Raw genomic sequence first — 72,089 nt, 5'->3', positions numbered from 1 at the left:
CATCCTTTGAGAATCCTTCCATGTAAGCATTTCCTAGTTTCAAGATTAACATGAACCAGAGGAGAACAAGGAAAGGACTAACTGAAAAGAAACCAAAACAAGAATTTTAAAGAAAGGTAAGAGAAAGAGGACAAACTGTGACTTCAGGTTGAGGAAAGGCAGCTTCCTTTCACATAATTAAAAAAGTGGTTTTGAAAGTATCTTTGCTATTAATTTCTCATTTAAATGCTTTCTTCTTTGCAATGACCCATTTTCTATTTTTTCAGTTTTCTAATTTTACTGAAGCTTTCAATGGTTAATGTCACATTGCTCTTGAAAATATGTGGGTTATTTTCAAATATTTTTTTTTTTTTTCTTTTTTTTTTTTTTATTTTATTTATTTATTTTTTTTTAATTTTATTTTATTTTTAAACTTTACATAACTGTATTAGATTTGCCAAATATCAAAATGAATCCGCCACAGGTTTACATGTGTTCCCCATCCTGAACCCTCCTCCCTCCTCCCTCCCCATTCCATCCCTCTGGGTCGTCCCAGTGCACCAGCCCCAAGCATCCAGTATCGTGCATCGAACCTGGACTGGCAACTCATTTCATACATGATATTTTACATGTTTCAATGCCATTCTCCCAAATCTTCCCACCCTCTCCCTCTCCCACAGAGTCCATAAGACTGTTCTATACATCAGTGTCTCTTTTGCTGTCTCGTATTCAGGGTTATTGTTACCATCTTTCTAAATTCCATATATATGCGTTAGTATACTGTATTGGTGTTTTTCTTTCTGGCTTACTTCACTCTGTATAATAGGCTCCAGTTTCATCCACCTCATTAGAACTGATTCAAATGTATTCTTTTTAATGGCTGAATAATACTCCATTGTGTATATGTACCACAGCTTTCTTATCCATTCATCTGCTGATGGACATCTAGGTTGCTTCCATGTCCTGGCTATTATAAACAGTGCTGCGATGAACATTGGGGTACTCGTGTCTCTTTCCCTTCTGGTTTTCTCAGTGTGTATGCCCAGCAGTGGGATTGCTGGATCATATATTTTTATATCAATTTCTAACATAATTCTCCAGTGATAAGAGAACAGATTCTGTATGGTTTCAATACCTTCAGACCCTGAACATTTTGCACCTTCTTTTATGTCCCTGGATATGTTCCAGTGTCTCTTAGTTTATAGTCTGTGGGAACTTGAATAGGCTTTGTATCTTACTATTGTGTGAAAATTGTATAAATCTTAATTATGCTGAATTGGTTCATGGTGTTTTCAGGACTACTGTATCCTTCTATGTTCATATATATATATATATATATATATATATATATATATTATTAGTTTTTGAGAGTCTGATACTAAAACTCCAACTAAAAATCTTATTTTTCATACTTAAAAATAATTGTAAAATATAGTGGAACTATATGTCATTTCATTCTGTATTTCCCAAATCTCCAGCATATGTGTTATCACACTTTCATAATTTAAAAAGTAAAAATGAAAGAAAAAGAAAAACTAGTCATTTGGGTACAGGAAGGCAGAAATTCAAAACTCACATTAGTCCAGGTTTGATGCATGATGCAGGGTGCTCTTCTAAGGGATTCCTGCCTGCAGTAGTGGATATAATGGTCATCTGAGATAAATTCAGGAGAAGGCAATGGCACCCCAGTCCAGTACTCTTGCTTGGAAAATCCCATGGATGGAGGAGCCTGGAAGGCTGCAGTCCATGGGGTCGCTGAGGGTCGGATACCACTGAGTGACTTCACTTTCACTTTTCACTTTTCACTTTCATGCATTGGAGAAGGAAATGGCAACCCACTCCAGTGTTCTTGCCTGGAGAATCCCAGGGACAGGGGAGCCTAGTGGGCTGCCATCTATGGGGTCGCACAGAGTTGGACACGACTGAATTGACTTAGCAGTAGCAGAGATAAATTCACCTATTCCAGTCCATTTTAGTTAGCTGATTCCTAGAATGTCAATGTTCACTCTTGCAATCTCTTGTTTGACCACTTCCAATTTGCCTTGATTCATGGACCTGGCATTCCAGGTTCCTATGCAATATTGCTCTTACAGCATCAGGCCTTCCTTCTATCACCAGTCACATTCACAGCTGGGTATTGCTTTTGCTTTGGCTCCATCCCTTCATTCTTTCTGGAGCTATTTCTCCACTGATCTCCAGTAGCATATTGGGCACCTACCGACCTGGGGAGCCACCTACCTCTTTCAGTATCTTATCATTTTGCCTTTTCATACTGTTCATGGGGTTCTCAAGGAAAGAATACTAAAGTGGTTTGCCATTCCTTTCTCCAGTGGACCACATTCTGTCAGACCTCTCCACCATGACCCACCCATCTTGGGTGGCCCCACATGGCATGACTTAGTTTCACTGAGTTAGACAAGGCTGTGGTCCTTGTGATTAGATTGACTAGTTTTCTGTGATTATGGTTTCAGTGTGTCTGCCCTCTGATGCCCTCTTGCAACATCTACCTTCTTACTTGAGTTTTTCTTACCTTGGACGAGGGGTATCTCCTCACTTCCTACCCTTCCTGACCTTGAACATGGAGTAGCTCCTCTCAGCCTTCGTGTGCCTGCTCAGCCACCACTCCTTGGACATGGGGTTGCTCCCCTCGGTCGCCACACCTGACCTCGGGCATGGGGAAGCTCCTGCCTGCCACCACCCCTGGCCTCAGGCGTGGGGTATCTCCTCCTGGCAGCTGCCCCTGATCTCGGATCTGGGGTAGCTCCTCTCAGCCGCTCCTGCACCATCACAGCCTGGCACTCATGGCCGCTGCCCCTGACCTCGAACGCAGGGTAGCTCCTCTTGGCCACCACCCCTGACTTCGAACGTGCAGTAGCTCCTCTCAACCATGCTTCTGTGAGGTCCGTTGCAGCCAGTGTGCTTCTAGTCAACAAAAGAGTCCAAAATGCAGTATTTGGATGCAATCTCAAAAACGACAGAATGATCTCTGTTCGTTTCCAAGGCAAACCATTCAATATCACAGTAATCCAAGTCTATGCCCCAACCAGTAACGCTGAAGGACCTGAAGCTGAATGGTTCTATGAAGATCTACAAAACCTTTTAGAAAAAAGATGTCCTTTTTATTATAGGGGACTTAAATGCAAAATTAGGAAGTCAATAAACAACTAAAGTAAAAGGCAAATTTGGCCTTGGAATACGGAATGAAGCAGGGCAAAGGCTAATAGAGTTTTCCCAAGAGAACGCACTAGTCATAGCAAACACCGTCCTCCAACAAAAGAGAAGAGTCTACACATGGACATCACCAGATGGATTATATTATTTGCAGAAAAGATGGAGAAGCTCTATACAGTCAACAAAAACAAGACAGAGAGCTGACTGTGGCTCAGATCATGAGCTCCTTATTGCCAAATTCAGACTTAAATTGAAGAAAGTAGGGAAAACCACTAGACCATTGAGGTATGGCCTAAATCAAATTCCCTATGATTATACAGAGGAAGTGAGAAATAGGTTTAAGGGACTAGATCTGATAGATAGAGTGTCTGATGAAATATGGAATGAGATTCGTTACATGGTACAGGAGACAGGGATCAAGACCATCCCTAGGGAAAAGAAATGCAAAAAAGCAAAATGGCTGTCTGGGGAGGCCTTACAAATAGCAATGAAAAGAAGATGATAAGTGAAAAGCAAAAGAGAAAAGGAAAGATATAAGCATCTGAATGCATAGTTCCAAAGAATAGCAAGAAGAGATAAGAAACCCTTCCTCAGTGATCAATGCAAAGAGATAGAGGAAAACAACAGAATGGGAAAGACTAGAGATCTCTTCAAGAAAATTAGAGATACCAAGGGAACAATTTACGCAAAGATGGGCTTGATAAAGGACAAATTTGGTATGGACCTAATAGAAGCAGAAGATATTAAGAAGAGGTGGCAAGAATACACAGAAGAACTGTATAAAAAAGATCTTCATGATGAAGATAATCACCATGGTGTGATCATTCACCTAAAGCCAGACATCCTGGAATGTGAAGTCAAGTGGGCCTTAAAATGCATCACTACGAACAAAGCTAGTGGACATGATGGAATTCCAGTTGAGCTCTTTCAAATCGTGAAAGATGATGCTGTGAAAGTGCTGCACTCAATATGATATGCCAGCAAATTTGGAAAACTCAGCAGTGGCCACAGGACTGGAAAAGGGCAGTTTTCATTCCAATTCCAAAGAAAGGCAATGCCAAAGAATGCTCAAACTACCGCACAATTGCTTTCATCTCACATGCTAGTAAAGTAATGCTCAAAATTCTCCAAGCCAGGCTTCAGCAATACATGAACCGTGAGCTTCCAGATGTTCAAGCTGGTTTTAGGAAAGGCAAAGGAACCAGAGATCAAATTGCCGATATCTGCTGCATCATGTAAAAAGCAAGAGAGTTCCAGAAAAACATCTATTTCTGCTTTATTGACTATGCCAAAGCCTTGGACTGTGTGGATCACAATAACTGTGGAAAATTCTGAAAGAAATGGGAATACCAGACCCCCTGACCTGCCTCTTGAGAAACCTATATGTTATCAGGAAGCAACAGTTAAAATTGGACATGGAACAACAGAGTAGTTCCAAATAGGAAAAGGAATATGTCAAGGTTGTATATTGTCACCCTGCTTATTGAACTTATATGCAGAGTACACCATGAAAAATGCTGGGCTGGAGGAAGTACAAACTGGAATCAAGATTGCTGGGAGAAATATCAATCACCTCAGATATGCAGATGACACGACCCTTATGGCAGAAAGTGAAGAGGAACTAAAAAACCTCTTGATGAAAGTGAAAGTGGAGAGCAAAAAGTTATCTTACAGCTTAACATTCAGAAAATGAAGATCATGGCATCTGGTCCCATCACTTCATGGGAAATAGATGGGGAAACAGTGGAAACAGTGTCAGACTTTATTTTGGGGGGCTCCAAAATCACTGCAGAAGGTGATTGCAGCCATGAAATTAAAGGACACTTACTCCTTGGAAGGAAAGTTATGACCAACCTAGATAGCATTTTCAAAAGCAGAGACATTACTTTGCCAACAAAGACCCGTCTAGTCAAGGCTATGGTTTTTCCTGTGGTCATGTATGAATGTGAGAGTTGGACTGTGAAGAGAGCTGAGCGCCAGAGAATTGATGCTTTTGAGCTGTGGTGTTGGAGAAGACTCTTGAGAGTCCCTTGGACTGCAAGGAGATCCAACCAGTCCATTCTGAAGGAGATCAGTCCTGGGTGTTCTTTGGAAGGACTGATGCTAAAGCTGAAACTCTAGTACTTTGGCCACCTAATGCAAAGAGTTGACTCATTGGAAAAGACTCTGATGCTGGGAGGGATTGGGGGCAGGAGGAGAGGGGGATGACAGATAATGCGATGGCTGGATGGCATCACTGACTCGATGGACGTGAGTTTGAGTGAACTCCAGGAGTTGGTGATGGACAGGGAAGCCTGGCGTGCTGCAATTCATGGGGTTGCAAAGAGTTGGACACGACTGAGTTACTAAACTGACTGACTGAGAGGGTGCTCAGGGATGGTGCACTGTGATGACCCAGAGGGATGCGATGGGGAGGGAGGTGGGAGGGAGGTTCCTTATGGGGAACACATGTATACTCAAGTTGGATTCAAGTCAATGTATGGGAAAACCAATACAATATTGTAAAGTAAAATAAAAAATTAATTAAAAAAAAAAAAAAACCCTACCCTGCCGCTCTCTAGACATGTGGCATAGAGTTTACTGTTCCTTAAGTGGAGGGTCTGATTCTTTAGCTGATATGACAGGAGGGAGTCCTTACCTGTAAGTGTCATTTTGAGGAATCAATTAAATCGTCAATGGGAAAGTGCTCCGTACATAAGAAGTGCTTAATAAGGTGATTGCCAAATACTCGTCTATTTCATAGTCCTGTTCATGCCTAATCTTGCCCAAGACATGGATTTCCTTTAGGAAGGACATTGCTAAGAGCTCTGGATTTTAGGAGAAGTGGAAGTTTCAGTATAAAAGAAAAAGAAAACATAAAATAAGACCATCTTCAAAATGTGAAAATGAAATCATTGCTTGCCTTCCACATAATTCTCAGGGCAAATAATAAATTAGAAAATATGAAAAAATATGCCTGAACATATGATTAGCTCTTTGATCCCACAGTGTTACAGTGAATCCCTGAAGGGCTGATTCCTAATGAAACACTTGTTTCTGCTGCTGCTAAGTACTTCTGAGATTTGCTTTAAGAACAGGCTCCTAACTCCCAAATCCTGCTAGAAATACATCAATGGTATTCAGCTTAGAGAGGCATCAGTGAACTTTGCTAGGCAGACGTTGAGAAAATGGATTCATATCCATACCAGAAGTAAGTCTTTGTATGTCTTATTTTTAAGTCAAGAGGAGATTGTTGTAAAATCTCAAGCAGGTGCACCAACTTTTACACTGTTTGCTCAAAATATACACATGCAAATCTTTATGTTTCAGGTGCTATTGTCTTGCCTGGAAAATCCCATGGACAAGCTGCAGTCCATAGGTTCGTGAAGAGTCAGACACGACTGAGCGACTTCACCTTCACTTTCATGCATTGGAGAAGGAAATTGCAACCCACTCCAGTGTTCTTGCCTGAAGGATCCCAGGGATGGCGGAGCCTGGTGGGCTGCCATCTATGGGGTCAGACAGAGTCGGATACGACTGAAGTGACTTAGCAGCAGCAGCTGTTGTTCAGGCATCTAGTCATGTCCGACTCTTTGCCACTCCATGGATTGCAGTGAACTAGGCTTCACTGTCTTTCACTATCTCCTGGAGTTTGCTCACACTTATGTTCATTGAGTCTGTGATACTATCCAATCATCTCTTCTATTGCCCTCTTCTCCAGTCCTCAGTCTTGAGCTCTAGCCCACTGAGCTGGGTTCCTCTCTACAATGATCTCACCAGGGTTGACCTCTTGCTTTCTGGACTATGTATCCTTCCTTTCTTTCTTCCTCCCATTTCTTTTTTGCAGAAGAGAGAATACTCTCCTGCTCCATGTACCCTATTGTCAGTTCTGCTGGCCTGAGTGCTGTAGGAATGGCTGATTTCATGTGCATATAACTAATGCAGTTGACAGGGCTCTCTTTTCAAAAACTTTACAGATTAAATATGATGTTCTTCCTCACTGTCTTGAAATCCTTAATTATTTTTAAACAAGGATGTTGTATATTTTCTCTGTTACTGGATTGTATCTACTGTGTAGATTGTCCTAGTTACCCAGGTTTAACAATTTGTAGATTTCTCCTGTCCTTGACAGAGAAGGCAATGACACCCCACTCCAGTGCTCTTGCCTGGAAAATCCCATGGATGGAGGAGCCTGGTAGGTTGCAGTCCATGGGGTTGCTAAGAGTTGGACACAACTGAGCGACTTCTCTTTCAATTTTCACTTTCATACGTTGGAGAAGGAAATGGAAACCCACTCCAGTGCTCTTGCCTGGAGAATCCAATGGATGGGGGAGCTTGGTGGGCTGTTGTCTATGGGGTCTCACAGAGTCGGACATGACTGAAGTGACTTAGCCGCAGCAGCAGAAACTGTCCTTGAATTGCTCCTTTGCAGTCTCTTCCTCCATCAGAGAGAGGCCTGTGAGGGAGTAAACCCACCCACAAGTGCCCTGTTAAGAAGATGCTCACCTGTCATTCTAGGCTAACAAAGGTAGCCAGGTCAGCTGTGATTTTCTTTCTTACTCTCCATAGATGTTTTGGTATATCTCCACCTATCAGTACTCCTGCTGCCCTCCAGCTGGGGTATGGCTGGATTCACACAGATCACTGAGACTGTGAATCGAGACCTTTTCAGATCCCAGAAGCAATCATTATGTGACATGTAATAAACAAGTCCTTCTGCAATAGTGAAGTGGTCCTTCAGTCTAATTTCCTGCCATGTCTTAATAGAATTTCTACATCCTGATATTTTTCTTTCTAGCATTTTATCTTCCAGTAACTACTACCTCTTCTCTCTCTAGGATTCTTGGGTGCTGAAGAACATGAAAAATCTCCTAAGCCACCTTGTTGCTGGCATACAGGCAGATAACCTGATTTCAGCTTATTTGTTGCTAGACACTTCTTATAAGAAAGCTGAAATAACCACCAATTAACTTTTTTTTCCTCCAGTGAATGTTGTGATATCTTGATAAAATCTCATAGGCAGAGATAAATCAGTCTCTCAATGAAGTGAAACATTTGTGCTTTAGTGGAGGTATCAGCTCTGACTTTCTGCTTTCCTCTGTATGATTTCTATACATGCACATATAGGCCTCAGTTCAGTTCAGTTCAGCTGTTCAGTCCTGTCTGACTCTTTGTGATGCCATGAACTGCAGCAGCCAGGCTTGCCTGTCCATCACCAACTCCCAGGGTTTGCTCAAACTCATGTCCATTGAGTCAGTGATGCCATACAACCATCTCAGCCTTTGTAGTCCCCTTCTCTGCCCACTTCCAATGTTTCCCAGAATCAGGGTCTTTTCCAATGAGCCAGTTCTTCGCATCAGGTGGCCAAAGTATTGGAGTTTCAGCTTCAGCATCAGTCCTTCCAATGAATAGTCAGGTCTTATTTCCTTTAGGATGGACTAGTTGGATCTCCTTGTTTACCAAAGGACTCTCAAGAGTCTTCTCCAACACCACAGTTCAAAAGCATCAATTCTTCACGATTCAGCTTTCTTTGGAGTCCAACTCGCACATCTATACATGACTACTGGAAAAACCACAGCTTTGACTAGATGGACCTTTGCTGGCAGGGTAATATCTCTGCATTTTAATATGCTGTCTAGGTTGGTCATAACTTTTCTTCCAAGGAGCAAGCATCTTTTCATTTCATGGCTGCAGTCACCATCTGCAGTGATTTTGGAGCCTAAAAAAATAAAGTCTGTCACTGTTTCCATTCTTTCCCCATCTATTAGCCACGATGTGATGGAACCAATGTCATGATCTTAGTTTTCTGAATGTTGAGTTTAAAGGCAACTTTTTCACTCTCCTCTTTCACTTTCATCAAGAGGCTCTTTCATTTTTCTTCACTTTCTGCCATAAGGATGGTGTCATCTGAATATCTGACATTATTAATATTTCTCCCAGAAATCCTGATTCCACCTTGTGCTTCATCCAGCCCAGCATTTCTCATGATGTACTCTGTATATAAGTTAAATAAGCAGGGTGACAATATACAGCCTCGGTATACTCCTTTCCCAATTTGGATCCAGTGTGTTGTTCCATGTCCAGTTCACATAGACCTACAGGTTTCCAGATGTATCACACATGGTATCTTTGCCTCTGGTCCTTATCCTTCCTAGAATATTCTCCTTTGAATTGCCTGATTGATTTTTCTTTCTCTTTCAGCTTGTTATTTAAAAAGTTGCTTTTACACGAGTTCCTTGTTAATGCTGCTGTTTAAAATTTAAACAACCTTTCCTTCACTTTCTTTCTTTTCCTCCATGCCAGAGTCATTTGAAACACTAATGATTTATTGTGGCATTATCCTTCTGTGTCCACTAGAATGTAAATGCCAGAAAGGCAGGGATTTTGAAGCTTTGGTTCATTTTTCCATCTACAGTGCATAAATACATAATGTATTAATTATCAATAAATACTTTTTTAGAACAGATCCTATTATTTCCATTTAAAATAAGGAAATGAAGTGACTTCTGGGTAAGAATCATTATCTACTATCAGTAACTACTATTAGCATATTCCATAGATGTATATTAAGTACTTAATATAAAATGGAAGGGAGGTATAGGTATGAAAGTGCTCTTTTTTAACTGTATTTCTAAATTATAACTACAGTAAATTTTAGTGACTTATTTGGAAATGAGGCAAGAATTGGGCAAGTTTAAAAAATGAAGTGTGAGAGAAATAAAAACATAAAAGCATGTGTGGAGTAAAAACGAGGGGATTCAGCACTTATTTAGAAGTGACAATGAACTAGTAAGCCACAAATTGTCATATGTCTAGATAGATGGATTAATATTTAATAACTTAAATACTTTTTATGCCAAGCTTGTTTCTTTTCTTTATTAAAACACTCTGTCATTGCTATAGACAATCCTCAAAATACTATGTGAGAATTCATTTCATCTAAAAAGTCTCTGTTCTTTGATTTGTCATATGTTTATAGGACTCTGGTGACTGTGCCTTTGTGTTTTGGTTTGTAATTATATTTTTAAAGTGTGATTCTGGGAACATCTGTGTTAGGATCATGGGGATAAATGTTAAGTGTGAGACTCCACTGTCCCATGTACTTTCTGACACAGATGTTCTGTAGATTATCTTGATTAACAAGCTTCTTGGAGCAATTGTTTTGTCAAACAGTTTGTACGACCCTGTTTTTCCTATGAAAGATATAACATTGTGAATCATTTTGTGGGAATTCAGAGATGAATAAAAGATTGCAAGTAGTTTGGTATTTCATGCTCATGCTATTTTTTTTTCTTTTCTATTTTAAAATAGTATATAAATATGCCCTTATAAATCACAGAACAGTAATGAAGAATAATTTACTCTGCCCTTGAAGAAGTAACATATAAGTAGCAAGTGGATCCATTGTAGTGATGTAATGTGCTAGAGAATAAATGAGAGAATATAGGGTGTGTGAGAAGTAGAAAGCAGAAAGGGAGTAATTCAGTTTTATGTATGATGGGAGAGGAGTGAAAGTACTTCATAAAGGACAGCCTTGAAGCTGGGGATATAAAGGTATGTAAAATGCAGAAGCATAAAAAGTGCAGGGAGATAGGGAGAATATGCAGTTCACTTATACATATGGACATAGCTATAAGCATAGTTATCTTTAGGTACAGATGTAGGTACAAGGTAAGTAAGAGAAGGAAATAGAATAATAGTTCTGTATTAAAGAACCTGAAACAATGGCTTAGTAGAAGCAAAACATCATCTTAGAATAGTATTCATTTTGAATGATCTGGAGGTGTAGATAAAAATCATTTCAATAGTCAGTAATAAAAATTGTCCCTTCATCTCTCTGATTCTATCTGTTTCAAGTGCAGAAAATGCCCTTCACCAATGATACTGCGCTAAGAGAATTCATCCTCCTGGGGCTCACGGATCGCCCAGAGCTCCAGCCTCTCCTCTTTGTGCTGTTTCTGGTCATTTACCTGGTCACCCTCCTAGGCAACCTGGGCATGATGGTGTTAATCCGACTGGACTCTTGCCTTCACACATCCATGTACTTCTTCCTCACTCCTTCATCCTTTTGTAGACTTGTGCTATACCTCTACTGCAGCCCCACAGATGCTGACTAATCTGTTATCACAGAAGAAGACCATCAGCTTTGCTGGCTGCTTTGTACAATGTTACCTTTTCATAGCACTTCTCCTCATTGAGTTTTACATGCTGGCAGCAATGGCCTATGACCACTACGTGGCCATATGCAACCCTCTGTGCTACAGTGTGAAGATGTCCAGGTGCATCTGCATAAGGTTGGCCATATTCCCTTATGTCTATGGCTTCTCAGATGGACTCTTCCAGGCCATCCTGACCTTCCACTTGATCTTCTGTAGATCCAACATCATCAACCATTTCTACTGTGCTGACCCGCCGCTCATCAAGCTTTCTTGCTCTGATACTTATGTCAAAGAGCATGCCATGTTGATATCAGCTGGCTTCAACCTCTCCAGCTCCCTCATCATCATCCTGATTTCTTACACCTTAATTCTCACTGCAATCCTCAGGATCAAATCAGCAGAAGGAAGGCGCAAGGCATTCTCCACCTGTGGTTCCCACATGATGGCTGTAACGCTATTTTATGGGACACCCTTCTGCATGTATGTAAAACCAGCAACAGAGAAGACGGTGGAAGAATCCAAGATAATAGCTGTTTTCTACACCTTTGTAAGTCCAGTACTTAATCCATTGACCTACAGTCTGAGGAACAAAGACGTAAAACAAGCACTGAAGAGAGTCCTCAGAAGAAATATAGTCACTAAGATGGCCATGCCTCAATTTCCAAGAAACAGTAACTCTTAATCTTTGGCTCTAATGTCTCTACATTTATAAGATCAGTTTTCATATTCTTTGTGTCTGTGTTTCAATTGTTCTTCAGACTGAGAATAAATAAGCTGTACTTAGTCTAGACTGCTGTCCTTTAATATGTTTACTTGGGTTGGCAGTAATAACATCTCCTGGGATATTGTTAGAAATGAAGCATAGAGTTATGCACCTCAGATCAACTATTTCAGAACTGCTTTTTTTTTAATTTTATTTTATTTTTAAACTTTACATATTTGTATTAGTTTTGCCAAATATCAAAATGAATCCACCACAGGTATACATGTGTTCCCCATCCTGAACCCTCCTCCCTCCTCCCTCCCCATTCCATCCCTCTGGGTCGTCCCAGTGCACCAGCCCCAAGCATCCAGTATCGTGCATCAAACCTGGACTGGCAACTCGTTTCATACATGATATTTTACATGTTTCAATGCCATTCTCCCAAATCTTCCCACCCTCTCCCTCTCTCACAGAGTCCATAAGACTGTTCTATACATCAGTGTCTCTTTTGCTGTCTCGTACACAGGGTTATTGTTACCACCTTTCTAAATTCCATATATATGCGTCAGTATACTGTATTGGTGTTTTTCTTTCTGGCTTACTTCACTCTGTATAATAGGCTCCAGTTTCATCCACCTCATTAGAACTGATTCAAATGTATTCTTTTTAATGGCTGAATAATACTCCATTGTGTATATGTACCATAGCTTTCTTATCCATTCATCCGCTGATGGACATCTAGGTTGCTTCCATGTCCTGGCTGTTATAAACAGTGCTGCGATGAACATTGGGGTACACGTGTCTCTTTCCCTTCTGGTTTCCTCAGTGTTGTATGCCCAGCAGTGGGATTGCTGGATCATAAGGCAGGTCTATTTCCAGTTTTTTAAGGAATCTCCACACTGTTCTCCATAGTGGCTGTACTAGTTTGCATTCCCACCAACAGTGCAAGAGGGTTCCCTTTTCTCCACACCCTCTCCAGCATTTATTACTTGTAGACTTTTGGATCGCAGCCATTCTGACTGGTGTGAAATGGTACCTCATAGTGGTTTTGATTTGCATTTCTCTGACAATGAGTGATGTTGAGCATCTTTTCATGTGTTTGTTAGCCATCTGTATGTCTTCTTTGGAGAAATGTCTATTTAGTTCTTTGGCCCATTTTTTGATTGGGTCATTTATTTTTCTGGACTTGAGCTGTAGGAGTTGTTTGTATATTCTCGAGATTAGTTGTTTGTCAGTTGCTTCATTTGCTATTATCAAATTTTAAGATCTTTGAGTCATTTCATTTTGAGAAGCCCCTCTCTAAATGAAAAATCCTACTATGTATTCCCTGGAGCACTGGTATGCTCTTACTGCTGATAATAGTAAACAGGATACACATGCTGTGAGCTCAGTTCTTTGAATTTATTCTCTTTTTATTGCCATATTTTGAGGGGCTAAGAATCTTTAACAAGATCAACTTTCTGTACTCTTCCCCTAACTTACTAAGTAAAACTGTAAACTATGGGTCATGATAGCTTTTCTGGTTCTTATGAATGCACTTGTTTGATAGTCAGTCTGGAATGAGAAGAGAGAATATAATCATTCTTTTCCAAGAGAGCTGTTTGTGGATCTGGTTTGAGGCCTCTGATCTGTAGAGACCTACTTTCTCCCTCAGATCTGCAATTATGAATACACATACTCAGGTCTAGGGAAAGAAAAATGCTTTTTGTGTCATTGATCTGAAAAATTTAGATTACTTGGGATTACCTTTTACTTTCTTTTCTAGAATTTTTTAATGAAAATTTAAAATATTGATTTGAGTCTTGTTTCTTTTCTTATACAAAATGTTTATATATTTCACATATGTATTGCTTGAGCTGAAAGTCATTCACTTTGCCATGTTTTATGCCTGAGTTTGTAATATATATTTTTTTCCTGTGCCTTTGTTAACTTGTGCACTATTTAGATGACAGTGCTTAATTAACATATATTTGGGATATAAAGAGATAATTTTTATCATGCATTTTTAATTTATCTTTGTTTTCAGAGATGATATATCTCATGATTTTAACTTTGAAAATTTATTAGGACTATGTTTATACAGCTTTATTGTATGTATTTGACAAAAAAAAATTATATAAGCTTAAAATGTGATATTGTATATATTTTGATATATTGTATTACAAAATGATTATCATAATAATATTAGTTGTCACATCTATCATCTCTCACAAGTACAATTTTTTGTTGTTATTGTTTGGTGGTGAAAACCTTTAACACCTACTCTCTTAGCACTTTCACATACACATCATATAGTTAAGTGTTGCCACTATGCTGTATATTAGATTCCCAGAATTTGTCTTATAGCTGGAAGTTTGTTCCTTTGGCCAACTTCTTCCCATTTCCCTAACCTCTAGGTCCTGATAATCATAGTTCCATTCTATACTTCTGTGAGTCTGATGTTGTAGATTCCACAGTATTTAATACTTTTGTTCTGTTTGTTTGACTTGTTACCCTTAATGTAATATCTTCAAGAGTCATTCATGTTGTAGCAAATGGCAGTTATTCTCTTTTATTTTGACTGAATAATATTCCATTGTATATGTCTTTATATATATATATATATATATATATATATATATATATATATATAAACCATAGTGAGAGCTTTGATTTCAATACATCCTTCGAATGATATGTTCTACTGAAAGATTCACCTGTCTCCAGATTTTCCAGTTAGACTAAGAACTACTTAAGCACATGGGTTTATACCATTTTTATCTTTGTATCTCTTGAAGAAGATAATAATTGAATATTTGGTAAATTGGAAGAAAATGCAGTAATGATGTATTCACCTTTATCCTGTATATTTCCATTTGTGGTCAAATAAAAAATAATGCTAAATTACATGCTCACCAGGTTTCCATAAAATATTACTTTCCAACACCTGGACCTCACATTTTGCACTGACTTTACTACAATTCATTATGATATCTTGTCCAAGTGATTTTTCTCCCTGTGTCTTATAATTTAGTCACTTTATTCTAGATATGAAAGTCTTTTTAACAAGCATTCACTCAATAGTAATTTAGGGGAAAGAACTTACAAAAACACCATTCAGATGGAAATGATAACAAAGAAACATCATAGTGTATGAATTATGTAACCATCTTTATTAATTGTTCTATTGACCCAATTGAAAAAAAGTGGTGATCCATAATGCAAAAATCTCTTGATAATCCAAAGCCATCAGGTTCAAAATAACTACAAAATGATGCAATATCGTGGTGAAAATGCAAAGACTCTAATGGGTATAGTGAAAGTGAAGTGAAGTGAAGTGAAGTCGCTCAGTCGTGTCCAACTCTTTGTGACCCATGACTGTAGCCCACCAAGCTCCTCTGTCCATGGGATTCTCCAGGCAAGAGTACTGGAGTGGGTTGCCATTTCCTTCTCCAATAAGTATAAATCCATATAAATTAATATTTCTCAGGAGATTTCTCTTGCAATAACATTGCAATTATTTCTTCAGAGTGTACTTAAAAATGCCTTAGTGATAAAAGTTCCAAATTATACGGGGGGTATAAATCATTCTTAGCAAACTCATTACTTGGGCTACTAATATCTCTGACAGAATCTTTCCTTGGGTCAGGTAGGAATGAAAATCCTGACTTCTGTAGCTGCACTTTCTCTTACTCTTTCAGTTTTGGATCTTCACCCAGTAGGAGTCAGATGACAAAAAAAGCAGTTTTAAAAGCTATCTTAATTTCTTAGCTAGTTAAAATGAATCACTGCATATATTTCTTATTTAGATTGGTCTGTGTTTACACTCATCATTCTAGAAATAACATTATTTTCATTCATTCAGTATTTAACAGACACTGAGTAACCATATTACAGTGAGCACTTGACAATCATATAAACCTTTTTGAATATCTGTTGAAAGAATATCCCACCCATCCCCCCCAAAAAAAACCTGTATGAAATAATTTAAAAGACAGATTAAGCAGAAATTATACTCATTCTAGGAAAGAATAAAACTCATTTGAAATTATTTAGACAAAGTCTGATATTGAATAGATGAAGACTGTGAAGTCCATGGGAGAAAGACATCAAGAGCAAGATAAAAAGATTACTTTATAAATGAAGACTCAAGAGAGGTTTACTGATATAGCATTGGGTAGTAGGAAACCACTGTGTGTACTGAAATCAGATAATGCACCTTGTCCTTACATTTGTGAGATATTGGACTGGAAAGATATAGGAGGGAGAAGAGCTGGGGGTTACTGCGGCACAGGAGACAAGGGCGGCTCCCCTTGGGAAATTTATATTCACTTGAGATGCATGAGTCCATCATCTACATGACTTTTCTGTCTTCTTCATTTACTATCTTAAAATATCATCACTTGCCAATCTATTCTTAAAGACTTATCTACATCTTTATGACCAGTTGAGATAGTTTCTAGACTGAAATTGAATTTCAATAACTCACTTCCACTTCCTGTTGTCCTTTCCTTGGCTTCAGTATACCCTATTCTCCTACTCCTTTCATCTTAAATGGCCACAAAATTGTAGGCTTGGGCACTTAAAAATTTTAGTAAATGTGACAACAGTTCAAAATTAGTCTGTTACATTATTTTAAATGCACCCGGAAAGGGGGCAAACTTTTCTCCTATAAACATTTCTAGAAGACTCTATACAAGAACATCACCAGATGGTCAACACCAAAATCAGATTGACTATATTCTTTGCAGCCAAAGATGGAGAAGCTCTATACAGTCAGCAAAAACAAGACCAGGAGCTGACTGGGGCTCAGATCATGAACTCCTTATTGCCAAATTCAGACTTAAATTGAAGAAAGTAGGGAAAATCACTAGACCATTCAGGTATGACCTAAATCAAATCCCTTATGATTATACAGTGGAAGTGAGAAATAGATTTAAGGGCCTAGATCTGATAGATAGAGTGCCTGATAAACTATGGTATGAGGTTTGTGACATTGTACGGGAGACAGGGATCAAGACCATCCCCATGGAAAAGAAATGCAAAAAAGAAAAATGGCTGTCTGGGGAGGCCTTATAAAGAGCTATGAAAAGAAGAGAAGCGAAAAGCAAAGGAGAAAAGGAAAGATATAAGCATCTGAATGCAGAGTTCCAAAGAATAGCAAGAAGAGATAAGAAAGCCTTCCTCAGTGATCAATGCAAAGAAATAGAGGAAAACAACAGAATGGGAAAGACTAGAGATCTCTTCAGGAAAATTAGAGATACCAAGGGAACATTTCATGCAAAGATGGGCTCAATAAAGGACAGAATTGGTATGGACCTAACAGAAGCAGAAGATATTAAGAAAATGTGGCAAGAATACACACACGAACTGTACAAAAAAGATCTTCATGACCCAGATAATCACGATGGTGTGATCACTAATTTAGAACCAGACATCCTGGAATGTGAAGTCAAGTGGGCCTTAGAAAGCATCACTACGAACAAAGCTAGTGGAGGTGATGGAATTCCAGTTGAGCTCTTTCAAATCCTGAAAGATGATGCTGTGAAAGTGCTGCACTCAATATGATATGCCAGCAAATTTGGAAAACTCAGCAGTGGCCACAGGACTGGAAAAGGGCAGTTTTCATTCCAATCCCAAAGAAAGGCAATGCCAAAGACTGCTCAAACTACCGCACAAATGGACTCATCTCACGTGCTAGTAAAGTAATGCTCAAAATTCTCCAAGCCAGGCTTTAGCAATACGTGAACTGTGTTCAAGCTGGTTTTAGGAAAGGCAGAGGAACCAGAGATCAAATTGCCAACATCCGCTGGATCATGGAAAAAGCAAGAGAGTTCCAGAAAAACATCTATTTCTGCTTTATTGACTATGCCAAAGGCTTTGACTGTGTGGATCACAATAAACTGTGGAAAATTCTGAAAGAAATGCGAATACCAGACCACCTGATCTGCCTCTTGAGAAATTTGTATGCAGGTCAGGAAGCAACAGTTAGAACTGGACATGGAACAACAGACTGGTTCCAAATAGGAAAAAGAGTTCGTCAAGGCTGTATATTGTCACCCTGTTTATTTAACTTATATGCAGAGTACCTCATGATAAACGCTGGGCTGGAAGAAACACAAGCTGGAATCAAGATTGCCAGGAGAAATATCAATAACCTCAGATATGCAAATGACACCACTCTTATGGCAGAAAGTGAAGAGGAACTCAAAAGCCTCTTGATGAAAGTGAAAGTGGAGAGTGAAAAAGTTGGCTTAAAGCTCAACATTCCGAAAACGAAGATCATGACATCCGGTCCCAACACTTCATGGGAAATAGATGGGGAAACAGTGGAAACAGTGTCAGAGTTTATTTTTCTGGGCTCCAAAATCACTGCAGATGGTGACTGCAGCCATGAAATTAAAAGACGTTTCCTCATTGGAAGGAAAGTTATGACCAACCTAGATAGCATATTCAAAAGCACAGATATTACTTTGCCAACAAAGGTTTGTCTAGTCAAGTCTATGGTTTTTCCTGTGATCATGTATGGATGTGAGAGTTGGACTGTGAAGAAGGCTGAGTGCCGAAGAATTGATGCTTTTGAACTGTGGTGTTGGAGAAGACTCTTGAGAGTCCCTTGGACTGCAAGGAGATCCAACCAGTCCATTCTGAAGGAGATCAGCCCTGGGATTTCTTTGGAGGGAATGAGCATCAGCATGATGCTGAAACTCCAGCACTTTGGCCACCTCATGCGAAGAGTTGACTCATTGGAAAAGACTCTGATGCTGGGAGGGATTGGGGGCAGGAGGAGAAGGGGACGACAGAGGATGAGATGTCTGGATGGCATCACTGACCATTAAAATGTGAGTTAGACAAAAAATGTAATTAGAGCACTCAATAATAGTGTGTATCATGGATGGCAAAATAGAGTTGAAAAAAGAGAGAGAAGGAGAAACTCAGAAAGATATGGTTTTACATTTCAACACAGACAATTTAAAATGTATGAGAATTATATTCTTTGAAAGTACTTAAAATATTTGTTTTCACAGTAGTTGCAGTGCACAGGCTTAGCTGTCCCACAGCATTTGAGATCGTCCTGCTGCTGCTGCTGCTAAGTCGCTTCAGTTGTGTCCGACTCTGTGCGACCCCCATAGATGGCAGCCCACCAGGCTCCCCTGTTCTTGGGATTCTCCAGGAAAGAACACTAGATTGGGTTGCCAATTCCTTCTCCAATGCATGAAAGTGAAAAGTGAAAGTGAAGTCGCTCAGTCGTGTCCAACTCTTCGAGACCCCATGGACGGCAGCCTATGAGGCTCCTCTGCCCATGGGATTTTCCAGGCAAGAGTACTGGAGTGGGTTGCCATTGCGTCCTACCAGGGATCAAACCCGTCTCCGCTCTGTTAACAGGCAGATTCTTTACCACTGAGCCACCAGGGAAGCTCTGCTAAATTGTTTTGAAAATAGTAATATAAAAAACTCAGGTTATAGCAAACAGTGTGTGTTTATCTCTGCCCCATTATCCTCAATATTAATGCATTTTTATATCAATTGCAGGATTTTTATAAAGGTAAAATAAAATAGAAAAGCATAATTGTTTCATGAAAGTGAAGCAACCATGTGCATGGAAGAAGTACGCCTATCAATATATAGTTGTTGTTGTTGTTGTTTTCCCCCTAAATTGTGGAGTGTGGTCATTGAACCTATTTAAAGGAAAGAGTAGGAACTAGTCATATTAAATTTTTTCTTTTTTTTTTTTTATTATATCTGTTTTTGTCTTTTGTTGTTCAGTTGCTAAGTCATGTACAACTCTTTGTGACACACGAAGTGCAGCATGCCAGTATTCTCTGTCCATCACTAGCTCCAAGTTTGCTCAATTGCTCTTCAATTTTTCCCAGTATATGGTTCGTTTTCCATTGAGTCAGCTCTTTGTATCAGGTGACCAAAGTACTGGAGCTTCAGCTTCAGCATCAGTCCTCCCAGTGAATATTCAGGGGTGATTTCCATTAGGATGGACTGATTTTATCTCCTTGCTGCCTAAGGGACTCTCAAGAGTTTCCAGCACAGTAGTTCCAAAGTGTCAATTCTTCAGCACTCAACCTTCTTTATGGTCCAACTCTCACCTCCATGCATGATTACTGGAAAAACCATAGCTTTGTCTATAGGATACTTTGTTGTATTTTTGTCTTCATTAGTTGTTAAATGTAATACAGTGACCAAACAGGTGCTAGTATTTAGGGCATAAGTGTAGAGATGTAAAGATTAGATAAGTATCTTTATGCCATTGAAATGGAAGCTTTGCCTATTCTAAATGAATATTTTCCAAAGGACTCATCATTCTGGTGAGTGAAAGAATTAGTCGCTCAGTCATGCCTGACTCTGTGTGCCCCATTGATTGCATCGTCCATCGGATTTCCAGGCAAGAATACTGGAGTGGGCTGCCATTTCATATTCCAGGAGATCTTTCCCACCCAGGGACTGAACCCAGGTCTACCTGTATTGCAAGTGGATTCTGTACCAATACACCAGAGAAATTCAAGTGCTCTGGAAAGAGTACTCCTGTTATTTACATAAATTCTGATTCCCTAATTACTGTATTTTCCTCCCAAAGACCGAAGGTATAGATTTAAGCCTTGCAAATTATTTCTTTGACAAATTAACATAAATTGTTGGATCTAATCCATCTTCATAATTTGGGTGTAGCACATACATTCCAGAAAAATTCAGAGATTTGCTACCTTGTAGCATTCAAGGGTATTCATGCTTCTTAGCCTATTATGGGGACTTTCAGTTTATTTGACTGGTTGCTAATAAAATAAAAACATTTTATTTAAAATGTTTTCTTTTGTACTATAAAAAATTGATCCTTGTAGAAAATTCATCCTTGAAAATATACCTATGGATTTATTTGATTTCTCTTGAAAGCCTTTTGTCTCTGCATGTTCACTCTATCTGAAAGTACTCTTTACCCTTGTCCTTGTAGAAAATACTTAGTTTTCCTTCAAGCTCTTGTTAAATGTTATTATTCTTTGATCCATATACTGATTCTAGAACACAATGAATTACTCCATTAAAATCTTTATTATTGAACTAATCACTTCTAATGTTAATTTTTTCTTCATTTATCTCCTTTACCATGAAGACACCAAACAGATCTTTTAAGACAAGTACTGTTACCATTTGCCTTTATTTATCTGGCAAAGTGACTCGCATACATGTAGGGTTGACTGCTGTTTGTGTACAAAGATTATCTTATTATAGTGACTAACTCATATGCCATCTTGGAAGTATCACAAAATTAAAGTAGCTAACTTCTCAGGGTACTTCATTCAACCTCTAGGAACAGCTTAGATACTGGAAATATAGTCAATATATTGTTATCTGCATTTCAGTAGATCAAGCACAGAGATTTCTTTTGTTATGCTCTGGTTAAGAATAGATTTAAAATTCAGATTATTTGCTAATACTCTATTTTGTAAGTTTTACATAAAAAAACAATAAATTCTAATATCTCTTTAAATTTGGAGGCTCTTAAGATCTTAGCTCTTAAGACTTCCCTGGTGGCTCAGACAGTAAAGCGTCTGCCTACAATGCGGGAGACCTGGGTTCAGCCCCTGGGTAGGGAAGATCCTCTGGAGAAATAAATGGCAACCCACTCCAGTACTCTTGCCTGGAGAATCCCATGGACGGAGGAGCCTGGTGGGGCTACAGTCCACGGAGTCACAAAGAGTCAGACACGACTGAGCGACTTCATTCATTCACTCACTCAAACTCTCCATTAAGAATGATTCTATCTCTGTTGATTAGATTTTTTGTTTTATAACTTCTGGACATTATAAATCTGTAAGGAAGATAATTGAACTATTTATTATATAAACTGACCTATATTGAATTAATTGAACTATATCCAGTAGCAATTTGGGCACCTACTGATCTGGGGAGTTCCTCTTTCAGTATCCTATCATTTTGCCTTTTCATACTGTTCATGGGTTCCTAAGGCAAGAACACTGAAGTGGTTTGCCATTCCCTTCTGAAACAATGTGGACCACATTGTGTCAGACCTCTCCACCTTGACCCGCCCATCTTGGGTGGCCCCACACGGCATGGCTTAGTTTCATTGAGTTAGACAAGGCTGTAGTCCTAGTGTGATTAGATTGACTAGTTTTCTGTGAGTATGGTTTCAGCGTGTCTGCCCTCTGATGCCTCTCGCAACACCTAACATCTTACTTGGGTTTCTCTTACCTTGGATGAGGGGTATCCCCTCACAGCCACCCTTCCTAACCTTGAACGTGAAGTAGCTCCTCTTGGCTCTCCTGTGCCTGCGCAGCTACTGCTCCTTGGACATGGGGTTGCTCCTCTCAGTCACTGCCCCTGACCTCAGGCGTGGGGAAGCTCCTCCCGGCTGCTGCCCCTGGCCTCGGGTGGGGGGTAGCTCCTCCTGGTCACCACCCCTGACCTTGGACATGGTCAAGGCTATGGTTTTTTCCAGTGGTCATGTATGATTTTGAGAGTTGGACTGTAAAGAAAGCTGAGCACTGAAGAATTGATGCTTTAAAAAAATATATTTATTTATTTATTATTTTTTTACTTTACAATATTGTATTGGCTTTGCCATACATCAACATGCATCCGCCACGGGTGTACACATGTTCCCCATCCTGAACCCCCCTCCCACCTCCCTCCCTATACCATCCCTCTGGGTCATCCCCGTGCTGGCATTAAAACATGCATAATATTATATAAGAAATGAATCGCCAGTCCAGGTTCAATGCAGGATACAGGAATTGATGCTTTTGAACTGTGGTGTTGGACAAGACTCTTGAGAGTCCCTTAGACTGCAAGGAGACCCAACCAGTCCATCCTAAAGGAGATCAGTCCTGGGTGTTCATTGGAAGGACTGGTGTTGAAGCTGAAACTCCAATACTTTGGCCACCAGATGTGAAAAGTTGACTCATTGGAAAAGACCCTGATGCTGGGAAAGATTGAGGGCAGGAGGAAAGGGGACGACAGAGGATGAGATGATTGGGTGGCATCACCAACTCAATGGCCATGAGTTTTGGTCAACTCCAGGATTTGGTGATGGACAGGGAGGCCTGTCATGCTGCAGTCCATGGGGTTGCAAAGAGTTGGACAAGACTGAGTGACTAAACTGAACTGAAATTTGTTATAGATAGGAACTTTAAATACTCTCAAACCTGAGTAGTGACAAGATGGGTATAAGACTGACATTATTTGTTACATTTCTGAGATAAGAATTCTGTGTAGAACAATGAATTCTTTTAGCCAAGGTAGAGAGTTACTACAGGAGTGGTCACCATTGTTAATCTTGCAAATGATAGTCCCCCTTCCCAGACTACTTTTATTCCTCACTATGATGTGTAGTTCTTTGCTTTCATCTGGTGATACACACACACACACATATATATATATATATATATATATATATATATATGAATTGGTAATTTCCATGTGTGCTAAGTCTCTTCAGTTTTGTCCAACTCTTTGCTACCCTATGGAATATAGCCAGCCAGGGTCGTCTGTCCATGAATTCTCCAGGTGTCAAACCTGAGTCTCCGACAGCTCCTGCATTTCAGGTAGAATTTTTACTGCTGAGTCACCAGGGAAGCCCAATAGGTTATTTATCCTCTCTTTATCTTTCCTGTCACTTTAACTCCCCATTTATTTACAGATTTAGTGTTGTGATGACCTGTTCCATCTTGTCAAGATCCAAATTTGCATTACCATGAATCACCCTTGTCTTCCAAATCACTGAACAAAAGCTGAGTTCCACTAACCTCTCAGGGGAAAAAAAAAAAAAAGGTATTGTTTATGATATTTTTACTATAGCAGTCCAAGCAAACTAAGACAATAATCCACACAATAACCAGACAATTAGAGTTCACTAAACACAATGCATGGAAGAATATATACAGTTTGATTCCAGTTATGTAAAATTCAGAAACCGACACAGGGGGTCTACAGTGATACAAATGATCACATCATCATCACATGATGTAGGTGCTCAGTTGTGTCTGATTCTTTGCCACCCCATGGTCTGCCAGGCTTCTCTGTCCATGGGATTCTCCAGGCAAGAATGCTGGAGTGGGTTGTCAATTCCTTCTCCAGGGTATCTTCCTGACCCAGGGATTGAATCCAGGTTTCCCACAGTTCAGTTCAGTTCAGTCACTCAGTCGTGTCCAACTCCTGGTGACCCCATGAATCGCAGCACGCCAGGGCTCCCTGTCAGTCACCAACTCCCAGAGTTCACCCAGACTCACGTCCATTGAGTCAGTGATGCCATCCAGCCATCTCATCCTCTGTCATCCCCTTCTCCTCCTGCCCCCAATCCCTCCCAGCATCAGAGTCTTTTCCGATGAGTCAACTTTTCGCATGAGGTGGCCAAAGTACTGGAGTTTCAGCTTTAGCATCATTCCTTCCAAAGAAATCCCAGGGCTGATCTCTTTCAGAATGGACTGAATGGATGTCCTTGCAGTCCAAGGACTCTCAAGAGTCTTCTCCAACACCGCAGTTCAAAAGCATCAATTCTTCGGTGCTCAGCCTTCTTCACAGTCCAACTCTCACATCCATACATGACCACAGGAAAAACCATAGCCTTGACTAGATGAACCTTTGTTGGCAAGTAATGTCTTTGCTTTTGAATGTGCTATCTAGGTTGGATATAACTTTCCTTCCAAGGAGTGACTGTCTTTTAATTTCATGGATGCAGTCACCATCTACAGTGATTTTGGAGCCCCAAAAAATAAAAACTCTGACACTGTTTCCACTGTTTCCACATCTATTCCCAATGCAGTGATGGGACTGGATGCCATGATCTTTGTTTTCGGAATGTTGAGCTTTAAGCCAAATTTTTCACTCTCCACTTCACTTTCTTCAAGAGGTTTTTTAGTTTCTCTTCACTTTCTGCCATAAGGGTGTTGTCATCTGCATATCTGAGGTTATTGATGTTTCTCCCGGCAATCTTGATTCCAGCTTGTGCTTCTTCCAGCCCAGCATTTCTCATGGTGTACTTTGCATATAAGTTAAATAAACAGGGTGACAATATACAGCCTTGACATACTCCTTTTCCTATTTGAAACCAGTCTCTTGTTCCATGTCCAGTTCTAACTGTTACTTCTTGACCTGCATACAGATTTCTCAAGAGGCAGGTCAGGGGGTCTGGTATTCCCATCTCTTTCAGAATTTTCCACAGTTTATTGTGATCCACACAGTCAAAGGCTTTGGCATAGTCAGTAAAGCAGAAATAGATGTTTTTCTGGAACTCTCTTGCTTTTTCCATGATCCAGCGGATGTTGGAAATTTGATCTCTGGTTCCTTTTCTAAAACCAGCTTGAACATCAGGAAGCTCACAATTCACATATTGTTGAAACCTGGCTTGGAGAATTTTGAGCAGTACTTTACTAGCATATGAAATGAGTGCAATTGTGCGGTAGTTTGAGCATTCTTTGGCATTGCCTTTCTTTGGGATCGGAATGAAAACTGACCTTTTCCAGTCCTGTGGCCACTGCTGAGTTTTCCAAATTTGCTGGCATATCATATTGAGTGCAGCTCTTTCACGGCATCATCTTTCAGGATTTGGAATAGCTCAACTGGAATTCCTGCACCTGCACTAGCTTTGTCCATAGTGATGCTTTCTAAGGCCCACTTGACTTCACACTCCAGGATGTCTGGCTCTAGGTCAGTGATCACACCATTGTGATTATCTGGGTCATGAAGATCTTTTTTGTACAGTTCTTCTGTGTATTCTTGCCATCTCTTCTTGATATCTTATGCTTCTGTTAGGTCCATACTATTTCTGTCCTTTATCGAGCCCATCTTTGCATGAAATGTTCCTTTGGTATCTCTAATTTTCTTGAAGAGATCTCTAATATTTCCCATTCTGTTGTTTCCCTCTATTTCTTTGCATTGATCACTGAGGAAGGCTTTCTTATCTTGTCTTGCTATTCTTTGGAACTCTGCATTCAGATGCTTATATCTTTCCTTTTCTCCTTTGCTTTTCACTTCTCTTCTTTTCACAGCTATTTGTAAGGCCTCCCCAGGCAGCCATTTTGCTTTTTTTCATTTCTTTTCCATGGGGATGGTCTTGATCCCTGTGTCCTGTGCAATGTCATAAACCTCATTCCATAGTTCATCAGGCACTCTATCTATCAGATCTAGGCCCTTAAATCTATTTCTCACTTCCACTGTATAATCATAAGGGATTTGATTTAGGTCATACCTGAATGGTCTAGTGATTTTCCCTACTTTCTTCAATTTAAGTCTGAATTTGGCAATAAGGAGTTCATGATCTGAGCCCCAGTCAGCTCCTGGACATTTTTTTTTTTTTTTTTCTGACTTTATAGAGCTTCTCCATCTTTGGCTGCAAAGAATATAATCAATCTGATTTCAGGCTTGACCATCTGGTGATGCCCATGTGTAGAGTCTTCTCTTGTGTTGATGGAAGAGGGTGTTTGATATGACTAGTGCATTTTCTTGGCAAAACTCTATTAGTCTTTGTCCTGCTTCATTCCGTATTCCAAGGCCAAATTTGCCTGTTATTCCAGGTGTTTCTTGACTTCTTACTTTTGTATTCCAGTCCCCTATATTGAAAGGGATATCTTTTTTGGATGTTTGTTCTAAAAGGTCTTGTAGGTCTTCATAGAGCCATTCAACTTCAGCTTCTTCAGCATTACTGGTTGGGGCATAAACTTGGATTACTGTGATATTGAATGGTTTGTCTTGGAAATGAACAGAGATCATTCTGTCATTTTTGAGATTGCATCCAATAACTGCATTTCAGACTCTTTTGTTGACCATGGTGACTACTCCATTTCTTCTGAGGGATTCCTGCCTGCAGTAGTAGATATAATAGTCCTCTGAATTAAATTCACCCATTCCAGTCCATTTAATTTGCTGATTCCTAGAATGTCGACATTCACTCTTGCCATCTCTTGTTTGACCACTTCCAGTTTGCCTTGATTCATGGACCTGACATTCCAGGTTCTTATGCATATTGCTCTTTACAGCATCAGACCTTGCTTCTATCACCAGTCACATCCACAGCTGGGTATTCTTTTTGCTTTGACTCCATCCCTTAATTCTTTCTGGAGCTATTTCTCCACTGGTCTCCAGTAGCATATTGGGCACCTACTGACCTGGGGAGTTTCTCTTTCAGTATCCTATCATTTTGCCTTTTCATACTGTTCATGGATTTCTCAAGGCAAGAATACTGAAGTGGTTTGCCATTCCCTTCTCCAGTGGACCACATTCTGTTAGATCTCTCCACCATGACCCGACCATCTTGGGTTGCCCCACGGGCATGGCTTAGTTTCATTGATTTAGACAAGGCTGTGGTCCTAGTGTGATTAGATTGACTAGTTTTCTGTGAGTATGGTTTCAGTATGTCTGCCCTCTGGTGCCCTCTTGCAACACCTACCATCTTACTTGGGTTTCTCTTACCTTGTGTGTAGGGTATCTCTTCGAGGCAGCTCCAGCAAAGCACAGCCGCTGCTCCTTACCTTGGACGAGGGGTATCTCCTCACTGCCACCCTTCCTGACCTTCAACTTGGGATAGCTCCTCTAGGCCCTCCTATGCCCACACAGCCACGGCTCCTTGGACGTGGGGTTGATCCTCCTGGCCGCCCCCCCGACCTTGGATGTGGGGTAGCTCCTCTAGGCCATTCCTGCACCATCGCAGCCTGGCACTCTTGGCCGCTGCCCCTTATCTCGGACATGGGGTAACGCCTCTTGGCCACTGCCCTTCAGTCATGGGGTCCTCCCGGCTTCTGCCCCTGACCTCAGACGTGGGGTAGCTCCTCTCGGCCGCACTTAGCAAGCCGGTTGCAGCCGCCTGCACTTAGTGCACTATGAAATTATCTTTTTTTGTTTTCTAATTCATTAATTGTTATCTAATTTGTTTCATTTTTCACCTTCTTTATGAGATTTGTGGGAAACAAAAAATAATTTTCACTCTGTCCTTTCCGATTTTTGGCTGAAACCCACCTTCTTGTAATGAAAGGCATATGACCAGGATAAAAACAAATAGAAATGTAGTAATATGTATACCCCCTTTATACATGGAGACACCCAAGAAAACTGAGTAATTCTCCAAAAAGTGTCCAAGCCACTACCTTAAATACCATCTCCAGCTAAAGGTGAAAGAAGATGTGGGAGGGTGGGAGTCAGGGAAGGAATAGTAACCAAGAGTGCAGTTGTTAATGCAGACTCAACTTCATTCCTTCTTCACTGAATGGAGATTTAGCCATCTTTCTCCTCCTGGTATAGAAAGGGAGGCAAAGTGAAAGTGATAGTCACTCAGTCATGTCGGACTCTCTGAATCTTTGTGACCTTATGGACTGTAGCCCTCTAGGCTCCTCTGTCCTTGGAGTTCTCTAGGCAAGAATACTGGAGAGGGTAGCCATTCCCTCTGCAGGGGATCTTCCCAACCTAGGGATCAAAACCAGGTCCTCTGCATTGCAGGCAGATTCTTTACTCACTGAGCCAGCAGGGAAGACCAGAGAGGGAGACATCCTTCCAAATGGAGAGTAGCAGTGTTAGTCACTCAGTACCCAACACTTTGTGACTTCATGGACTGGATTGTAGTCCACCAAGCTCCTCTGTTCGTGGGGATTCTCCAGGCAAGAATACTTGAGTGGGTTGCAATTTCCTTCTCCAAGGGATCTTCCCTACCCAGGGATTGAACCTAGGTCTCCTGCATTTCAGGCAGATTCTTTACCGTCTGAGCTACATGGACATTTCCCTTTAAATGTAAATGCCTCCTACAAAAGGATAACTTCTACTCAATTTCCAGAATATCTTCTGTGTCTACTGTTTTATTTTATTTTATTTTTAAATAACTAGATAATCCTTGAGCATAGGAAGCATCTATTGGCTTTGAAAATTCTGTTCCCTTTCAGGTTGAATTTACTGTTCTTTTTCTAGGACTTAGTAATACCTGCTTAACCCACTATGGAAAGATATGAATTAGAGGTTTTGAGGGATGGTACAGATAGAGCAGTTCAAAGAGAGAATGATGAGAGGTCATGAAGGATAAGTTTGAGGTCTATATCAAAATATGTATGCATAGGGACATTTAATCATAACTCAACAAGTAAAATATATTTCTACATTTTATGATTAACTGGAAAAGTGTGGTATGTTTCTGCTCTTAGAGAGAGATTAACTAGGAAACATTAAAACAAAAAAAAACAACAATTGATATGTGATTTTATTAATACTAAATAAATATAAAGGCCTGAAATGATCTACAGAACACATACACAGTGCAAGTGCACATAATACATACAATAAGAACTGAGGAAAATATAGGTAAATATAAATAAATTTCAGCAGCTGACATTTTTCACACAACTATAAAAAATTTAAGCATTATAGTTATAGTGAATAAATGAAAAGCTTTGATAGAGGGAAAGAAAAGGAAATATCACTTTAATAACTTTCCAAGATGGTGGTGAAATATAATGAAAGCAATCATCTGAATCAGATATTGTGCATAGAATGAAAAATGTATGTAGGTTTAAGAAGGGAATGAGTGATGAGTTGCTAAGACAGCCTTCAGTTCAGTTCAGTTCAGTAACTCAGTCATGTCTGACTTTTTGCAACCCCATAAACTGTAGCACTCCACGTCTCCCTGTCCATCACCAACTCCCGGAGTTCACCTAAACTCACGTCCATCGAGTCAGTGATGTCATCCAGCCATCTCATCCGCTGTCGTCGCCTTCTCCTCCTGCCTCCAATCCCTCCCAGCATCAGAGTCTTTTCCAATGAGTCAACTCTTCGCATTAGGTGGCCAAAATATAGGAGTTTCAGCTTTAGCATCAGTCCTTCCAAAGAACACCCAGGACTGAACTCCTTTAGAATGGACTGGTTGGATCTCCTTGCAGTCCAAGGGACTCTCAAGGGTCTTCTCCAATACCACAGTTCAAAGGCATCAATTCTTCGATGCTCAGTTTTCTTCACAGTCCAACTCTCACATCCATACATGACCACTGGAAAAACAATAGCCTTGACTAGATGGACCTTTGTTGGCAAAGTAATGTCTCTGCTTTTCAATGTGCTATCTAGGTTGGTCATAACTTTCCTTCCAAGGAGTAAGCATCTTTTAACTTCATGGCTGCAATCACCATCTACAGTGATTTGGGAGCCGAGAAAAATAAAGTTTGACACTGTTTCCCCATCTATTTCCCATGAAGTGATGGGACCAGATGCCGTGATCTTAGTTTTCTGAATGTTGAGCTTTAAGCCAGCTTTTCCACTCTCTACTTTCACTTTCATCAAGAGGCTTTTTAGTTCCTCTTCACTTTCTGCCTTAAGGGTGGTGTCATTTGCATATCTGAGGTTATTGATATTTCTCCCAGCAATCTTGATTCCAGCTTGTGCTTCTTCCAGCCCAGCGTTTCTCATGATGTACTCTGCATATAAGATAAATAAGCAGGATGACAATATACCGCCTTGATGTAATCCTTTTCCTATTTGGAGCCATTCTGTTGTTCCATGTGCAGTTCTAACTGTTGCTTCTTGACCTGCATACACACTTCTCAAGAGGAAGGTCAGGTGGTCTGCTATTCCCATCTCTTTCAGAATGTTCCACAGTTTATTGTGATTCACACAGTCAAAGGCTTTGGCATAATCAATAAAGTAGAAATAGATGTATTTTTGAAACTCTTTTCCTTTTTCCATGATCCAGCAGATGTTGGCAATTTGATCTCTGGTTCCTCTGCCTTTTCTAAAACCAGTTTGAACATCAGGAAGTTCACAGTTCACGTATTGCTGAATTCCGACTTGGAGAATTTTGAACATTACTTTACTAGCGTGTGAGATGAGTGCAATTGTGCAGTAGTTTGAGCATTCTTTGGCATTGCCTTTCTTTGGGATTGGAATGAAAACTGACCTTTTCCAGTCCTGTGGCCACTGCTAAGTTTTCTAAATTTGCTGGCATATTAAGTGCAGCACTTTTCCAGCATCATCTGTCAGGATTTGAAATAGCTCTATAAGTCCCCAAATAATACAAAGTATATCTCATCAGCTGTCACTTGCAATAGTTTATAATGTAAAATCACATTGTAAAGTGAAGTTTTCAGGAGTCAGATATCAGTAATGTAGATCAGAGGAGAAAGTTAAAATTTTAAAACCAAATGTATACATTGTGCACACACATATCCCTTCACATGAATTGTCTTCAGCTAGTCCCAAGACTGAAAACTGTTTATTTCTGCAGAAGGTTGGTTTGTGATGTATGTAAGATATGTCAGAAGGCCTAACCAGTTGACTGTGGTCATTACAAAACACATCAGCAAAGTATAAATCTACATACATTTATCCTATACATTTCCTTATCCTAACCATTAAAGAAAACAATCATTTGGAAAGAAATCTATTAATCACTATGCTATTTTTACTATAAAAGTAAGCAATGTTTTTGAAAGAATTCTAGAAATAGAATTTTCAATTAAGGCTTTTTTAATTTAAATTTATTTATTTTAATTAGAGGCTGATTACTTTACAATATTGTATTGGTTTTGCCATACATCAACATGAATCCACACGGGTGTACACGTGTTCCCAATCCTGAACCTCCCCTCCCACCTTCCTAATGTTTTTTGAGTGCTGATATGCACAAGATTGTCTAAATACCAGGCAAGATATAAACATGAATAAGATAGAATTCTTAACCTTAATGAATTCATCACTATGTTTCCACAAGCCAAAAAAGCAAATAAAGCATTTACTTATCTACCGCATATATGACACATTTGTTCCATGCTGTGGAGAGCAAAACTATGACTAAACAAATTTTTCTCAAAGAGCTTACAACCTTGTTGAAGAAAAAGACAAATATTTTAAATACACGTATTTTCTCCTAAAAGAACTTCATGAAATTAATCTTTGGTTCCTTTCAATAAATGTTTTGACCACTCAATTTGTTTCATTCCTTCTCAAGATTCATGCACAGTGAAGGCAGCAGTGGGGATTTCATCTTTTCCAGAGGTCATTTTGTAGCAATGCTGGAAAGAGTACACTAAACTAGGTTGATGTTCAAGTCTCTTTTCAAGGAAAAATAAAAGCAAAACCGAGTTTTATTTTTAATACTATGGAATTAATGAAGTTTTTCTGCCTGATTTGGAGAAATGAGAATCTCTAAATATACCTCCAAAATGGCTTAGGAATTGTGCTATGCTAAAATACTTCATGTCTCTACACACACGCATAGACACACACACACACACACACACACACACACATTAAAAAAATTATCAACTCTTTGATCTTAGGGAAGCACATTATAGTGAATAAAAATTAAACCCAGCTATTTTTTATGAGTTCTGTACTCCACTGCATAAATGCATCACCTTTATCTTGAAAAAAGGTATAAACATAGCTTGTAAAAGACTAGAAAAATGAAAAATGCCCAGAAATATAAGAAAAAGCATTATGCTTCTGAAAGATGAGAGAGGAGTCAAAAAGTATATTACTGAACAAATGCAAGCAAAAATAAATAGCAATTGCTGTAAATATAGAGTCTAGAAAACATGGACATCAGAGTAAAAATAAGTCATAATAATCTCAAGTAGAATTTGTAAAAATGGAAAATAATTAAAATAAATTAGGTAGGTGAAACAATGCACATTTAAAACATTTGAATTTATTGAGAGTTTTTAATTAATACAAATAATTTACATTATCTCCTAATAGATAGTTTATGCTTATGCATTTTATTCTTAACATTTAAAAATATTTACAAAAGTCAAAGATTGTTTTACATAGAGAGCAATCTAAATTTCAAATAAATTTTTTATAACCACTGATGTTTGAATAAAATGATCTATGTAGTTTCCAAAGCTTAAACAAGAAATATGAAATACCTAGAAAATAAAAAATACTTTCTAAAATAAGATTTCAATAGAGAAAATTAAAATTGCAATTCAAGGTTATGTATAAGAAAAGCTTTAAAATATAAGAAATTTTAGTATTCTAGTGATTAAAGGTTATGGGTTACCAGAGCTTCTGAATTCATTGCAAACTGGTAGCTTTATAATTTTTCTCTGTTTTTAAAAAAATGATTAGGTGAACCAAGCATTTAGATTAAGAATTTATTTATTTTATTTTATTATTTTATTTTATTTATTTTAATTGGAGGTTAATTACTTTACAATATTGTATTGGTTTTGCCATACATCGACATGAATCCACCACGGGTATACAGGTGTTCCCCATCCTGAACCCCACTCCCTGATCCCTCCCCATACCATCCCTCTGGGTCGTCCCAGTGCACTAGCCCCAAGCATCCTGTATCATGCATTGTACTTGGACTGGTGATTTGTTTCATATATGATATTATACATGCTTCAATGCCATTCTCCCAAATCATCCCACCCTCTCCCTCTCCCATCATATCAAACCTAAAGAAATTAGCAGAAAGGCAGTAATGTTTTAAAATACACAGGATTTCAACAAATATGCATTTACTGAAGCTTATTGACCTGTAACAGAAAGGTAGCCTTATTAAATATTTTCAGTTGGGAATGGGACACCAATCCAACAGTGAAGGAAAATATGTATACTTATAGCTGATTCACTTTCTTGTACAGCAGAAACTGACACAGCATTGGAAAACAATTATACATCAATAAAAAATAAATAAATATTAATAAAATAGAATTGATATATTCCGGGAGCCATAAAAGTGATAACACTGCATGCAGAATTTTAACAATAAATTTACAAATATTTATGTGCAAAACACTGCAAAATAAGAATCTAGATCCTCCCATGAACCAAACACAGTCCTTTTAGATTTCAATGATAAAGGAATAATCAAAGATTAAACTTGTAAGTATACACAGAAAACCTCCAAAAAGCACACAGGAAATGATAGGACTATTGTTCATATACCTAATACACACACACAAACACACACACACACACACACACACACACACACACACATATATATATATATATTTAAAACTATCCATCTGCTTATAATAGCTAAGACTTGAAAGCAACCTAGGTGTCCATTGGCAGACAACTGGATAAGAAAGCTGTGGCACATATATACAATGAAATATTACTAAGCTATTAAAAATAATGCAGTTTTTACGCATTTTTTTTACCTCAGTTCTAATGGGGTGGATGAAACTTGAACCTTTTATACAGAGTGAAATAAGTCAGAAAGAAAAGCACCAACAAAGTATATTAACACATTATATGGAATTTAGGAAGATGGTAACAATGACCCTATATGTGAGACAGCAAAAGAGACATAGATGTAAAGAACAGACTTTTGAACTCTGTGGGAGAAGGTGAGCGTGGGATGATTTGAGAGACTAGCATTGAAACATGTATATTACCATATGTGAAATAGAGCACCAGTCCAAATTCAATGCATGCAACAGGGCACTCAAAGCTGGTGCACTGGGACAACCCTGAAGGATGGGATTGGGAGGGGGGTTTAGATGGGGGATTAGATGAGGGACACATGTACACCCATGGCTGATTCATGTCACATTATGGCAAAACCCACCAAAATGCTGTAAAGCAATTAGCCTCAAATTAAAATAAATAAATAAAAAAAAAACTATCAATCTAGAACAACACATACAAAACCCTGAATAACTTCTTAGGCATTTCTATTTCCTTAAAATTTTCAAATATCTCCAATATTAACACATTCCATTCTAAAAGCAAAACTGTGAAATGCTAGATTTTCCTTTAGTTTTTCTGTGTGTTTGTCCTTTACATCAACTAAAGCTAATTCATAAAACTACACATGAATATTTGTTAAGAAAAAGGCATTGGGCATTCAAAATACTGGGATGTGAATATTCTGATGATAATGGCCAATATTTATTCAGTTCAGTCCCTCGGTCATGTATGACTCTTTGCAACCCCATGAATCACAGCAGGCCAGGCCTCCCTGTCCATCACCAACTCCCGGAGTTTACCCAAACTCAAGTCCATCAAGTCGGTGATGCCATCCAACCATCTAATGCTCTGTCGTCCCCTTCTCCTCCTGCCCCCAATCCCTCCCAGCATCAGGGTATTTTCCAATGAGTCAGCCCTTCACATCAGGTGGCCAAATACTGGAGTTTCAGCTTCAACATTAGTCCTTCCAATGAACACGCAGGGCTGATCTCCTTTAGAATGGACTGGTTGGATCTCCGTGCAGTCCAGGGGACTCTCACGAGTCTTCACCAACACCACAGTTCAAAAATATCAATTCTTCAGCGCTCAGTTTTCTTCATAGTCCAACTCTCACATTCATACATGACCAGTGGAAAAAACATAATTTTGACTAGATGGACCTTTGTTGACAAAGTAAAGTCTCTTCTTTTGAATATGCTGTCTAAGCTAAGCTAAGTCACTTCCGTCGTGTCTGACTCTGTGCGACCTCATAGACGTCAGCCAACCAGGCTCCCCCGCCCCTGGGATTCTCCAGGCAAGAACACTGGAGTGGGTTGACATTTCCTTCTCCAATGCATGAAAGTGAAATGTCAAAGTGAAGTCACTCAGTCGTGTCCAACTCTTAGCGATCCCATGGACTGCAGCCTACCAGGCTCCTCCATCCATGGGGTTGTCCAGGCAAGAGTACTGGAGTGGGGTGCCATTGCCTTCTCCAGAATATGCTGTCTAGGTTGGTCATAACTTTCCTTCCAAGGAGTAAGCGTCTTTTGATTTCATGGCTGCAGTCACAATCTGCAGTGATTTTGGAGCCAAGAAAAATAAAATAGGTCACTGTTTCCACTGTTTCCCCATCTGTTTCCCATGAAGTGATGGGACCAGAGGCCATGATCTTCATTTTCTGAATGTTGAGCCAGACTTTTCCACTCCCCTCTTTCACTTTCATCAAGAGGCTCTTTAGTTCTACACTTTCTGCAATAGGGGTGGTGTCATCTGCATATCTAAGATTATTGATATTTCTCCCAGCAATCTCGATTCCAGCTTGTGCTTCTTCCAGTTCAGCGTTTCTCATGATGTACTCTGCATATAAGTTAAATAAGCAGGGTGACAATATACAGCCTTGACGTACTCCTTTTCCTATTTGGAACCAGTCTGTTGTTCCAAGTCCAGTTCTAACTGTTGATTCCTGACCTGCATACAGGCTTTTCAAGAGGCAGGCCGAGTGGTCTGGTATTCCCATATCTTTCATAATTTTCCACAGTTTATTGTGATCCACACAGTCAATGGCTTTCAGTTCAGTTCAGTCGCTCAGTCGTGTCCGACTCTTTGTGACCCCACGAATCACAGCATGCCAGGCCTCCCTGTCTATCACCATCTCCCGGAGTTCACTCAGACACATGTCCATTGACTCAGTGATGCCATCCAGTCGTCTCATTCTCTGTCGTCCCGTTCTCCTCCTGCCCCCAATCCCTCCCAGCATCAGAGTCTTTTCCAATGAGTCATCTCTTCGCATGAGGTGGCCAAAGTATTGGAGTTTCAGCTTAGCATCATTCCTTCCAAAGAAATCCCAGGGCTGATCTCCTTCAGAATGGACTGGTTGGATCTCCTTGCAGTCCAAGGGACTCTCAAGAGTCTTCTCCAACATCACAGTTCAAAAGCATCAATTCTTCAGAGCTCAGCCTTCTTCACAGCCCAACTTTCACATCCATACATGACCACAGGAAAAACCATAGCCTTGATTAGACGGACCTTTGTTGGCAAAGTAATGTCTCTGCTTTTGAATATGCTGTCTAGGTTGGTCATAACTTTCCTTCCAAGGATCAAGTGTTTTTTGATTTCATGGTTGCAGTCACCATCTGCAGTGATTTTGGAGCCCCCCAAAATAAACTAAGCCACTGTTTCCACTGTTTCCCCATCTATTTCCCATGAAGTGATGGGTCCGGATGCCATGATGTTTGTTTTCTGAATGTTGAGCTTTAAGCCAACTTTTTCACTCTCCACTTTCACTTTCATCAAGAGGCTTTTGAATTCCTCTTCACTTTCTGTCATAAGAGTGGTGTCATCTGCATACCTGAGGTTATTGATTGTTCTCCCGGCAATCTTGTTTCCAGCTTGTACTTCTTCCAGTCCAGCATTTCTCATGATGTACTCTGCATATAAGTTAAATAAACAGGGTGACAATATACAGCCTTGACATACTCCTTTTCTTTTTTTTTTTTTTAATTTTATTTTATTTTTAGACTTTACATAACTGTATTAGTTTTGCCAAATATCAAAGTGAATCTGCCACAGGTATACATGTGTTCCCCATCCTGAACCCTCCTCCCTCCTCCCTCCCCATTCCATCCCTCTGGGTCATCCCAGTGCACCAGCCCCAAGCATCCAGTATCGTGCATCGAACCTGGACTGGCAACTCATTTCATACATGATATTTTACATGTTTCAATGCCATTCTCCCAAATCTTCCCACCCTCTCCCTCTCCCACAGAGTCCATAAGACTGTTCTATACATCACCGTCTCTTTTGCTGTCTCGTACACAGGGTTATTTATTTGAAACCAGTCTGTTGTTCCATATCCAGTTCTAACTGTTGCTTCCTGACCTGCATACAGATTTCTCAAGAGGCAGATCAGATGGTCTGGTATTCCTATCTCTTTCAGAATTGTCCACAGTTTATTGTGATCCACACAGTCAAAGGCTTTGGCATAGTCAATAAAGCAGAAATAGATGTTTTTCTGGAACTCTTTTGCTTTTTCCATGATCCAGCGGATGTTGGCAATTTGATCTCTGGTTCCTCTGCCTTTTCTAAAATCAGTTTGAACATCAGGAAGTTCACAGTTCACGTATTGCTGAAGCCTGGCTTGGAGAATTTTGAGCATTACTTTACTAGCGTGTGAGATGAGTGCAATTGTGCAGTAGTTTGAGCATTCTTTGGCATTGCCTTTCTTTGGGATTGGAATGAAAACTGACCTTTTCCAGTCCTGTGCCACTGCTGAGTGGATCCACACAGTCAAAGGCCTTTAGCATAGTCAATAAAGCAGTAATAGATAATTTGCTAGCACTTTCTTGCTTTTTCCATGATCCAACCTTAAAAAGTTAACATCAATTAAGTGATTTAATCTTTACAGTAACTCTTTGGACCTGGAATTGTTATTTATCTGTGCAATTTAGGAGCTTGAAACTTAAAGTTTCAGTGATTTTTTAAAAAAGCATTCTACATATAATTGACTAGAAAATTTGGAATCTAAATCCTTGAACATTTGATTTTGAACCAATTAATCATAACCGCTCTGCTCTCTTGCTTCTCCACCAAGTAAAGGAAATGCTTTCTGAAACTGGTATCATTTTTCCCAAAATGGGACTCTTTTCAATCATAAAATTCTCTAAAGTTTGATTATGCATGGGGATTTTTACAGCACACTTTAAAATCTGACAACTTTACTTTTCATTTTGAAAATCAATTGCCCTTAAAAGCATACATATTGAGACCATGGTTTAAATGTGTTTCATGGTTTCCAATTACAGTGTAAATTTCTAAAGTCATATTCTTAGAAAGGCCTGAGATTGTATTTATTCAAGCAAAGGATGGGTGAATAGAATAAATAAATAGTTCTATGTGTTTTTGGAGAAAGAGCAAATAAATACACTATAGGGACAAAAATAAAAACATACACAAACAAACAGAGGAGCTTAAAAGTTCAGGATCAGTGTTACTTTAATTGTTTGGAGCACTTTCTCTTCTGTAAGACTCTGCTGAGAGCATTTTTTACTTCTTTATTTCGAAGACTGTATATAAGTGGATTCAGCATGGGGATGACAATACTATAAAAAACAGAAACCACTTGATCCTTTCCCAAAGAGTAGGACTTATTTGGTTTTACATAAGTAAAAATCGCAGTGCCATAGAAGATGGTGACTGACAGGAGATGGGAGGCACAAGTAGAGAAGGCTTTTTGCTTCCCTGCAGTGGAAGTGATTTTCAGGATGGTGGACATGATGGACGCATAGGACATAGATATTGTGATAAGAGATGCCAGTAGGGTGAAGCCGGAAAAAATGGATATTGTGATTTCAATATCATGTGTGTCAGTGCAGGACAGTGCTAAAACTGGGGGTGCATCACAGAAAAAGTGATAGATTACATTAGAGTCACAGAAATGCAATTTGCTCAAGCAAAGCACATTGACAAAGGTGTCCATGAAGCCAATCAAGAAGGATCCAAAGACAAGAGAGCAGCAGCGTCTAGTGGACATAATAGCTGGGTAATGCAGAGGCTTGCAGATGGCTACATAGCGATCATAGGCCATGGAGGAGAGAAGAACACATTCAGTGACCCCCACAAAGACAAAACAATTCATCTGGATGAAGCAGTTCAGGTATGAAATATACCTGTTGGAAGTCAGTAAGTTGTCTAAAGCTTTAGGGGTGACGGCGGTTGAGAAACTGAGGTCAAGAAATGACAGGTGGGTGAGGAAAAAATACATGGGTGTGTGAAGCTGGAGATCCAGGCAGATTATCAACATCATTCCTGCATTGCCCAGCACAGTAATCAGGTACATCAGGAGAAATAGGGTGAAGAAGGCCAGCCGGATCTCTTCAGAGTCTGTCAGTCCCATGAGGATGAAGTCAGACACATGAGTGATATTCCTTCTGTCCATAGTTTTAAAATGCTCCAAACTGTTGAGAAATCAAAGTTGATTCTTAGCAGGAATCACTGCAAAAAAGATTTATGTTTCTATGAACAACATGGCATATTTATATTAGCTTTTTCTGAAAAAGGATAATATCGAGGGGTGTCTTAAGTCTAAAGAGAAAAATCTTTTACTTGATTTCTAGATATAGATATGTGTATAAATTGACATTTATGTGTAATATATTAAAAGCTACTGTATTGGAAAATTAGAAATAGCCTTGTAGTGTTTTAAACGTTTCATTTTATTAAAGCTTTAATTCCACTGAGAAAATTATACCATAGATATTAATATTAGTCACACTTTTTAGATGAAAAAAAGTACATAGAGAATTTAGGTAATTTATCCAGAGTCAGAGCTAGTACATGTTGTCTCAGTAATTCTATGAAGATAGATTGATCACAGAGCGCATGCCCATAATACTAATTCCTATTTATAATTAATTTCAGCAACCCTGAAAAACAAATGTTAGATGTAAAATAATGATGAAAAAATTGTTTCAACACATCATGCACAATTTTTTTTCCAATATTATTTAATACTAATGAAATATAAATTCAACATTTGGAATTCAGTATGGTGTATTAAAATAATAGACCACATATTAGCATTAATTTCCAAAAAAGTAACTTGATATTCAATATCAAATTTCTAAAAAATATATATATTTCTAAAATACACACATTCCTTGCAGACTCTGACTACATCAATGTTATCTTTCACAAGTCCTGGGAGTACCTAGGGTAAGGTTAAATGATATCTGCATGTATGCTTCTCTAATGTCCTTGTTTTATTTGAACCTAACTAAAACTTTCTGATTTTCAGAATAATACTTACCAGCAGTCAGAGTTGGTGGAAAAACAACTATTTCCAATATTATCTGACTAGCAGTATGACAAAGACTGAAAATTTCTGTAACATGATATTTTTTGAAAAGTTCTTATTAAAATTTAGTTCTTTTGTTTTATTCTGTGGGAAAAGTAAATCAATGTAGAAATTTTGTTCAACTGCTGTTCAAATGTAAAATTTGTCAGGGAGTTGTGTCTAAAAAGAATACCAGGAATCTAACTGTGCATGAATGCAGAGTAGAATATGCCTTGCCTCTCATCCTGATAACTCCAGGGAACCTCATATACTGGGGATTGGTGATTATGCAACATCTGGTCATCCTTATGGACCAATTTCCATCAAAGATTGCTTTGCATGTCTCCAAGGACAAGAATTCAAGGACTAAATGCAGCTGTGCTAAGCTTTGAAAAGTTGGTTGCATTTTCCCTTAGGAGCCACACAATGAAGAGCCCAATGCTTTAGTTTTCCTTTGTGATGTTCTAAATTTATTCCTGTGGGGATAGAGTAATTATTTCTAGAGAAATGATTAATCTATGACTGTAACCATCAGGGATGGAAAGATGCATTTTTACAATGAACTTTTATATTTATATTTTATATTTAAATATATGTGTGACATTATGCTAAGAGTAAATATGTCCATTAGATACCAAATGAAATCTCCAAATATGAAAAGGATAATTCTCCTAGAGGTGATCAAAACTGATTTTTTAAGCTTTACTGAAACATCATTGATACAGGAAGATTTATACACATTCACTATATACTTATTAATAAATTTAGACATCTGCATATATCCAAATGCCATCACCACATTCAAAGTTCTAAACCTAGCCATCATCTCCAAAAATTCCCTTGTGTTCTTCTATGCATGTGTGTGTTTTGTGGCAAAAAATGATTTCTAAAGATCACCATCACATACTAAAATATAGCATGTACAAAAATAAAATGAATATATAACAAAATTCAAAAATGAGAAAATAAACTCAAATTTTGGTGAATGTTTGAGCTATTTTTGTTCATTGAGTGCTTAATTGTATTCTTCTATATTTGCATACTTATCATACTATATAGTCAGTATCCATCTGCATTTTATAACTAAAATTTCACAATATAATGTGACCAATTTTATACTAGCCTTTCATAAATCCCATAATTAAATGCCTTATGCATTGACTGATACCCCTTGACCAACTTTCCTCCAGAGTTCAGTTCAGTCACTGAGTTGTATAGATTCTTTGTGACCCCAAGGGCTGTAACATGCCAGGCTTCCCTGTCCCTCACCATCATCTGATATCCACTGAGTCGATGATGCCATCCAACCATCTTATCCTCTGTCATCCCCTTCTCCTGCCTTCAATTTTTCCCAGCATCAGGGTCTTTTCTAATGAGTAGGCTCTTCACATTAGGTGGCCAAATTATTGGTGCTTCAGCTTCAGCATCAGTCCTTCCAAGAATATTTAGGAATTATTTCCTTTAGGATGGACTGGTTTGATCTCCTTACAGTCCAAGGGACTCTTAAGAGTCTTCTTCAACACCAAGTTCAAAAGCATCGATTATTTGGTTTTCAGCCTTCTCTATGGTCCAACTCTCACATTCATACATGACTACTGGAAAAACCATAGCTTTGCCTATATGATCCTTTGTCAACAAAGTAATTTCTGTCCCTCCAGAAAAGTTCATCAAGTATTAAATATTTCATTGAGAACTATTTGCCCAAGAAGAAGAAGACTCTAAAAGGGGGTAGACTAAATATCAGATTACAATATTATTATAAATTTTCTGCTGATTCATGATAATGAAATCAATGTTTATGTAGATTTAAAAGTGAATCTTACAAGAAAGTTTTCCTATACATCCAGAATTTCAGGTAATAATTTATTGGTGTTGATAAAGAAGCTACATTTTTATGTGTTATACATTTAATGCAGAACAATTATATTCATCAAAAGATAGTGCTGCTAAAACAGGAATTTTAATTTAATTATAAATTAAAATGCCAGTGTAAACTTATTTGACAACAGACAACTTTGGGAGTTAAACCAACTGAGAAACTCTCAATTATTTTCAGTCTAAAGTCAGCTCAATAACCATAGTGATTGCAAAATTATCAGAAGCAAGTTCTTGCTCAGTAATATCCCAATGTTGAAACTCATTCTGTTAAAGTTTAGGATTCTGCTTTCAGAATATTTATTTATTTGACCATGACCATTTATTTTGTCATGTTGTTACGAAGTCCTCATAAAACCGAGCTCCTCTGCTGAGTTTATCATTAACATCTTTATCCAAAATGTTATTCCCTTCCTTGTCCAACACCTGTTCCCCACAAAGTTGAGGATTATCAAAGAAAAGAGGGATTAAAACCCAGCAGGACCTTTTGGGGCCCTCCCAGGTACAAATGCCATTTCTAGTCCCCAGTTTCCTATTTGTAGAAAGAAGGTTTTCATCCTCCTTGACCTTTCTTGAGTTCCAAAGGACATATTCAAACAATAACTATTTAGGTCAGTTAGCACACGTGGAAATCAACAATAGTGTAGTAATGGGCCAGTGTCCTGCTTCCTCCACAAGGAAGGCACATAACAGTGCATGTCATGGAGAGCTTCTATAGGAACTAAGGCCCCACCCAGGTGGAGCATGGTAACTTTAGGCTGAGCACAAGAATGAAGACCCCAGAGTGGTTGGTACCAGAAGGTAGATCCCTGGAACACCACCCTGTGACCTCACCACCAACCAATCAGAAGAAGGTCACATATCCTGTAGAACTCCCTGCAAATTTTGCCTATAAAACTTTTCCTTGAAAATCATCTGGGAGTTTGGGTCTTTTGAACATGTGTGCATGTGTGCTAACTCACTTCAGTCGTGTCCGACTCTGTGATGCAATGAAATGTAGTCTGCCGGCTCCTCTGCCCATAGGATTCTCCAGACAAGAATGCTGCAGTGGGTTGCCATGCCCTTCTTTAGGGGAGCTTCCCCACCTAGAGATCGAATTCTCATCTCTTATGTTTCCTGCATTGGCAGGTGAGTCTTTTACCACTAGCCACCTGGGAAGCCCTTTGAAAATGAACATCACATCCTCCTTGCTTAACTTTGGAATAAAGCTTTCTTTGCTCCAAATAGCAACATTTCTCAACAATACCTAACCAGTTGAATTAAATTACTTATAATCACCTATGCAATGTATAATTCTGTATACATTCATTTCAATGTCCTAACCACTAAGGAAAACGTGATTTGAAAAGATATTTATAAATAAAAGATGTTGTGGTGAACCAAGGACGAAAGAGCAGATAGAACCAAGAAGGGTCCTGGAATGCAGGAACAGAAACACCAGACCCTTATGTCCTTCCCTCCCCCGTGTTGTAACTATTAATGGATTTCAGGTCCTCCTGAACAGTATAACCTGTCTCCCCTCCTACTCCATAGGGAGAAGGCATTTGCCTTACTCTGCCCTCCGCTCAGTATACCTACCTCATCCAATCAGCAAATGACCCACAAGTCCCATATCCCACTCCTTGTACCCTGGGAATAAAAGTGGACTAAGGATCCCTGTTCAACATCAGTTCTCCCTTGAGCTGGTCTGCTGTTCAAAAAGCATCTCCCACTCTAATACACTTTATTTCCCTCTCCTTCTGTCTCATGTCTAGAAATTTGTTTCCAACCCATGCCCAGACCCTGAAAGATGTCTTTGAAATGATTTCTTAAATAGAATTTTCAACAAAACTAATAGTTTTTGAGTGCCAATGTACATCTATACTACTCAGTTGCTAAGTCATGTCCAATTCTCTGGGATACCATGGACTGTAGCCTGCCAGGCCCCTCTGTCCATGGAATTCTCCAGCAAGAATACTGGAGTGGGTGGCCATTCCATTTTCCAGGGGATCTTCCCGACCTAGGGATCAAACTCCGGTCCCCTGCATTGCAGGCAGACTCTTTAGCGTCTGAGCCACCATCTCCATAGATATCTCCAAAATGCCTCGGGAATTGTTCTATAGCCACTGCTTTATTAATCTACATACACACACACAGTTTATTCAGTCTTTGAACTTAGAGAGGCACATTGTATTTGTTAAGAAATGGAAATCTGTGGTTTTTGAAATATTCTCTACTTCATAAGATGAGGTTTCATAGATAAATGGTAAGAATTTTAACTCTCACGGCAAAATGAATGCACGTTACCAAGAGATCTCTCTGTTTCACCCAATGTCCTCTTACCACTTGTGTTTACACCTCATGAAAATTAATAACTCTAACCCTCACCACTCCCTTCCGGCCACAGATTTATAATCACTTTTATTATTTCTCTATGACTGAAGCGACTTAGCAGCAGCATGCTTTCACTTCCTCTCGGCTAATCAGCAATCATTTCTTGTTAATAGTATTTGAGTCATCATTTTTTAATCTACCAATTTTCTACTCTCAATTTGTTAATAGTGGAGAAAACAGCATGTCAAAACTTATGAAAAATCAATTTAATAGTAGTTCAACATTTTGCAGTGTGATGGCATAATCATAGGTGGGGTTTAGCCACCATTCAGATGCTTTACATATCTGTGCACGTCTACGTCTGAATAATTTTAGTACTGAAATGAACACCTTCCATGGTGATCCAGTATCCATATCAACAAATAAAATGATAATTCATCCCCTGCATTTCATGACTCTGTTATTTATTTTGTCTTATTCTTTTGGGGGTTACTCTACTAGCTCCCAAATTTTTGAGCCGTTGAATGCCTGAAGCACTCCAGGTTTGCTTTAGTTGCAACATGCACAGATTTGTCATGGAAACAGTTTTTGAAATGCTTTCAGGAGAGCATTTTTTACATCTTTGTTCCTCAAACTATAGATAAGTGGATTCAGCATGGGAATGACAATGGTATAGAATACAGACGCCACCTGTGCCTGGGTCAAGGAGGATGTGTTATCAGGCTGCAAATACGTGAAAATCAGGGACCCAGAGAAGACAGTCACCCCCATGATGTGGGACACACAGGTGGAAAAGGCTTTCTGTCTGCCTGCTGCAGACCGGATCTGCAGGATGGCTGAGATGATGGCAATGTAGGTGACTGTGATGATGAAGAGAGAGCTAAGCAGGGTGAAGCCAGCTAAAACAAAGTTCACCATTTCTGTGCTGAATGCATCCACGCAGGACAGAGCCAGAAGAGCTGTGGTGTCGCAGAAAAAGTGATTGATGCTGACCTCACAGAATGCCAACCTGCTGATCATATAGATGGAGACCAGAGAATTGGTGAAGCCAATCATATAAGGGATGACTCCCAACCACATACACATCTTCTGGGACATGATCACGGGATACAGTAAGGGATTGCAGATAGCTACATAGTGGTCATAGGCCATGGACCCCAGAAGGAAACACTCACTACACACCAAACCCACAAAAAAGTACATTTGAACAAAACAGCCAATGAAGGAGATGGTTTTCTGAATTGACTGGAGATTTACCAGTGCCTTGGGTGTTACAGTAGAAGAATAAAATATATCAATGAGTGCTAAATTGCTAAGGAAAAAGTACATAGGTGTGTGGAGCTGAGACTCGATTCTGATTATCAGAATTAGCCCAACGTTCCCCAAAACAGTGATGAGATAAATAAAGAGGAACATCATGAAGAGGCTGACTTGTAGTTCAGGGTGATTTGAAAATCCAGAGAGGATGAAGAACGTCACCTCCATGAAATTGTTCCCAGCTATTTCTGTCAACTCAGACCCTTGACTTCTCTGGTGAAAAAATGATAAGAAAAGTTAGAGGAAATTCAAGTCCAAAGGCATGATAGCCAGCACTAACCTAGACTCCCATAATGAGAGTAACGGATGGGAAGCAAATATTAAATGACTTCAAGTTAATTGAGAATTTATACATGATTTTAATTTATTTTTTTAAATTTTATTTTCTAACTTTACAATATTGTATTGTTTTGCCATATATCAACATGAATCCGCCACAGGTATACACATGTTTCCCATCCTGAACCCTTCTCCCTCCTCCCTCCCTGTACCATCCCTCTGGGTTATCCCAGTGCACCAGCCGCAAGCATACAGTATTGTGCATTGAACCTGGACTGGTGACTCGTTTCACATATGATATTATACATGTTTCAATGCCATTCTCCCAAATCATCCCACCCTCTCCCTCTCCCACAGAGTCCATGATTTTAATTAAAAAAAAAATAGAACGAACAAACACTAATCAAAAATTCCAAGTGCACATTCACTGGAATTGGTTGCACTCTAAAAAACCAAATCCATCTGGATTGCTTTTTAAAGAAATTTCTCTACAGATAAACCGTCCTCTTCTCTTATCTATCACTGGGACACAATTCATATACTTAGAAACTTACATACTGTGATTGATTATGTATTATTCTTAGAAAACATGGAGCTCAACTGGAAATTTAAATTTTGGTATGTAATGATACCTTGTGTGGCAGTCATAAAATTTCAGCAGTCAATAACTACTTTACAGGGTTGTTTTAGGTGCTTAATGAGATCTTCAGTGGGCATATCTAATAGTTCCTTGGACTCAATAAAGCTTGCTACATTTTGCAAATATATATATGCATTTAAACATATAAAATGTATATTTTACAAAATGTTATATATAAACATATGCATATATTTACATAGAGTGAGTGAGATATTATATACATAAAATGAAGGGGATGGCAACCTACTCTAGCATTCTTGCCTGGAGAAAGGACCCTGGTGAGCTAGAGTCCATGGGGTCACAAAGATTTGGAGATGACTGAGTGACTAACACACACACACTTTATATATATATATATATATATATATATATATATATATATATATCCCCTAATACGAACCCCCAAGTTGTTAACTTTCAAAGATGCAAATGTGAGTTCACATGTTCAATCGCATGCCAGTTTACATGTCTGGCGTGTGTTGTCCGTCCTCTACAATTGGTTGTGCTTCTGTGTATTTTACTGTACATTGCTATGTGGAGTGCAGTAGTGCAGGACCTTTATTTCAAGTGCAGGCTGGGGGGAAGCAAGCATAAAAGCAGCAGTGATGTAGCTGGTACTGCTCAGAAGAGATTCAGAAAATGGTAAGGGGATTTTATTTATTTGAGGAGACATTGCAGTTTTTTGAGGCACAGGACCCGTAAGTAGAATGGTGCATGAAAGCTGCAGCAGCCGTTCAGAATGCAACCCATTGCTAGCCTGTCATCTACGAGAAGAATAAAAGAGCTACTGCTCAGACATCTCTGCATCGAATTTTCAAGAGGGTATTCATCGATAGAACTGAATCCGGCAAGGAGCAAGAACCTGTGCATCAGCGTCAGGCCTGAGTGACGCCGCAGCTTTCCCTGTTACTATCGCTGACGATCTTCAGCTCTGCCATCTCCCAGCTCCCCTCTTCCCTTCAGTCGGTAACTCTTCTTGCCTGCTCACTCAGTGCCAGCCCCTGTATGCCAGCTGTTGTTCTGTAGTACTGCGCTTTTCAAGGTACTGTTCTGTAAGATTAAAAATGTTTTCTTTCTCTTTTGTGTTTGTTTTTTTATGCATTATTTGTGCAAAAATTATTATAAACCTACTACAGGACAAAACTAGATAGCTGGTTGTGTTAGCTAGGTACCTAACTTAACTTTGTTGGACTTAATGAACAAACTGGACTTCCCAATGTGCTCTAGGAACAGAACTCATTCATATGTAGGGGATTTATATGTTAATATAAAAGGAAAGAAACATCTTGTTTATTTTATACGTTAATGCTAAAATCCTCTCTACTTTTTTTTTCTATCACATACCCTTTCTTTCTATTGGTGAACATTTCTAAATGGGGAACATAGTCTATGATGCAGCCAAATTGTTTTGTCTCTGTGGTTAGAATCAGGTTTATTGCCAGAATGAAACACTTGGTTATCTACAACATCAGGCAATAAATAATTCATTGCCAATAGCAGGATTCAACTCAATAATATGGTGTGAAGAAGCCTACAAATGGTAAAATGAATATGATATGTTATATTTAAAACAGAAAATTCAAATATAAAGTGATTTCACTAAAAATTAAAGAACTTATTTTCCTAGTTACATTGACATAAGCATGCGATAAGGAAAACTGAAAACTGGTGTGATATTAATGCAGTTTATTTCAGACATGTGGCACTCTGCTTGAGTAGCCCAAAGGAATCTTATGTTATATAAAGTATACTTAATCCCTTAGTATATCTCATGTTCACAGTGTTCCTATTTACTTATCCATTCATTCCTGTATTTAGCATTTAGTCAATGAAGACATTTTGTCTTGGCTGTCATTAAAGGCACTTTTCTTAAAGCATACTGGAAGCTTCAGGTGTATAAAAATAAAACTGTGTCAATGTGAGAAACACACATAACTACACAATAATTAAAAGAAAAGGGTGATAAAATCAGATTTACCTGGGATTTAGTCATCAAAAGGAAACTCTCTTTTCATTCAGGACTCTTCCACCTTTTATCAGGTTTATGATCAGACAATAGAAAGAGAAAACATTGCTTAATACTTGCAAAATTCATCATTTTTTTGGCACATAATTATATTTTTCTCACCTATAATTCTGAACTCTGTGTATTCCCAGTAAGATGACTTGGATCTGTTGCTGTTTTTGCTGCCACTGTGCTTATCACAGAGCTCTATTTCTAACATAATGGACCCCTAATGATATCAGGAAATTGATGGGGAAAATGGTGGTTTTGATGACAATTATGGAAAATACATATATCACCTTCTAATGACGGGATAAAATATGAGCCAAATTAGCAAAGTGATTGTTTATCTGCATGTACTTCTCAAGAATTCAAATCTATTTTTTAGTTCAAATTTAGATTTGTATTCAGAATTATTTTTGTTCTCAGTGTTTTTATAAAGCATTCTCATGACAAAGAATTATCTTCAGAAATCTATCTAGTCTTAAACTGTCTTTTTGTACCAAAATCTCTGTTTAAACTCACAAATATAAATCATAAAGAAACTGGCCAATTAGCACCTTTCATCTCTTGAGATTTGTATTTTAATTGTACCCCAAGGTTTATTTTTAATTTGCATGGGATACATCCGCAGTGAAAAGGTTTGGAAATAAATAGCCCTTACTTGTGTGTATTTGTTTAAATGTCCATAGGCATACTGAAAAATGCAATTTAATATAGTTTTCAAAATTATATTTATTTTTTATTATACATTTAAATTATTAACATTATATTTATTATATTTGTTTTTATTTTATACATTTTAGATTTTCTGTTATTAAATTTATATATATATTATATTATTCATATTATATATAAATATATATAACAGCTTTTCTAAAATATGAAATGTATATGAGATTCATGGTACTAGAAAATATCAGATAAATACTGCCCCTTTCTAAGCTTCCCAGGTAACTCTCCCAGGAAAGAGAAGTGCGTCTTCCTATCTACTGATTTAACATTGAAATCATGTTACCACCTAGGTTAATAAATCATGTATGCTTTTTTTTTTAATGCAGGCATTCAGTGATTTTTAATTGACTTGCTCCATTGTATGTACACAAAATAACTAGTTGAGAATAAGTACGCCATCTAGAAAAATAAACAAAAAATTTTAAAGTTTGTGCTCTGAGTTTCATGCTCAGCAGAATGGTCAGTAATTTGAAACAATTTAATTATATGATTATTGTTTCTTTATTTTCTAATCAGCTTGGTAGGACACACTCTATAAAGATTCTAGGTTAGTAAATCTGTGACTGACCCACAAAGGCAAAATTTTTAAAGTGTCTCAGGTCCATGGACTCTTTCCAAATACTAGCTTAGAAGAATCTCACAGATTTATCTAATTAAGTTACTTTTCAATTGGTATTATTATATTTTATTATTTTACTTACCTTTAGAAGGGATTTAGTATTACAATGATGAAACATGACAGATTTTTCATTGGGGAAGAAAAAAAACCACATCTCTAATTCTACTTGTTGCACTATAGATTTAAAAAGAGAAATAAAATCTATTATGCATGGGCCATATCAGTTAAAGGTGGACAGCAAATTAAGACATTAGGAAGCAAGAAATTGTACTACATTTTCCCCCCTCTAGTATGTGTCTTGAAAAACTTAGACTTTGAAAACATTGGGCTGTAAATATCAAATTTCCATCCATTATCTTACTTCTTTCAACATACTTTTATCGAGCAACTATTAAATAACAGATACGGTGCTTTCTAACTGTGCTCTGTTAGAAATGTTGTCTCTGCGTATCTCGGACTCTGAGTGGCTTATCTCTTTACCTTTCTCACCAGTAGAGTTGCATAGACGTAGTTGGCTAGGTAGACCCGTTGTTACATGCCATTTCCCCGATCTGTACTTTACTGCCATTTCCCAGTTTATTAACAGCCTAGTGGGAAACCTGTTTTCCTGTATCATTGTGAAATTATGAGACAAGATAAACTCCTCCTTTTGACAGCAGAGCTTATGGAGTAAGGGTTTTGAACATTTGTTCAGTACCTGCAGTTGATAGTGGAATTAGGGATGGTCTGGAAACTACGAAGAATGTTTAAACTTTTAATCATTTAATCTTGTTCGATATGTTTAAGGTTCATTGCGGTTTATTGGAGAAGGAAATGGCAACTCACTCCAGTATTCTTGCCTGGAGAATCTCAGGGACCGAGGAGCCTGTTGGGCTGCCATCTATGGGGTCGCACAGAGTTGGACATGACTGACGTGACTTAGCAGCAACTGTGCTTTATGTGGGAAAACAAAGATGAGAATAAAATCATCTCTACTTTTGCATCCCTTAGAGTTGGTTGCCTCCTTCAAGTTTCAAAATTTGTCTCAGTTCTTCAATATTCTGACGTTTGATGAGCTAAAGTTATTGTGGCTACCATTGTTTAATTGGTTTAGGGACTTTATTTGGCCTCGCTATAGAGTGAATGTGTGTGTGCATGCTAAGTCACTTCAGTCATGTCCAACCCTCTGCAACCCTATGGACTGCAGCTCACCAGACTCCTCTGTCCATGGGGATTCTCCAGGCAAGAATACTGGAGTGGGTTCCTGTGCCCTCCTCCAGGGGATTTTCCCAACCCAGGATGGAACCCACGGCTCATGTCTCCTGCCTTAGCAGGAGGGTTCTTTACCATGTAATAAATGCTTGCTCAATTCAATTCATATATCTTATAAACCCATTTATAAGAGAGTGAAAAAACTTCCTTGAAACTCAACATTAAAACAAACAAACAAATGAAGATCATGACATCTAGTCCCATTACTTCATGGAAAATAGAAGGGGAAAAGTGGAAGGTTTTATTGACAGATTTTATTTTCTTGGACTCCAAAATCACTGCAGGAAGTGACTGTAGCTATGAAACTGAAAAATTCTTGCTCCTTGGAAGAAAAGCTGTGACTAACCTAGACAGTATATTAGAAAGCAGAGATGTCACTTTGCAGACAAAGATCCATAACATCAAAGCTGTGGCTTTTCCATTAGCCATGTCGGGACTGAGTTAGACCGTGAGTTACACCATGTGAGAGTTAGACCACAAAGAAGGCTGAGCGCTAAAGAACTGATGCTTTCGAATTGTGATGCTGGAGAAGACTCTTAGAGTCCCTTGGACTGCAAGGAGATCCAACCAGTCCATCCTAAAGGAAATCAACCTTGAATATTCATTGGAAGGACTGATGCTGAAGCTCCAAACTTTGGCCACCTGATGTGAAGACAAGAAAACCTGATGTGAAGAAAAGACCCTGATGCTGGGAAAGATTGAAGGCAACAGAAGTGGGTGGCAGAGGATGAGATAGTTGAGAGTATTACTGACTCAACGGACGTGAATTTGTGCAATAGTGAATGACAGGAGCTTGGCATGCTGCAGGCCATGGGGTTGCAAAGAGTCAGATATGATTTAGCCAGTAAACAACAATAACAAGAAAATAAACCCACTTTGGGTTCTGGCTGTTAATTAGCTATATTTTTACTTTTTATTAGATATTTTCAGACTTACAGATGCACCTTACCTTGCTCAGGAACGCTAACAGCTTACATGATTATAGCATAATTATTAGCATAAAGAAGAAATAAATTAAAGAGTTTACTTAATTTTACCAGTGTTTACACTAATTTCTTTTTTCCTGTTCCAAGATCTGAGTCAGCATAGCATGCAGCAGTTGCTCTCGCAGACACTATTGAGGCACCCCATTACGTTAGCCTTTCTTCAGCTCTTGTTCTCTCCACCCATTTAACCTACAGATGTTTGTTCTTCCTCTTTTTCTTGCTTAATTGCACTCTGAAAATGTTTACCCTCTAGCTACACCCCTCCAAGACAACACTCTCTAACAGTCCTTTCCTCTGGGGGCATTCTTCATTCCAGAAAGATTATCACAGGATGATGACCTCAAGAAACATCAGAACCTGTCCTAGAATCACCTGAGGTCCTGGAATCACCCTAAAGATCTCACTGCCTCCAGGAGGAGAAGAATACAAGACCACATCAACCCTGATCTTTATCTTCAGCCCCACTTTCCATCCTGAAACTATAAGACCTCTTCCAACTTCTGAGGAAGGGGGTGCAGTCTTGGAAGTATTAGTTTGCTGTGGTTCCCCTTTGACTGGCAAAGTAATATAGTTACTCCTTTCTACTCCTCCAAAACTCTGTCTCCATATTTCTTTTCAATATTAGCAAAGAGAGGTCATTTTTTTGGCAACACAGTTAATGTCTTATCTCTTTAGTTTTCTGTTATCAGTGATTGCCTCTTTTCCTTTCCTTTTCCTTCATGATCTTGAGGCATTTTAAAGAAATTGGTCAAGTATTTTGAAGAATGTCTCAATTTAAGTTAGCCTGGTTTTTTCTCATGACTAACTTGAAATTATTCATTATGGGAAAAAGTACCAAAGGCCCATATATATGCCTTGTTCATATTATCAGAGGATACATTACATTGATAAATATTTCTAGTAATATTAAACTTGGTCACTTAGTTAAGGTAGTGTCTGCCTGAATTCTTTACTGTAAAAATATGATTCCTTATTATGTAATTTACATAAATTAATATGAATATGTAATTGCATATATATGCAGTATGAACATTCTTACTTAAATTAATATCATTTACTATGTCTTTTATACAAATTCATATATATGTAAGAAAACAGACTATGTCAGGTTATTTCACTGATACTTTTTGGAATCCATCAATAAGCTACATCTGATGAATATCACAGTGGTGCTTTCATAGTAAATTTCCATTTCCCATATTCTTTCAATGTATTTTAATTGAAAATATCCTCTAAGGGAGAGTGGTTCTTATGCATTTATTTATACCAGTATGTACTTGTTTATAAATGCTTTGTCCTTTGAGGTTATTATCCAACACTGTCATCACTTACTTTGTTGCTCCAATTGTTCTAGCTTTGTTAGTGGGGACATCACTGTTCCTCTGTGCATTGTTGTTTGTACATGCTTGTCATTCCTCTTTGTTTTATTTTTACTTCTTACACCCTGGAAGCGCAAGGTACTCCAGGTTTATTTTATTTTTATTTTTTTTAATTTTATTTTATTTTTAAACTTTACATAATTGTATTAGTTTTGCCAAATATAAAAATGAATCCACCACAGGTATACATGTGTTCCCCACCCTGAACCCTCCTCCCTCCCCATACCATCCCTCTGGGTTGTCCCAGTGTACTAGCCCCAAGCATCCAGTATCGTGCATCGAACCTGGACTGGCAACTCGTTTCATACATGATATTTTACATGTTTCAATGCCATTCTCCCAAATCTTCCCACCCTCTCCCTCTCCCACAGAGTCCATAACACTGTTCTATACATCAGTTTCTCTTTTGCTGTCTCGTACACAGGGTTGTTGTTACCATCTTTCTAAATTCCATATATACGTGTTAGTATACTGTATTGGTGTTTTTCTTTCTGGCTTCCTTCACAGTGTGGAGATTCTTTAAAAAACTGGAAATAGAACCGCCTTATGATCCAGCAATCCCACTGCTGGGCATACACACTAATCAGGAAACCAGAAGGGAAAGAGACACGTGTATCCAGGTTTATTTTATATTTTCCTGGGGAGACAACCACTTTTCCAATGACGCCTGTTATCTTTTATGAGAGTAGGGTGTTTGGACTCCAGGATATTTTATTTTCACTTGCATTTCATTTTCGTGCATGCATTTATATTTTTCCCTTAAGAATATATAACAAGTTTTTAACATTGTTAACGTTTTTAAGTTTCAAGTCTTTCTAATCATGATTTTATAAATGAAGACTCTATGCCTTAGTTGAAGATGTTTAGAACTGGGAAACATAATTCTGAGTTTGTGTTCAGAAACCCGTTTGCTAGCTTTATGGCCATGTAAGCATTTCTTATCACTTTGATTCACAGTGTCCTTGCCTGCAAAGTGACAATAGTAGTACCCACCTTACATGTTTGTGAAAATTAAATTAAATTATAAAATATACTGCATGGTATTAAGATTCCCCAGGTATTCAACAATTACCTGAGTGGACTTTCATATATTCAATCAGTTCCCTGGTGGCTCAGATGGCAAAGAATCTGCCTGCAATGTGGACGACTTGAGTTTCATCCCTGGGTGGGGAAGATCCCCTGGAGGAGGGCACGGCAGCCTACTCCAGTACTCTTGCCTGGAGAGTCCCCAAGGACAGAGGAGTATGGTGGTCTACAGTCCATTGGGTCGCAAAGAGTCAGACATGACTGAATGACTAAGCACACCTTCAGTCAATATCTCATGTCCTTAATGTAAATGCTTTATAATAATCTATTACAACCATACAGCCACATTTATTGAACTGTTTCCTCTACTGTTTGACTTTCACACTAATCATGATTTTTTGTTGTTTATTTTTATACATGTTTTAAAAATTTTATTGGAGTATAATTGATGTACAATGTTGTGTTGGTTTCTTCTGTAGGTCGATATGGAATTACAAAATACATATAGGAAATTCTATTTGTTTATGTAAAATGGTAGGAGGACTATATACTAATATATGAACATATGTGTGCTTGAATTCTACTTCTAAAATCTTGATTTTTTTGATCTTGATCAAGCTTTTAACTCCATTGATCCTTTGTTTCCTCAACTATAAAATGGATTAGTTCTTCTAGAGTTTAAAAAATAAGGAAAATTGAGACCACTGTCTGTAACTGATTTTTTGGGGGAGGTGCTTTGTATAGAAGCATGTATGTGTGGGTGTTTGTGTGATTATCATCTACTGGTTTATTATTATTCAACCAAAACTTAAAATCATATTTTATAACTAAACAACCTGTAGAAGATGATGTCAGTTTCTTACATAAGAAGTTAGAAGAGATTCCAAATAATAATTTTGGAATTGAAGGAATCCAAAGTGTACAGTGGTATAAAATTATTGTATACTGGAGATACTTTGGATTCAATGTAGAGAGACTTCTCAGAGCTTCCTTTATCTGACTGAAGGCAGAACTTCTGAGAGTGAGGCTGCCATAAACCACCTCTCTTTCGGGCTTCTTCGTCTGCCAGGAAAAGACAGAGAAGGCCACATGCCTCTATCATAAATAAATGATACCCCAGGATTTCTTATCTCCCATCTCTTCCCTTAGAAGCCCATTTGTTTTTCTCACAGAAGCCATTTCTCACTCTCCCTTTCCTATATTGTCACATTATTGAACAAGTAAATTTTTTGTACACTTTTATATACATATGAATAAACTTCATCTATTCTCCCATTAATCTAACTTTTGTCAATTTAATTCACAGTCCTTTAATTAATAAACCTAAGGAAGTAAAAGAAAAGGTTTCTTCCTTCATGACAGAAAGTATTGCATATGTATGTATGTATATGCACACACATAAAATGTAATATAACGTATGGGCATCCATTTCCAAACGCCAATGAAAAGTATCTTTGTGCATATGCTAATTTAAAATATCATCCTTCTTTTCTCCAAAATTCTCTCACATATTTATTAATGTACCCATATGTAGCATCAACTAGTATTCTTAAAAGTTTCTGCTTGAAAATCATAGTCACTGAGCAAATATTTTTCTCATGATAATTCTTTTCATTGCTTCTTTGGCTTCTGTGTTCCTTATGCTGTATATCAGAAGATTTAGTACTGGCAGCAAAAGGGTATAGAACACAGACAAGATTTTGGCTTTCTTGTCTGGGTAGCTAGAGCTGGTCCCCAAATAAGTAAAAATCACTGTTCCATAGAAGACACTCACTACCGTTAGGTGGGAGGCACATGTGGAGAAGGCTTTGTATCTGCTTCTCAAAGACCGTGTCTTCAGGACCGTGAGAAGGATTCCCAGATAGGAACTAACCACCATCAGAAAGGTAGCCACTGATGTGGCTCCAGAGAGGACAGTAAATAAAGCCTCACTGTAATGGGTGTCAGAACAGGCAAGTTGGAAAAGCAGTGGGATATCACAGAAATAGTGGTTAATGACATTGTGTCCACAGAAGGACAGACTGAGCAAACCAGACAGGTGGGTGAGTGAGTTGGCACAGCCCAGTAGATAGGAGGCAGTGACCAGGTGGATGCAGAAGGTGGGCATCATGAGATCTTTATAGTGAAGAGGGCGGCAGATGGCAAGGTACTGATCATAGGCCATGGCGGCCAAGAGGAAGCATTCCGTGGTCAGGAACAAGCTGACAAAGGACTATTGTAGGAGGCAACCGCTGTAGGAGATAACTTTCTGTCCTGCTACATAGTTCACCTGCAGCTTAGGAATGAAGACTGAGGAATAGCAGAAATCCAGGAAAGCCAACTGGCTAAGGAAAAAGTACTTGGGAGAGTGGAGCTGATCACTAACCAGGATGATGGTGATGATCCAGACATTGCCCAGGACAGTAATGAGATAGATCAAGAGAAACACCACAAATAGGACTGTATTCAGTTCCAGGTTATCGGTCAGCCCCAGGAGGATGAATTCAGTTATCCCACTGACATTGCTGTCAGCCATTTATGTGACTCCTCTAAGACGGATCTGCAGAGGGTAAGAGAAGAAAGAAAATAAACAAAGCAACAACTTGAATATATGAATTCCATCTGCTAGTAGCTTTAGAAAACTTCATGGTTTTAGTTAATAATAATAAGCTGAAAGTGAAAGTGAAGTGCTAGGCAGTCAGTCTTGTTCAGCTCTTTGTGGACCCATGAACTGTAAACCTGCCAGGCTCCTCTGTTGAGGGAGTTCTGCAAGCAGGAACACTGGACTGTGTTGACACTGCTTTCTCCAGAGGATCCTCCTGACCCAGGGATGGGACCTGGGTCTCCTGCATGGTAGGCAGATTATTTACTATCTGAGCAACCAGTGAAGCCTCAATAATAATAATAATAATAGTAATGTATAATAATCCAGTTCTTTTTAGTATGAAAAGTTTACCAGATATAAAACTTTTTTTGGTACAAAGTGTCACCTGTGCATGTAACCTGGCATTATCCACTATACAAGAACCTCTAGAGAAATTAAATTCTTCATGAAGAGCCCTAAGAGAAGTCTTTAACAAAGAAAATTCAGGAGATAGATCCTGGATGACAGTAGAGTCCAAATTCCAGACATAGACAAGAATCTCATATTTTAAGAAAGTACATCTGTTAACAAAGAGGAAAAAAAAAAATCAGTATTTAACAGGTAAATTCTTGAGACATCTAGCAAAATTATTCTCTATAACAACTTATCCACCTAGAAAAAAACCATATGTTAAGCAATAAAAATAACAAATGAATAGAATATATATATATGCATATACATATGCATGTATATTTCTTGGCATTGATCGCTGAAGAAGGCTTTCTTATCTCCTCCTGCTATTCTTTGGAACTCTATATTCAGATGCTTATATCTTTCCTTTTCTCCTTTGCTTTTCGCTTCTCTTCTTTTCACAGCTATTTGTAAGGCCTGCACAGACAGCCATTTTGCTTTTTTGCATTTATTTCTATGGGAATAGTCTTGATCCCTGTCTCCCGTTCAATGTCACGAACTTCATTCCAGAGTTCATCAGGCACTCTATCTATAGATTGCCAGGAGAAATTTCAATAACCTCAGATATGCAGATGGCACCACCCTTATGGCAGAGGGTGAAGAGGAACTCAGGAGCCTCTTGATGAAAGTGAAAGTGGAGACTGAAAAAGTTGGCTTAAAGCTCAACATTCAGAAAACAAAGATCATGGCATCCGGTCCCACCACTTCATGGGAAATAGATGGGGAAACAGTGGAAACAATGTCAGACTTTATTTTTTGGGGGGCTCCAAAATCACTACAGATGGTGACTGCAGCCATGAAATTAAAAGATGCTTACTCCTTGGAAGGAAAGTTATGACCAACCTAGATAGCATATTCAAAAGCAGAGACATTACTTTGCCAACAAAGGTTCATCTAGTTAAGGCTATGGTTTTTCCTGTGGTCATGTATGGATGTGAGAGTTGGACTGTGAAGAAGGCTGAGCGCCAAAGAATTGATGCTTTTGAACTGTGGTGTTGGAGAAGACTCTTGAGAGTCCCTTGGACTGCAAGGAGATCCAACCAATCCATTCTGAAGGAGATCAGCCCTGGGATTTCTTTGGAAGGAATGATGCTAAAGCTGAAACGCCAGTACTTTGGCCGCCTCATGCAAAGAGTTGACTCATTGGAAAAGACTGATGCTGGGAGGGATTGGGGGCAGGAGGAGAAGGGGAAGACAGAGCATGAGATGGCTCGATGGCATCGCTGACTCAATGGACTTGAGTCTGAGTGAACTCCGGGAGTTGGTGATGGACAGGGAGGCCTGGCGTGCTGCGATTCATGAGTTTGCAGAGTCGGACACAACTGAGCGACTGATCTGATCTGATCTTATCTGATGCATGTATATAATATCACCTAATAAAATTAATAATTATCCATAAAAATGGAAAATGGAAATTATGGGCATCTAGAATATAGAAAGAAACAAATTTAAAAATTGTCTATCCTAACATACCTTACTTGTTAAAACTCACTCACTGCAGGAAGTCATTCTTTGCTCCTCCAATAGGTATTTATTATTTCATCCTGATTTCCCATTTTATTATCCAATGACTTGAATTAGTCCATATCAGATTTTTAAATTAAGATAGAAAACTTTCAATATTTTTTAATCCTGGCAGTCAAAAAGTCTCAAATCTAATTTCAAGTATAATGCATATGCTTTTGGCATATTTCATCCTATATCTGAATTTTTGCTGCTGCTGCTAAGTCGCTTCAGTCATGTCCAACTCTGTGTGACCCCATAGATGGCAGCTCACCAGGCTCTGCAGTCCCTGGGATTCTCCAGGCAAGAACACTGGAGTGAAATTTTACTCAGGTATAATTATCCAGGAATAGTTAGATCATTATTTTCTTTTAGGTTTTTATCATATAACTCAAAGTACATAAAAGTCAAGGTTCTTGTAAAGCAATTATCCTTCAATTAAAAATAAATAAATTTTAAAAAGCAAGGTTTTGATATTTAATATATTGGGGAAATACTTGATTAAACAATTTTTAAGGAAGGTTTTCTTTACTGCAGAACTTTTAGTAGTGCATAGTATATGACTATGTTTTTTGAGTTCCAACATATAAATAAATAAACAAAGAAATAAATATAGAACATGTTGAACATGTTTCACATCCAATTAACAGTTGAATATATTTGCAGTAAAAATTAATGAATATTATGTTCCAAAAATCCGTGCTTTGGAAATAATACTTCCTGGTATTGAATGAAGAATGAATGAGTTTGGATCTCTATGCCCTATTATCAATGTGGTGTAAAGTAAGCTATTTAATAACATTAGTGTGATGTAAGTTATTAATAACAATTCAAATACTGGAAACCATGCTACAAAATACCTTTGATTATGTCCATGTTACCAAAGCACAAGATGTAAAAAAGAATGACTAGACACTTTTTACCACCTTAAGCTGTGGTTTCATGTCTCTTAGCTTCACGTAAAGCCCTTCCTCAGATGTAGTTATGGGAATTAAATAAGAAAACATGTGAAAGCCATGTTGTATACCATAGGTACTCTCTGAAAGGTTGCTTTATATTCAAAGTAAAACTAATAGGGAAAATAGAGATAAGACTATCTGTTGATATACAGGACAAACAGCTTTTGGCTAAAGTCACTTTTTGGATCTTTGCTCTTTTGGGTTTTGTTTTGTTAACTTTGCATTGACTAATTTTCTTTAATGATGAGTTTCTTATTTCATTGATTTCATATTTATTTTTTGCTTGAGTGTCAATTTCTCAGTCATGTCTGACTCTTTCCAACCCCATGGACTATAGCCCACCAGGTTCTTCTGTCCAAGAAATTCTCCAGACAACAATACTGGAGTAGAATCCCCTTCTGCAGGCAATCTTTCTGACCCACAGATCAAACACAAGTCTCCCACATTACAGGCAAATTCTCTACTATCCAAGTCACCAAGGATCACTTAATAAACAGTAATTTTCCTCTATACTGCCTTATAACAGCACTTTTCTTTTGCTATAAATTCAGGTATATAAATAAATTAATCTTTGAGTCTCAAGATTAGCTTTGGTAATAAATGACTGTTCTTTCCCTCAGATTTAACAAAATTCAACAGTTTGCAATAATTCATTTTAGTTCTTAAAGAATTTCTTTGAATATATTATTTCTTTTAATTTATATAGTTATGTGAAATTTTAAGCACAGCTACTTGAGGGAATATGTACTAAGCCCACTGATTCTTTCAAGAGAGTTAGTTGACTTGTATTGTGAGACAGTTCTATTTCCAGTGATCAGAATAGATTTGAGGCAGGTGATTTTTCTTCCCCTTCCATTCACAGCATGTACTGAGAGTTGGTGTTTTTGAGAAGTGGAAAAGGCATTTATAATTCCTTTGTTAGAACACATAAATGCAACACCTACTTGGTGCCAAAAGGAAGTCTGTTCCTCTCTCTTAGTTTCCTGACCTGTGTTTATATTTGGCTCTGGGCCTTTGGAGGATGTGATCATCGGGGATTCTGTGAATACTGAGTTTCATCAAAATGGCTAACAAGAGGCATGGGAGAAGTAAGGTCCCAGCACTATCTTTCCAAATTACAGCAGTTCATGGATTTGGCTTTTTCTCAGTCTTAGGGAAAATTGTTGTATATGTTCTTGTCTAACTAATAGGAGGCTCTACATGGGAAAGTGCTTCCCTGGTGGTTCAGTGGAAAAAAAAATCTGCCTGCAATACAGGAGAAGTGGGTTCGATCCTTGGGTCAGGAAGATCTTCTGGGGAAGGAAATGGCAGCCCACTCCAATATTCTTGCCTGGGAAATCCCACAGACAGAGGAGCCTGGTGGGCTACAGTCCATGGGGTCACAAAAGAGTTGGACATGACTTAATAACTAAACAACAAAGAGGGAAAACCAAATTATTAAAAATAAACTCCATGGTGTTTATAATTATGATTTGCGTGGCCTAATTATATATATATATATATATATATATATATATAAATATATATATATATATATAATATTTGTGTGTGCCTGTGTGTGTGTGTTTTAAAGCATGCTAAGTCCCATTTTTTGATGACCACGTGTTTCTGCTGTGGTATTTGTTGTTCAACCATTAGCCATGTTCGACTCTTTCTGGCCCCATGGACTGTAGCCCTCCATGGGATTTCCTAGGCAAGAATACTGTAGTGGATTGTCATTTCCTTTTCTGAGGGATCTTCCTGACCCAGTGAACACATGTCTCCTGCATTGCAGGTGGATTCTTGACCTCTGAGCCACCAGAAAAGGAGCCATAATGGTACTATGCTTGTGTGCATGCCAAGTCAGTTCAGTTGTGTCCAACTCTTTGTATCCCTATTGATTGTAGCCCTCCAGCCTCCTCTGTTCATGGGATAATCCAGGCAAGAATATGAGAGTGGGTTGCCATGCCCTCTTCCAGGGCATCTTCATGACCCAGGAATTGAACCCATGCCTCTTACATCTCCTGCATTGGCAGATGAGTTCTTCACACTATTACCACCTGAGAAGGCCAAAGAAACCTCAAATCTTAGAAACACAAATTGATTGCATTGACTTGAGAGTCTCCTAATAAGTATCAAAGATGGCCACAATGCCAGTTTGCCATGGCTAGTCCAGATGCTACCAGTAACTTATTTTTGTAATGATTTGGACCATTTCCAAATTGCAGACTCTATGTTTACAAATATGAAATAAAATTAGCACATATTTGATAGAGGTTCTCTGAGTGCTGAGAGGGAATTATGTGATATAAACATCAGCTGAGCCGTGATTTCTCTCAATATGGATATTAAACAGTAACCAGTTTTATGTAGGAAGTGCAGGGCTTAGAGCTACAAGTGCTCATTCTCAATTTTTTTCCTGATATTTTACATGACAATTGACAGAGTACTAACAGATATTTCATTCGTGAAGTCCTCATTGATTTCCCATTGACTAATTGTATTTGTCATTTAAAGACATTTACAATGTGCTTAACTTGGTTTATTTACTTTCAGGATATATACTAATATATATATATTTAGTTTGTTACTAATTTTTGTTATATTCCTAATTTTTCAACCTAATAATATGAACTAAAAATCTGCGACAGACTCACCATTTGTCTGAGAATTCTAAGACAGAGATTTATTTTCCTCACTTAAGCAGTCAGTTTTTTTTATAGTATAATATAGCAGCCATGAAATTAAAAGACACTTACTCCTTGGAAGGAAAGTTATGACCAACCTAGATAGCATATTCAAAAGCAGAGACATTACTTTGCCAACAAAGGTTCGTCTAGTCAAGGCTATGGTTTTTCCTGTGGTCATGTATGGATGTGAGAGTTGGACTGTGAAGAAGGCTGAGTGCCGAAGAATTGATGCTTTTGAACTGTGGATTTGGAGAAGACTCTTGAGAGTCCCTTGGACTGCAAGGAGATCCAACCAGTCCATTCTGAAGGGGTTCAGCCCTGGGATTTCTTTGGAAGGAATGATGCTAAAGCTGAAACATCAGTACTTTGGCCACCTCATGCGAAGAGCTGATTAATTGGAGAAGACTCTGATGCTGGGAGGGATTGGGGGCAAGAGGAGAAGGGGACGACAGAGGATGAGATGGCTGGATGGCATCACTGACTCGATGGACATGAGTCTGAGTGAACTCTGGGAGTTGGTGATGGACAGGGAAGCCTGGCGTGCTGCAATTCATGTGGTCGCAGAGTCGGACATGACTGAGCAACTGATCTGATCTGATCTGATCTGATAGTCGCTCTTCACTGGAGAAGGGAATGGCAAACCACTTCAATATTCTTGCTTTGAGAACCCCATGAACAGTATGAAAAGGCAAAAAGATAGGGCACTGAAAGAGGAACTCCCCAGGTCGGAGGTGCCCAATATGCTACTGGAGATCAGTGGAGAAATCACTCCAGAAAGAATGAAGGTCTGGAGCCAAAGCAAAAACAATACCAAGTTGTGGATGTAACTGGTGATAGAAGCAAGGTCCGATGCTGTAAAGAGTAATATGGCATAGGAACCTGGAATATCAGGTCCATAAATCAAGGCAAATTGAAAGTGGTCAAACAGGAGATGACAAGAGTGAACTCTGCAGACGATGACTGCAGCCATGAAATTAAAAGACGCTTAGTCCTTGGAAGAAAAGTTATGACCAACCTAGACAGCATATTCAAAAGCAGAGACATCACTTTGCCAACAAAGGTCCGTCTAGTCAAGGCTATGGTTTTTTCAGTAGTCATGTATGGATGTGAGAGTTGGACTATAGAGAAAGCTGTGTGCTGAAGAACTGCACACTGATGCTTTTGAACTGTGGTGTTGGAGGGAAAAGACTCTTGAGAATCCCTTCAATTGCACGGACATCCAACCAGCCCACCCTAAAGGAAATCAGTCCTGAATATTCACTGGGAAGACTGATGCTGAAGCTGGAACTCCAATACTTTGGCCACCTGATGCCAAGGGCTGACTCATTGGAAAAGTCCCTGATGCTAGGAAAGATTGAAGGCAGGAGGAAAAGCGGACGACAGAGGATGAGATGATTGGATGGCATCACTGACTCAATGGACATGAGTTTGAGTAGACTCTGGGAGTTGGTGATGGACAAGGAGGCCTGGTGTGCTGCAGTCCACGGGGTCGCAAAGAGTTGGACAAGACTGAGTGACTGAACTGAACTGATAGGAGCTCTTGGGCTACCCAGGTGGTAAAGAATCACCTGCCAGTGCAGGAGATGCAAGAAAAGCAGATTCATTGTAAGTCAGGAAGATCATCTGGAGGAGGAAATGGCAACCCGCTCCAGTATTCTTGCCTGGGAGAATCCATGAGCAGAGGAGCCTGGTGGGCTATAGTCCATAGCATCGCGAAGAGTCAGACACAACTGAAGCAAATTAGCACAGCACACAGAACATACTATAACATAATTTAAAAAATAGAAATAAAAATTTATTTTTCTGAGTTTAATAATCTTGTCTGTATACCATTCCTTGTGTTCCATACTCTAGATACAAGATATTGAATGTTCTTGAGAGATTGTGAAGAATTATATAAAATTAGTCTTAAATATTACCATTATTTTATTTTATTCTGAAAATTACTTTCATACAAATTGATTTACATGAAGTCTCATAGCAAAAAAAAAAAAATGTTTAAATGTAGCCATATAGGAGTCAATATCAAATAATATATTAAATGATTTTGGAAAATTGTCAATGTCTATACAAATGGACTTCCCTGGTGGCTCACAAGGTAAAGCATCTACCTACAATGCAGGAGACTGTGTTCAATCCCTAGGTCAGGAAGATCTCCTGGAGAAGGAAATGGCAACCCACTCCAGTATTCTTGCCTGGAAAATCCCATGGATGGAAGAGCCTCGTAGGCTACAGTCCATGGGGTCACAAAGAGTTGGACACGACTGAGAAATTTCACTTTCATACTAATGTTATATGCTCTTTTTGATAGCAGTTGTGGTGTTATTTCATTCTAAAAAGTAAACTTTCAAATGAATTTCTTTGCATGAATGGCTAATATAATAAGCATTTCAACTTGCTACCTTCTCAGGTAGTGGAACCATTTACATATTATTTTAATTGAAACTGAGAAAAAAATTAAAACATGACAATATTTATTGAGCCTTCAGCTTTGTCATTGTGCTGTTTAGCCTACTTGCCACTAGTTATTTCAGTATTTAGAAAATTAAATATGATTTTTTTATAAATGAAAGTATTCTTTAGAAATCTGTTTCTGTTTTCCAGATAGTCCAATTTATAGCAATTTAGGGAAAGGAGATCACTATGGGACAATCAGTATTTACAGGCCTGATTTTATCATTATGCATCTGGTACATAAAATTTGTGTTTTTTTTGTTTGTTTGTTTTTCTTATTTTGTAAAGTTTTTAAGTGAGATTTAACATGTGCTGTGGTCACTAGCTCAGTCATGTCTGACTCTGTGACTTCATGGACTATACCTTCCAGGTTCCTCTGTCCATGGGGATTCTCCAGGCAAGAACACTGGAGTGGGTTGCCATTTCCTTCTCCAATGCATGAAAGTGAAAAGTGAAAGTGAAGTTGCTTAGTCATGTCTGACTCTTAGTGACCCCATGCACTGCAGCCTACCAGGCTCCCCTGTCCCTGGGATTCTCCAGGCAAGAACATTGGAGTGGGTTGCCATTTCCTTCTCCAATGCATGAAAATGAAAAGTGAAAGTGAAGTCACTCAGTCGTGTCTGACTCTTAGCGACCCTGTGGACTGCAGCCTACCAGGCTCCTCCGTCCATGGGATTTTCCAGGCAAGGTACTGGAGTGGGGTGCCATTGCCTTCTCCACATACACATAGAGAAGCTCATAAATTGTAAGTGAATAGATTTTAATAGAGTGAACACAGTCATGTAACTACCACTCAGATCAAGAAACACAGCATTACCAGCAACCATGAAGCCTCCCTCAAAATGGGAGAAAATATTTGTAAATGAAGCAACTGACAAAGAATTAATCTCCAATGTGTAAAAATAATTCATATAGCTCAGTATGAAAAAAACAAACAATGCAATCAAAATATGGGTGGAAGACCTAAGCAGACATTTCTCTGAAGAAGACATACACATGTTCAACAAACATATAAAAAGATGCTCAACATCACTAATTATTAGAGAAATGCAAACCAAAACTATGATGAGGTATCACCTCACAACAGCCAGAATGGCCATAATCAAAAAATACACATATAATTTGAGTCAAAAGGAAAGTAACTGGCTTCACACATTTTCTCTCCCTAGAATTCGGAGCATGTTTTCTATCTAAACTACTGTCAGAGAATTTTTTGTTTAATTTCTGAAGAAGATGTTGGAAGATCCTTAAAGGAAAGGGGGATAAGTCTGATTATTAATGGCTCCTTAATTAACTTGACAGCACCCTTTCTAAACATTAAGTAAACTTTTTCAGGGTATATTTCCTGTGACTTTTGGTGGCCCTTCTGTGTGAAATGGTACAGAAACCGAGGCATTCCACCTTTCTCAGTTTCGTATGATTTAATAGTAATGGAAGCCATGTGAGAAAAAAAGAAACGGTCTGGACTGAACTCTGTGAGTAGAAAGGTAATCAAGAACCAAGTCCTCTTTCTGACTATTTTTGTGTGTTTGCCTTCATTTTGCAGAATATCTGACTATAAGTATTTCAGGCTGATTCCAGGAACATATATCTGTCAGTTTTATTGGATAGTTCAAATACCAATGCCTTTTGCTTTGAAATTATTTTGCTTTTTGTCTGTGCTCAATAGAGAAAATGAGTTAAGAGATACTTCATTACTTACGAATTTTATGTTTGTGTCTCCCTATTTGCGGGTGTGTCTGTGTGTCTGCATGTATATATTTATTTCCACTTGAATACAGGAATAAAAATGTTAACGATTAGCCAGAGGTAGCTAAACTGGAGCTTAGTTTACACAATAACCAGCCATATGTACTATGACATGCTATTCTTCCAAGCCTTTTCCTTCCATTGCAAAACAGTTCATAATTTTAATAAATGCATATACATACCATTATCCAAAACACTCATTTGTCTACAAACAATTTGGCACATATGGTATGATATTAACAAGGAATATGCTTCATTTCTTTAGCCCTTTTCACAGCACCCTTCACTTCCTTGTTTCATAAGCTATAAATTAATGGGTTTAACATAGGAATAACCAGGGTATAAAACACAGATACCACCTTTTCCTGTTCTAAGGAATATTGGGAGCTTGGTTGAATGTAGCTAAAGCTTACAGAGCCATAGAATAGAGTCACAACCTTGAGGTGTGACGCACACATGGAGAAGGCTTTGTGTCTGCCTGCTGCTGAGCGGATCCTCAGGATAGTGGCAACAATGAAGATGTAGGAGACCATCACAGTCATGAAAGTGATCAAGGCAATAACGCCAGAGAAGATTAAAAGCAGCAGCTCATTCATGGATGTGTCAGAGCAGGACAGCTTCAACAGCGGGGGGAGGTCACAGAAGAAGTGCCTGATGACATTTGGCTCACAGAAAGACAACTTCAGCAAGCCAATTGTGTGCGTCAACAAGTTGATTATGCCCCCTACACATGATCCAATGACCAGAACAACACAAACGGTATAAAGTAAAGGGTTCACAATGACCATGTAGCAGTCATAAGCCATTGCTGCCAGCAAGAAGCCCTCAGCAGTAAGTAGAGACACAAATGAAAAGTACTGCACAATGCTTGCAGAAAACGAGATTGTCTCCCGTTCCACAAAGAAGTTCAGCAGCATTCTGGGTGCAAAGACAGACGAATAGCAGGCATCAATGAATGACAGGCAGCTGAGGAAATGATACATGGGTGTTTGGAGTTTGGGAGTTATTTGGATTAGAAGGAACATTCTTAATTACCCACCAAGGAAATGGTACAGATGAGCAGGAACACCAGGAAGAGGACTACTTTCAGTTCAGAATGATCTGTCAGTCCCAAAAGGATAAAATCAGTCGCCAGTATAAAATTAACATCAGCCATGGGTTTGTTTATCTTGGTAACTGTCAACAAATAAATTGAGAATGGTCATGCAGCATTATCAAGACTACTCGGAATCTCTAACTAGCAATATGACTTGAGTTATTGACTGCTCTGTTCTGGTTGTTTTAGCTATAAAATTAGAAAAAAAAAATAACTAGAAATATCTAGTCTCTTCAAGCACTGTCTATTTGCTTCTCCCATAGAAAATTCCAAGAATTGAAGCAAGAAAACATTAGAGTTTTAGCTTCAGGATACATTCAAAATGCTGTTCTTAGTGAGAAGAAAAAAACTTAAGTGAATTTCATTCTGTGTGTCTGTGCATTGCTCAGTTGTGTCCTACTCTTTGTGACCTCAGAGACTGTAGCCTGCCAGGTCCCTCTGTCCATGGGATTTTTCCAGGCAAAAAGACAGGCGGGGGGAGCTTTTCTCCAGGGGATCTTCCCACAGATCAAATCCAGGTCTCCTGCATTGCAGGCAGATTCTTTACCATCTGAGCCACCAGGGGAGCTTCTAAAATAGGCAAAATCTAGATTATAAAGCATAATCATTTAAGTTGGAACTGTAATCTGTGATACCACTGAAGTTCTCTTTTAAAAAATGATACAGGAGTGTCCCTGGATCCCAGTGGTTAAGACCCCACGTTTCTGTTGCAGGGGATTGTAGGTTTGATCTCTGATCAGGAAACTAAGATCCCACAGTCAAAAACTGAAATAAAAAAGTTTTTAAAAATGATACAAATGAACTTATTTACAAAATAGAAACAGATTTACAGACATAGGAAACAAACCTATGGTCTCCAAAGGGAAAGGGGATGGGGAGACATAAAGTAGGGATTTGAGAGTAACATATGCACACTACTAGCAATGGCACCCCACTCCAGTGCTCTGCCTGGAAAATCCCAAGGACGGGGGAGCCTGGTGGGCTGCTGTCTATTGGGTCGTACAGAGTCCGACACTACTGAAGTGACTTAGCACAAGCATAGATGAAATAGATAAAAACAAGGACCTACTGAATGACACAGGGAACTATACTCAATATTTTATAGTAAGCTACATGGGAAAAGAATCTGAAAACGATTCCATATATGTTATATACAAAGCATTTATATGAATTATATACATATATGTGTGTGTGTCTATATATATATATAGAGAGAGAGAGAGAGAGAATCACTTTGCCATACACCAGAAACTAAAACAATATTATAAACCACACATCAACAACAACAAAAAAATAAACATATCCGATTTAATTGCGGCTAATGTCATATCTTCATGGGAAATAGATGGAGGAACAGTGGAAACAGTGTCAGACTTTATTTTGGGGGGGCTCCAAAATCACTGCAGATGGTGACTGCAGCCATGAAATTAAAAGACATTTACTCCTTGGAAGAAAAGTTATGACCAACATAGATAGCATATTCAAAAGCAGAGACATTACTTAGCCAACAAAGTTCCATCTAGTCAAGGCTATGCTTTATCCAGTAGTCATGTATGGATGTGAGAGTTGGACTGTGAAGAAAGCTGAGTGCTGAAGAATTGATGCTTTTGAACTGTGGTGTTGGAGAAGACTCTGAGAGTCCCTTGGACTGCATGGAGATCCAACGAGTCCATTCTAAAGGAGATCAGCCCTGGGTGTTCTTCGGAAGGAATGATGCTAAAGCTGAAACTCCAATACATTGGCCACCTCATGTGAAGAGTTGACTCATTGGAAAAGACTCTGATGCCGGGAGGGATTAGGGGCAGGAGGAAAAGGGGATGACAGAGGATGAGATGGCTGGATGGCATCACTGACTCGATGGATGTGAGTCTGAGTGAACTCCGGGAGTTTGTGATGGACAGGGAGTCCTGGCGTGCTGCAATTCATGGGGTCGCAAAGAGTCGGATACCACTGAGTGACTGAACTGAACTGAATGTCATATCTATAAATATCTGAGTATAAACTATATCATAACCTTTAAACTTGTTCTCCTACTTATGTTCTTATGTTTAGTGTGTAGTCCACATTTTTTTAAGCTTTGATTTGAAAAAAGGCAAGTTCTCAATACCAAAAATTCTGGATTCATTCTTATAAAATAGCTGGAAGAATTGGCTTTTGAGAAGAATGTCCACTAGAAATTGAGAGAGAGGGTACTCTGAGCTGAAATATGAAATATAAGTAGAGCTTATAATTGGCCTTTTTAAAGAAAAACTTCTTTAAAAAAAATTTGTTGAAATAGTTGGCATGTTTGGGTGGTTCCCATTTTCCAAAATGACAAGCCATAAAATATACTCCTACATTCATATGATAGTGTGGAATGTCTTACAGAATAAATGACATAAGAAGCAGAACTGTTATTAATCTACTTTGGATGGTTTGTATTAACAATGCATTTCTAATACAAAGGAAGATCTATGGTCTTTAATATCCAATAGAAATGCCATACTTAAGAGACTCGGGAAACAATCTTTATACTTTTCTAAGTAAAGCAAGTTTATATAATAAAGCCAACCTATAAAACATACAACTACTTCTCTGCAATAATTTTTGTGTGTGTATGATTTTGCAGGTTTCTTAAAATATGCCACGTTTTTTCCACTTAACTAATAGATATCTTCTGAGCACTTGGAAAGTCCCATAAAACAAAACCAACTATAGAACATATGGCTACTTTGCAATATTTTTTTCATGATATCGCAGCAAGTTTCTTAAAATATGCCATGTCTTTTCCAATGCACGTTTATTATTTATATATATTGCCGACAAAATGAAACTCTTTTTTTTTACATTTATATTAAAAATGAAAACATTGTAAATAAGTCAGGATTACTAGTGCAACTTTGGCTCAGATGCTAAAAAATTCTGCCTGCAATCTGCCTGGGTTGAATCTCTGGGTTGGAAAGATCCCCTGGAGAAGGAAATGGCAACACAATCCTGGGAAGTTCCATGGACAGAAGAACCTGGCTGGCTACAGTCCACAGGGTGGCAAAGAGTCAGACAAGACTGAACAACTGACACATACATAGTAACTTTACTTCTACAGAATAAAGGATTAGGTTTTCTTGGATTTATCATCCTTTCACATAGGAGATGCTAGAACTGTGTTCAGTATGTAAAGCCCAATATTTCCTTATTTCCTATTATTTTCATAATCTCACAATATTGTTCTTCTATTTTAATACCTTTATAGATCTAGAAATCTGTGGAGATAGGTGGATAATCTTCATAAGATTGCATAGTTATGTTTTATATTGAAATTCATTCTTTAGAAAATATTCCAAATTGAATCCAAACATTCATTTGTATTTTTCCCAAAGAAGTTGCATGACAACTTTGAGGTTAATATGGAGAAAGAGACTTAAGTGGAGGATATAGGAGATGAGAGCCAAATTACACATCCCTCCCTCCCCTGCACCATGAGGTCTTTATCATATTAAAATCTGAATGTGATTTTCTTCTTCTTTGTATGTCAACTTATTGACAGAGTGCATATATACTGAGTATTGCATAAATTTTACTTATCAGTGAGTGGAAGAAAAAAAATGTGCGACAACTTAGCTCATTTATGAGCCTCATCACCACCCATTCTTGTGGTCTATTTTTCTATATTTCCCCCCAAACAAAAACAAACACACAAAAGATAGTTAAATCTGTTGGTTTTCAGTGATGCATAAATTAAGTCAGTGGCAGAAGTTAGCAGGTAGTAGATTTGAAATTTAAATTTTTTAAAATAAAAGAACAAAA

General features: G+C 38.5%; 2 protein-coding genes and 3 pseudogenes across 2 annotated transcripts; 1 reads left to right on the top strand and 4 right to left on the bottom strand.

Moving 5' to 3' along the window:
• Positions 1–10,994: 10,994 nt before the first annotated feature.
• On the top strand, positions 10,995–11,970 carry LOC129628480 (olfactory receptor 5M11-like; annotated as a pseudogene).
• Positions 11,971–38,572: 26,602 nt separating this feature from the next.
• On the bottom strand, positions 38,573–39,835 carry LOC129628479 (olfactory receptor 8H1-like). The gene has a single exon (XM_055547916.1). It carries the CDS (start codon positions 39,518–39,520, stop codon positions 38,573–38,575), a length of 948 nt encoding a protein of 315 aa, XP_055403891.1. The 5' UTR covers positions 39,521–39,835.
• A 5,343-nt stretch (positions 39,836–45,178) lies between these two features.
• Positions 45,179–47,779, bottom strand: LOC129627912 (olfactory receptor 8I2-like). The gene is made up of 2 exons (XM_055547357.1): positions 47,723–47,779; positions 45,179–46,135 (listed from the first exon to the last, which is right to left on the bottom strand). Exons 1-2 carry the CDS (start codon positions 47,777–47,779, stop codon positions 45,179–45,181), a joined length of 1,014 nt encoding a protein of 337 aa, XP_055403332.1.
• An 8,639-nt stretch (positions 47,780–56,418) lies between these two features.
• On the bottom strand, positions 56,419–57,378 carry LOC129628569 (olfactory receptor 1052-like; annotated as a pseudogene).
• A 10,068-nt stretch (positions 57,379–67,446) lies between these two features.
• LOC129628833 (olfactory receptor 1052-like) lies at positions 67,447–68,477 on the bottom strand (annotated as a pseudogene).
• Between the last annotated feature and the right edge of the window lie 3,612 nt (positions 68,478–72,089).

The sequence above is a fragment of the Bubalus kerabau genome, chromosome 15, assembly GCF_029407905.1.
Source record: "Bubalus kerabau isolate K-KA32 ecotype Philippines breed swamp buffalo chromosome 15, PCC_UOA_SB_1v2, whole genome shotgun sequence".
Lineage (NCBI taxonomy): Eukaryota > Metazoa > Chordata > Mammalia > Artiodactyla > Bovidae > Bubalus > Bubalus kerabau.
The sequence above is the reverse complement of the archived record's forward strand: the minus strand, read 5'-3'. Positions and strand labels throughout refer to the sequence as shown.

Bases quoted from the DNA above. Each gene is read 5' to 3' on its own strand.
- LOC129628479 (XM_055547916.1), bottom strand. From the start codon at position 39,520: ATGGACAGAAGGAATATCACTCATGTGTCTGACTTCATCCTCATGGGA.
- LOC129627912 (XM_055547357.1), bottom strand. From the start codon at position 47,779: ATGGCAGAGCTGAAGATCGTCAGCGATAGTAACAGGGAAAGCTGCGGC. The intron at 46,136-47,722 runs GCCTGACGCTGA...TTTTTTCACCAG, and splicing joins AAAGCTGCGGCGTCACTCAG to AGAAGTCAAGGGTCTGAGTT.